The sequence below is a fragment of the Hyperoodon ampullatus genome (assembly GCF_949752795.1).
Source record: "Hyperoodon ampullatus genome assembly, chromosome: 18".
NCBI lineage: Eukaryota > Metazoa > Chordata > Mammalia > Artiodactyla > Ziphiidae > Hyperoodon > Hyperoodon ampullatus.
Genome location: NC_136931.1, coordinates 62,500,028 through 62,568,778, shown reverse-complemented (window position 1 = coordinate 62,568,778; position 68,751 = coordinate 62,500,028). Strand labels below are relative to the sequence as shown.

Sequence of the window (68,751 nt, the reverse complement as noted above, 5' to 3'; positions counted from 1 at the left end):
CCCGGGGAGGATGTTGGGGTGAAGCGTTTGGGAGCATCTGGAGGGGATCCTCACCTGTCTGCACAGGGGGACTGAGGACACCGACCAAGGGGGGCCGGGGGGGAGCCCAGGGAGGGTCCTGGGTCATCCCTGAGGCTGGAGGAGGGGTGTGGAGCTGCGGGTGATGGCGGTTGGGACGAAGAGCTTACCACCCGACAGGAGATAGGCCAGCCGGGGCAGCAGGGGGAGGCGAACACCGTGCCCGACAGAAGGACGGAGAGACCAGCTGGCCCAGCCGTGGGCCTGGGTATCCGGGCTGTTCTTTGTTGGCCCGAACCCGAAGGGCCCCCAGCGCCCCGGGGCCCGGCTCCGCCTCCTGTGCCCCGGGGCCCGGCTCCGCCCCCAGCACCCAGGGCCCGGCTCCGCCCCCAGCGCCCGGGGCCCAGTTCCGCGCCCAACACCGCTGGAAAACACCCCGTGTCCAGCCAGACCCCAGCCAGGAAGAGAAGACCCGTGTACAGCCTTACGTGATTAATATGCCCAAAAGTGTCCTTTAAAGTCAGTCTCTCCTCTGGCTCTGATTCTACACTGAATGGTGCAGACAGCCAAGCAGGAGCAGCCCGGCATCCCTGGTCAGGTACACCCACGGTGGCCACCCCCAGGAGAGCCTAGAGCTACGGGGACCCACGATGGCCCAAGAGCTGGGGCAGAAGAGTTACCTGCTCGGATGCAAGAGGTCCAGCCAGCAGGGAGGGCTTGCTTTGCGCGTGGGATCAGAGGTCGGCTCTGGGCATACCTCAGCCAGGTGTACACCGGGGTGTATGGACAGCAGATGGGAGATGTGAGGGCACCTGGGCTCCCCAGCAAAACCTTCAGGCCAAATTTAGCCCCCAACCAATCTCCCGGGCTAGCCCGCCCACCCCCTGCCCCCCACCTCCTTCAGAAGGAAGGCAGGCTCAGGGAAGGCTTCCTCTAACAGGGCCCCTTGGCTGAAGACAGGGACCACTCACCTGAGGACCCGTGCGTCCTGCAGTAAGGCCAACCCTACCCCCAAACCCACATCCTTACCCCTCCTTCTGTGGGGCATCGTGTGCCTCCCAGTCTTCCCACATGGCATCCGGGGCCTTGTCTCCAAATGCCACCACTGCCTGGAATGAGCCCGTGTCCATGGGAAGAAGAGTCAAAGGGGCATGGCAGGAGTCAAACGGAAACTGGTGGAGAGAGGGAGCACCAGAGGAGAGAGACAAGAAGAGAGGGAGAATTAGCAGCAGGCCTGCAGGGGTGCCTGCAGCCGTGAGGACGCCCGCGCCGGGGCCGGGGAGCCTAGTGAGTGTGCTGCCTCACCAGCTCACCCACAACGGGCTGTAGTCTCTCCTCCCGCCCCCACCTCCCCCCGCCCCCCGGCCAGTCAGAAGGGGCACAGCATCATTTCAGAGGACAGAACAGGATGACAAGACGCATCCAGTGTCCCGGGAGAACGGAGATGGGAGGTGCATGGCCGGACACTCCTCCCACCCAGGCCCACTCTCTGGGTCCCTGAGTCTCTTTGGGTGCTCATCTGGGGTCAGCCTTTGCCGCCTGCAGGTCCTGACACCCAGCTGAAGGGTGAGCGGGCCAGAAAACAAGCAGAACCCCTCTGAACCCCTCTCGGCTCCGTGAGCCCCAGCTTTGAATACAGGCAGAGCTCAGTGCAGTGAGCAAGGTGGCAGGAATACCGTGCCAGGGGTGCTACCCAGGGATTCCGGCTTCCTCATGGGCTTCCACTAGGAAACCGAGGATGCACTGCTCCAGAAGGGCCCAGGATGCAATAAAGTCACTTGAGAATTCATCAAGGCTTCTAAAACCATATATTTGAGAAGGTCACTGGAGACACTAAATTACTTGCTGACAGAAGCACATTTGAGGGGTTCATGCAATGACCTGGACACATGCAGACCAGTGTCGCTTCCATGTGACGGGTGGGGAGGGAGGACCCCCTCTCCCCAGCAACATCCGGAGCCCTCAGGACCCCCAACACCCGCTCCCCCTGAACACACACCATCTGGGGCCTCTCTTCTCCTTGAAGAGCTCCCGATAGCAGCCGGTCACGGTGTTCACGCCCCGGCAGACGCGGAGGCTGCGCTCCAGGTTGGGGTCGTTGTCCCTGACGATCTGCAGGCCAGCATCGAAATGTGCTAGGGCCTTGGCCAGGTGCCTGGCCGTGAGCTGGCGGGGGGCCGTCGAACTGTCCTCACCCTCCTCCCCGGCTGCCCGCTCCTGCTGCAGCCCCACCAGCTCCTCGTTGGACAGGTCTGCGCCCTGGCTCTGCAGCAGCTCAGCCACATCCGCCTCTGCCACCTCCCCGAAACCCAAGCCGTGCGCCAGCGCCACGACGTCCCGCCGGATCTGCGGGAGGGCCTCCCCGGGTCGGGGCCTGGCGTCATGCTGGAGGCAGTCGGGCCACAGCTTCCTCCAACCCCGGTTCAACGTCGCAGGCGGAACCTCCTCCCAGGACTCGGAGATGTTGTGCACAGCGTCCAGGATGCTGTAGTCCCGCCAGAAGTCCGAGGCCGCTGACCGCTCGCCGGCGCCTCCCGCCCTCGCCGCCAAGAGGCGGAAGACCCTCCGCAGGTAGCAGGCCTTGAACGTGGCGACCACGTCCTGGGTCATGGGCTGGATGAGGGCCGTGGTGTCCTTGGGCAGGTACTCCACGCGCACGTGGTCGGAGAGGTCGTCCAGGTTCCCGGGGCGGCCGGGAGCGCTGTCCAGGACGAGCAGAGCTTTATACGGGAGCCCGTGCCGGACGCAGTACCTCTCCACGGCGGGGCAGAAGAAGTGCACGAACCACTCCTGGAAGAGGCTCACAGTGACCCAGGCCTTCCTGTGTGAGCGCCACAGCACGGGCAGGTTGGGCTTGGAGAAGCCCCGGAGGGCGCGCGGGTTCTCCGAGGGGTACACCAGCAACGGCTTCAGCTTGAAGTCGCCGGCGGCGTTGCTGCCGAGCAGCAGGGTCAGGTGATCTTGGGCGGCTGTGAACCCGGGGCCTGGCTTCCCCGCCGTGGAAGGGACCGTCCTGCCCGGCAGCCGCCTCCAGAAGAGCCGGGTCTCGTCCACGTTGAACACCTGCCGGGCCGTGTAGCCGCCCTCCTGGATCACCCTCCGCAGCAGCGCCGGATACCTGCGCGCAGCTTCTGCGTCTGCACGCGCCGCCTCGCCTCCGGCCCCGAGGCTGCGCAGCCCGTGCCGCGCCTTGAAGCGCGCGAACCAGCCGCGGCTGGCGCCGAAAGTCTCAGCCTCGGCGCCCTCACCCTGCGCCCGCTTGAGCTCCTCAAACAGGCTGCGGGCCTTCTCCTGGACGAGCACCACGCTGACCGGCACGTCACGCCGGTTCTGGTCCTCGATCCACACGCTCAGCAGCCTCTCCATGTTCTCCATCACCAGGCTGCGGCTGCGCGTCAGCTTGGAGGCTGCGTGCGGGGTGGCCGCCTGGGAACTCGCTCGGATCTTGTCCTTGTTGTCACGAATGGTGGCCACAGTGGAGGTGGAGAGCCCTAGTGCCCTCCCGATTCGGCTGAGCTTCTCTCCGGCTTCGAAGCGCCGCAGTACCTCCAGTTTCACCTGCAGGTTGATGGCCTTACGGTCCCGCTTGGCACTTCGGCGCTGGCCCGCTCTCGGCGGCCTCTTCAGGGGGGGCTTCGGGCCCGCATCACTCTCTCCGGACACCACAAGAGAATATTTACGTTCCCGCCCTGTGCCCGCTGATTTCAGGGCCGCTGCCGCCCCAGCCCTGACCCGCTGTAAAATGGGGAGACAACGTTTACCGGTGGAAGTGCTGATGGGCCTGGGTAAAACCCTTAGAGGTCACTGACTAGTCTCTCTCTTTAGGTGGGAGATTCGGGGCCACGTCCGGCCACTCGATGAATTCTGGCCCCGTGGACTAAATAAACTTCACCCTCAGGATCGCAGCAAGCCTCTGAAATCCCACTACCGCTTCCCGAGGGCGCCCCCCGCTGACACCACCATCCCAAGTCACCTACTCGCCGGCCTCCTGAAGCATCCAGGGCGGCGTAATACATCACAAACTGATGTCAGACCAAATATAGAAACCAGAAATTACCAGCACCAGGGTCATAGCCGGGCCCAGGAACAGGCAGCCACTGTGTATAAACCTCAGCTCAGAGCTTGGTGGCAGCTGGGGAAAAGAGCGGGACAAGCTGTCCAATGGAGCCAACGTGCTCCATAGCCCCGAGCTCGCAAGGCCTTGAGCAATGTAATTAAGGGTGTCAGGACTCAAGGTTTTTGTTTTGTGTGTTGTTTTGATTTTTTGGTTTGGCCAAGCCGCGCGGCATGGGGGATCTTAGTTCTCCAACCAGGGATCGGACCCGTTCCCCCTGCCGTGGAAAAGCGGAGTCCTAACCACTGGACCACCAGGGGAGTCCCTGTTTTTGGTTTTTTTAATGGAGGAAATACTTGTGCAGGGTTCAGTTACCCAGACGGGCTCCTGAAGAACCAGGCGAGCAGCAGGCCTGCCTCCCGCCTTGGGGCCCCGAGGTGGCCAAGGAGACCCACTTCCCAGTGTCCTTCCACAGGGGGCTGGGCCGAGCACCTCGTTTCTTCCAGGAGCAGCATCTCTCAGAACCCAGCTCTACACTCTCGACTGGTGATGGGAGTTTGACAGTAAAGCAGCCCTGGGTGTTCTCTGGGAGTTGTCGGCAGGACGCCGGCTGAGCCGGACTTGGGCGGATCTAGGCAGGGCCACCGCAGGCCTCGCAGTGTCTCAGGAGGACCAGGAATGGCAGTCGAGGGTGGGGAAGGCCAGGGTGCGGTCCGCTGTCCCCCCTCACCGGGCGGGAGACCCCAGCCACGCTCCTCGGCTGGTCTGCCCTCCTTCCCACGTGTGAGCACGTCCCCCCTGTCCTCCGGGGGAAGCCCCCTGGATTACCCACCAGGATCAAAGACATGCAGGCGCCCCTTGACACAGAGATAAGCTTTGGTCCCTGTGTCTTGAGGCCAACCAGAGGACAGGCAGGCCCAGGGGCGGAAGAGCCAGGGGGCAGCAGCCAAGAGGAGGGTGTGTGCTCTGGGATGAGAAACCGACCGCAGCCCACACTCCCTAGTGGGGCTGGGCACGTGACTCCAAGAGAGCCGCTAAACAGAAAGGCTGGGACTGCCTGTGCCACTGGAAGGGACCGCAACACGAGACGAGGTGAGATCGGTGGGGTGCAGAGCGTTAATGGGGCTTCCTTTGGAAATGTCTGTGTGCCCCGTTCACACACAGGCCCATGTGTGTGAAGTGCACATGTGTACAGGGAAGAGGAAGGATGTACGATGGGTGGCAGTGGCCGTCTCCAGAGAGGAAGACTGGCTGTGGGGTTTCAACTTTATGTGCTTTTCTTAAGGTTTGAATTACTTTGTAATGCATATACATGTTTTATATACATTTTAAAATTTTCTTTAAAATGGGAGGATTAATAACGACTGCTGTATTTCTCTCTCTGTGCAAGAGAGACTACAACTACAGTAAGTCCCCTACGTATGAACGAGTTCCGTTCCAAGAGCACGTTTGTAAGTCCAATGTGTTCGTAAGTCCAACGACGTTAGCCTAGGTACCCAACTTACACAATCGGCTATACAGCACTGTACTGGAATAGGTGTATAATACTTTTCACACGAATAATACATAAAAAACAAACAAACACAAAAAATAAAGAAAACATTTTTAATCTTACAGTACAGTACCTTGAAAAGTACCGTAGTACAGTACAACAGCTGGCACACAGAGGCTGGCATCGAGGGAACAGGCAGGAAGAGTTACTGACTGGAAGAGGAAGAGGAGGTGGGAGATGGTAGGGCTGAAGGATCGTCAGCAACAGGAGACGGAGGGCCAGTTGCAATTTCACTCACGCCTGACGTTGATGGCACAGGTTCCGGTTCCTTGCTGGATTTAATTCTATCTACCCTCTTGTAAAAACGATCCAGTGATGTCTGGGTAGTAGCTCGTTTTTTCTCGTCGTAGATGACACGGTAGCACTGGATTGCATTCTGAACGGCTGCTGCCACCTTCGTGTACCGTTCTACATTCGGGTCCTGTGCCTCAAACACTAACAGTGCCTCCTCAAATAAAGAAAACCCCCTCGCCATTTCCTGCGTCGTGAATCTCTTCGGTTCTTCAGTTACTTCTTCTTCCTCCTGTCCCTCTTCATCCTTTCTCTGGGCCTCCAGTTCCATCAGGTCTTCATTAGTGAGCTCCTCATGTTGCACAGCAAGGAGTTCAATGAAGTCATCCTCTTGCAGATCTAGCTCCAGCTTCTCACTGAGGGTCACTAAGTTGCTGAAGACCTCTTTGGACTCCTCATCCAACTTCTCAAATCCACGAAAATCGTGAACAAACTTCGGGCAAAGGTTCTTCCAAACCCCATTCATGGTGACGGCCGTAACCTCACTCCAGGCAAAGTCAATGTTTTTTATGGCCTTGTAGATGTTATAGTCCTTCCAAAATTGTCGCAACGTTGTTCCTGATTCGTCACTCGCCTTTACTGCCTGACGAAAAGTGTGACGTAAGTAATATTTCTTGAAAGTCGCTATAACTCCCTGGTCCATAGGTTGGATGAGCGCCGTAGTATTCAGTGGCAGATGCACTACTTTGACGCTGGGATGAAAGTCGTCCATGAATGGGGGGTGGCCCGGAGCACTGTCGAGCAGCAAAAGAATGTTGAATGGGACGTCCTTCTCCAAGCAATATTTCTCTACCTCCGGGATAAAGTGGTGGAAAAACCAGTCCTGGAAAATGGCCTGTGTAACCCAGGCTTTGGGGTTACTCTTCCACACAACAGGAAGAGAGCCCTTGGCTATGTTTTTAAGGGCTCTTGGGTTCTCTGAGTGATAAACTAAGAGAGGCTTCAGCTTCATATCACCGGAAGCATTGCCACCAAACAACAGCGTGAGCCTATCCTTTGATGCTTTATAGCCTGGCATCAACTTTTCCTCCTTACTGATGTAACTTCGGTCCGGCATCCTCTTCCAGTACAGTCCTGTCTCGTCCACATTAAACACCTGCTCGGGTAAATACGCGCCTTCATCAATAATTTCTCGAAGCGTTTCAGGAAATTCCCGGGCAGCTACTGTATCTGTACTCGCTGCCTTGTCACTTACTTTTACATTGTGAAGTTTGGCTCTAGCCTTGAACCGGTGAACCCAGCTACGGCTGGCATTAAAAGATTTGCCCTCTGATTCTTCGCCATGCTTCTTCTTCAAGTCTTCATAAAGGCTCTTAGCTTTCTCTTGAATCAGCATTAAGCTGAGTGGGACTCGACGCTGACGCTGATCCTGCATCCACACACTGAGAAGTTTCTCCATCTCCTCCATCACTTTTCCACGCTTCTTTGTTATTATTGTTGACGTCATCGGCATAGCAGACTTCACATGTTCCATGATCTTGTCCTTGTTCTTTACGATTGAGCCGATGGTTGAACGATTCAGGTTATAAGAATGAGCGACGTCTACCATCTTTTCGCCTCGCTCCACTCTCTCAATTATTTTCACTTTTGTTTCCATCGTTATCGCGTGGCGCTTCTTGGCAGTGCCAGCTACATCACCGCTGCTTTTACGCTTGCTTCCGGACATCCTGGGCTTGAAATAAACATACTGTACTACTGTACTCTATACAGTACTGTAAAGTACACAAAAGCACAACCACTTGTAGAGGATGAACGCACATGACAATGTACGCCAGACACGTGAACTAACTTACGTGATTGGACATGCGAACGCATGTTCGCATCTTGAAAGTTTGTAACTTGGAGGTGTGTGTGTAGGGGACTTACTGTACTCTGTACTCAAATGGTGTGAGCCTGGGGAGGCCCCGTCCTCAGAGCCAGGAGCTGGGAGAGGGTGCAGGGCAGGTCCTGAGCTCAGCCTGAGGGTGAGGGGGGTGGGGGTGGGGGCTGGGCACAGCTGCCGAATGTGACCCTCCACGGCCTGGGGTGAAGGGGGCGGGGGCGGGCGGGGTCCCGCAGGACGTGGCACCTCTGACTGTGGAGGACTCACAGCTCACCTGGGCTCCATCCGTGAAGGGCTTGGGCGGCTCTGCCAGGTCTCCAAACCGTTGGTCCTCGGGAGGGGCCTGGGCCAGTGCTGAGGGGAAAGAGCAGGGTTAGCGTCTGCAGGCCCACCCTGGGGACGAAGGGGCGAGGCACCCAGGCCCACTAATCAACCCGGAGGCCAACATGTCCCGCTGGCCAGGAACTCTGTGCCAGATGAGACGCCGCTTGCCCTCTGATTCACAGAGAACACCCTACCCTGGCTGACAGGCAGCCCCTTCTGATGCACACACACATATGTACCTCAAGAACACACCCAAGGCCCCTGAAACCCAAGTCACTGAAACACCAAGGAAATAGTCATTAGAAGCTTCCTTCAGCTGCAGCTGGGTGGTCAGTAAAGGGCTGACGCAGCAGGCCTGAGCTGTCCGAACCCTCCACACTCCAAACGAAAGTCTGGCCCTTGACCTGCTCCTGGGAGGGGACCTCTAAGCCCTTGGAAGATTCTGCCTGATAAGAACATCTTTGTTTACCTAAGTTCTTGGGTCACACAGATAGTTCATGCTAACAATGTGACGTGGTAGTAACCCTGGGCCACACTGTACAGGTCTGACCTCTGGGGAGAGTTCAGGCTGAGTAACTAAGGTCAGTCATGTTCCATAACTCTGTGACTGACCCCCCAGTAAAAATCCTGGACGTCACTGCAGGCGAGCCCCCCAGTGGCAGCATCCTGTGCGTGTCGTCGCACATCACTGCTAGGGGAATTAAGCACGACCCGCACGACTCCCACAGGAAAGGACACCCGGAATCTCGTGCCTGGTATCTCCCAGACTAGGCACCTTTTTCCACCGCTGACTTTAATCTGTATCCTTCCACTGTAATAAACTACAACCACGAATATAATAGCCTTGTTGAATTCTGTGACTCCTTCTAGCAAATCACTTGAGGCTAAGGGGGGGTCTTGGGGACCCCCGAACACACAGCCAACAGTGACAGCCAAGGAAGAGCTTGGGACATCATTCTGGTCTCCCTGATAGCATCAGGGCAGTCGTCTCCAAAACCACCCAGAGAAAGCCAGGGCCAGGCCCTACCCTCTCCCATGTGGGGGCATCGAAGGGGCCAGCAACAGGCTGAGAGCAGGTAAGGGTACGGAGCAAAGGCAGGAGTTTTCGTGTCAACCTGAGACCATGCGGCTTCAGGGCTGAGTGGACATAACCATGCATGCCCCAGAGGATCCTTGGGAGCACCAGGCCTAAGTCCGGGCAGTGCCAGCAGGCTGCTTTGCCAACATCCACACTCTTACGATGCAAAATCTCTTTTAATAGTGTGCATCACCTAAGCATCCATTCAGGGGGAAGCTGGGAACTGGTACCAGGGAACAGTCCCCTAAGACGACAAACGCTGCCCATGGCTCAGAGGACAGCCCAGCACGACAGCCAGACACCCTGGGAGGACTGTGGACCCATGCGTACAAGGGGTCTCACCTGCACCTCACGTTCATGCCTGGGTGAAAACCAGTCATGCATTATCAAGGTTTTCTTTAGCAGCGGCCAGATCCAGTTTGCAACTTTTCCAACATGTGCAGAACGGGCTTCATCCTGTCCCCCTGGGAGACCCCAGCACCATCCAGCAGCAGCCCCACCTCCCAGACCCTCCTTTGAGTCTCTGTCATAATTCCGGCCTCTTCCCAGAGCGGACACAGCTCCCTGCAGTTCCTACCGCCAGGACACCTTAGAGTTCTTTTTGTACTTTTTCATTCCTTCAATGCCTAGGTTACACTCTCTACATTAAATCCCCTCTCTTAAAACAAGTGGTGTGTTAGCAGTTCCTCAAAAGGCCAGAGTTACCATGTGATCCAGCAATTCCACTCCTAGGTATATAACCAAGAGAATAAAGTATACGTAACTTCACGTCAGCATTGATCGTAACAGCCAAAAGGTACAAACAACCCAAATATCCATAACAGATAAATGGATAGAGAGAACGTGGTATAACCACACGATGGAATATGACTAGGCATAAAAATTAGTGAGGTACTACACTGTGAATGAACGCTAGAAATATTATACTCGAGAAAAGAAGCCCATCATAAAAAGCCATGTATGATTCCATCAAATGTATGATTCCATTTAATAAAACGTCCAGAATAAGAAAGTGTACAGAGACACAAAGCAGGTTCCTGGCTGCCAAGGCACTAGGAAAGGGAAGAATGGGGAGTGGCTGCTGACGGGCACGGAGTTTATTTGAAGGTGATGACATTAGACACGGGTGATGATTGTACAAACCTGTGACTATACTAAAACCCACAAAGTGTACAATTTTTTGATTATGTGGGTTAGAGCCTAATAAAGCTGGGTTTTTGTTTGCTCGTTTAAGTGCTATGGTTTCCACCCCTCGATACAAGGGGCCCAGCAGGCAAAAGGAACTGCACAAATACACATGAGTAAATAAGTGAACACGTGCCAGGGTGGACCGAGGCGGTAACCAACCATCTCTCCTCCCTGCTGCACGGCTGTCACCTCCTCACAGGTGCGGAAGCACACGTCCAAGGTGAAGACGTCACATAGCACGAACTGCAAAGCCACCCCTGGCCGGGCCGACCTCTGTGCCCATCTCCTCTTGCCTCCAGCCCCGCTAAAGAAAGGACACCCTGCTGGTGATTGGAGGTCTCACTGTCCAACGCTCAAACCAGACTGGGCTCCAACAGGCCAAGGACCTTGCCTCTCTCCCTTCCCTGCTGGACCCACAGGGCCTGGCACATGGCACGCACTCCGTGACTTTGCCAGGGAGGAGAAAAGGAAGAGAAAGAAGGCCAGTGCACCTGAGCAGGGGAAATGCTACGCCAACCCCAGGCCCACACCTCTGGGAGGCTCAGAGTCTACGAAAGTCTCCAAACATGTCACAGCTTCTGAGTCTTCTTCCCAGAGACGAGGACACAGGGCCTGGGGAGAGCGGGCAGGCACTCAGGACCCGGCGTCATAACTTGTGTCCCCCTGCACTTTCCCTGCCCCCAAGCCCAGTCCCCCGTGGCTCACCAGTCTCCTGCAACATCTGAGCGAGGTCCTCCACGAGTGCCACAGCCTCCTCGCCACTCTCGGGGCACTGGGACTCGACCCAGACCCGGGTGTCAGGTGGCAGCACGCCCAGGAACTGCTCCAGCACCAGCAGCTCCAGCATCTGCTCCTTGGAGTGCACCTCGGGCCGCAGCCACTGGCGGCACAGCTCCCGGAGCCGCGCCAGCGCCTCGCGGGGCCCTGCTGCCTCCTCATAGCGGAAGCTCCGGAAGCACTGCCGGGGGTCCCTACCAAGCCCAGGCAACAGGGTTTGGGGCTGAGGCTTGAAGAACGGTTCAGGATCCCACAGGGCGGCCTCATCCTCCTCCATCTTGATGATCACGAGCTCTTCCTGACCGATGGGCGCTGGGTCGGCTGCCATGGCGACACCTGGGGAAGCTGGCCTCTCTGCCTTCACTCAGGCCACACACACTGTCTTCCTGGTACACACACCCACCCAATCAGGGCCATGGACCACCCACACCCCTCCACCGACTCACACCCTGCAAGGTCACTTGCTGTGGCGGAAACTGTCCCCACACCTGGCCAGCTGACAGCCTGGCAGGGGGACACCTTCAGCCTCGACCTCCCTATCTGTGCCCTCAAGAGGATGCCTCACACTGGGAATCTGGTTAGGACAGTGAGCGAGCGCTTCCTGCAGGGAAGCCTTCAGGAGTTCAGGCCAGACTGGGCCGGTAGGAGGGCTGCTCCCGGGGGTGGGGCGTGGACATGTCCAGTGTCTCAGTGGCGGAGAGAACCCCATCAGCAGCCAAGCAGAGGTGCTGGGGGAACGAGCAGAGACTCAGTGCCCAGGGAGGCTCCGTGCCAAGGGAGGGTCCAATCCCAGGGAGGCTCTGTGCAAGTGAAGGATGCAGTCTGTGAGGCACTAGAAAGAGTGATGTGGGGGACAGGCTGGAAGGCCAGGATGGTGGTGGGGGCGACTGCAGTGCAGCGGCCGGAAGGCCAGGATGGTGGTGGGGGCGGCTGCAGTGCAGCGGCTGGAAGGCCAGGATGGTGGTGGGGGCGGCTGCACTGCGGCCGCACCGGGAGAGCAAGAGCTGGTTCCTACACTGGAAGGAGCTCCTCCCCTCATGGCACAATGCTATGGGGTCTGAGAGGCTCGGCCCAACTCAACTAGTCAAGGCCAACAATGGACAGTGAGAGGGACGTCCACGCTACGGCGCTAAACCAGAAAGTCAGCTGTGGTCCTCCTCACTTGGCATGATCCCACTAATGTTAAAATTTCAAAACAAAAAACAGCAGCTACTGCTACAAGTGTTGAGAAAAGGATCCTGAAAACCAGCAACGCCTCAGCTGGCAATTCCGGAGAGAGGAACTGGAATAGTACATCTGCTTTTTCTTTTGTAATGTCTGCAAAGCACCTGAATTTTTCTGCCAACGGCCATTTGCTACCACTGTAACTTCAGAAAAGAACACAGATTGGGGCTTCTTCCCTGATGGTCCAGTGGTTAAGAATCTGCCTTCCAATGCAAGGGGTGTGGGTTCAATGCCCCGTCCGGGAACTAAGATCCCACATGCCGCGGGACAATTAAGCCTGCGCGCCACAACTACTGAGCATGCGAGCCGCAACTAGAGAGAAGCCCGCGCGCAACTAGAGAGAAGGCCACGCGCCGCAATGAAGATCCCGCGTGCCGCAACTGAGACCCGACACAGCCAAAAAGAAAAATAAATAAATATTTAAGAAAAAAGAACACAGATCATTTTCAATGCCAATGAACGTCTTTAAAGCATTGGTCAGGGCTCCCCTGAACCAGGCCGCCCCATCCAACAGCCCCCAACCCCCGGCTCTCACCCCCAAGTACCCTGAGATGACAGCTAGAGTGGAGGACGGTCTGCGCAGCGCAATCAGCAAATGCGAAGGCTGTGTGGCCTGGACGAACTTGCACAGCCTTCGGCCAGTGAAGGATCTGGATTTAATCCCCCTGTGCGGGGAGCGTCCCCCCACCCCGCCCGCACTCTCACTTTATAGAGGGACGCACGCAGGTGCAGCAGGAGCAAAGAGGTGGTCTGAGCTGCAGAAATCCAGGAAGACTTTCCAGGGGAGGTGAAAAGTTTAGGGGAAGCTGGGTGGAAAGGTGGACAGAAGCCCAGGAATTCCGCCGAGAACTGGACTAGCGCGGGTGCACGTGCACCGACCCCCGAGGCGTGGCGAGAGCCCAGCTCGGCCCAGAATCACTTCCGGGGCAGGCCCAGCCCCGCCGGACTCCATGTCCCAGCAGCCCACGCGCCGCCCTTCCCCGCGGACTCGCCGCACCCCGCGGAAAGCAGCTGGTGTTCCTCCGCCCCCCTTCTCCTGCCGCCCTCTGGCCAGCTGCACACCCTACCCCGGGCTTTTCCGACGCCTCCACCGCGTCGCGCCCAGACTCACCGCCCCAGGAAGCCACGCGGACGGCGTCAAACAACACCGTGGAGGAACAAAGACCAACCACCCTGGGGCCCCAGGACCACGAGCGGAAGCTGGACTACTTCCGGTGCCTTGTGCCCACCCCGCTCCTTCCCTCCCTCCCCTAGCAACCACCCACCTCCCCACGACAGGCCAGCGCGCGGAGGTGAGGGGGAGGTAACAGTATACTTCTGCAACTCTTTGGCGACGTCCGGCGCCCGGAAGTGGAACGTGCGCAAGCCCAGCCCTGTCCGCGAGGCCCTCTGGGAAATGTAGTCCTTGGCCCGCCAGAGTAACAGCCCGGGTGACCTACAGACACTACATTTCCCAGAAGGCAGCGAGCACCAGCGCTCGCCGCCGCCGGGAAATGGGAGTTCTACAGTGGCCTGCAAGGGGGCGCCAGTGGTGCGACTCCCGACGCTCCGCGGCGCCTTCCCTGAGGTGCTGGCGGTGTCCCGGGTTCCGAGGTAAAGAGCTGTGGAGCCAGATGGGCTCATCCGCGCGACCTCAGATCCCCTCGCTATCCGTCCGCTCGACTGTGCCAGGTTGCCGCTCAGTTGCCCCTCTACTCCTCCCGCCCGGCGGATGTGGCATTTCCTCCCACCTGGTCACCTGCCTCTTTCAGCTGCTGTGCCGCACTCCGCCTCCATCGGGGCTGCTCCTGCTTCCCCGTCCTCAGGGCTTCACCAGCCACACCGTGCTGGGCCTCCTAAAACGGGCCCCTCTCTGATGCCTGGGGCAGCACCTCCCCAGAAAGCCTTCCGTATCATGTCCTCTTCCTCTGACCCCAGCTAGGTTTGGGTCCCTCACAAGTCGCCCATCATAGCCGTCGTCACACAGAACGTAACAGCCTTTGGACCGGCAGCTCCTGAAGCCAGTCTCTCCCACCCTGGTCTCCCCAACACCTAGCACATTACAAGTGCTCATAATTTGTGCAGTTTATTAATCCAGTCAGTCACCAGGCTCCTAAGAAAAGCTTTTCTACTTCCCCTTGCCATCCCTTTCGCCACTCTCCCCAAGAAAGCAAACAAGGGACCTCATCTGACCTTTCTCCCAGGAAGGCTGGACCCTGGAACCCCTCCCTGGCCTCCGGCCCCTTTTACATATGGACAGCAGGCCCAGCACTGCAAGTGTTAGCTGGGACAGAGGTAGAAGGAATCCTTTCTCCCAGCTTTACTCTTGGCATGCGTGTGTGTCACGCACACACGTTCACAGACACATGCAGGTACCTGTGTCGAAAGGAGTCCAGGAAGCCAGACAGCCCTGGCTCACCGCCTGTGGCTCACCTAGCTGGAGTACAAGAACTCCTTCCCTTGAGGACTCTCTGGGTTTTGGTGGCCCATATGGTATGTCTACAGAGTCAAGTGGATACCCCAGTGTGCTTGCTGTTACAATCTAGGGCGACAGGAGAACAAGCTGGGATGACGGGAGATAACAAGACTGTCCAAGGAGCCAATCCATTGGAATCGGAGCCATGTTTCTTTCTAACCTTGGGGAGAGGCTGGGCTACAGCCAATGTGCTCGGAGCTGACCCTGAGGTGGCCACTGAGCCCTCAAGAATGGCTGAGATTTTCCAAAGAGCTCTAGATCTGGGAGACCATTAAAGTGACAGAAGGCTCAGCCTCAGAGGCTGGAAGGAAGCCAAGACAACCACAGCACAGAAACCCAGGGAAGAAAACATCTCCAACCAAGGAAAGCCACACACGCCCATGGGCTCGGGCACAGGGAAGGTACCAGAAACCTCAGACAACACAAGCTGTGGAAGCCAGAAAGAGTGAGGATGGCACGGAAGGTGAGCAAGGAGAGTAGGAAACCCCCATCTAGAGTTGGCTAGGAAGAGTCACAACGGTGCACGGACAGGTCAGGGTTGGCAAATAGGAGAGGCTTGTCTCAACCCTGGCCCCTCACCACAAGGAAGGCTACCCTGGTGGGCTGTGCTTGGCAACTGCTGTTCTACAGGGTGTGTCTCTGACACGGATGGGCACTCCTGGGTCCCGCAGCTCATCTGCCAATCAGAGAACACCACCCTCTCGTTTCCCAAGGCTGATGCTCTGTGTGCCACTGTACAAAGATGGCAGTGCATGAGGTATGAGGACGATGGGTGAGAAGTGGCAGTGTCTACCCTCCAGAAACAAAACATCATCAGACAAAGCTCATCTGAGGTCAGGCCCAAGCCCTAAATCACACAGGACAGCCACAGAGGTCTGTCCTTCAGGGTTTGTGCCCTTGGCCAGTTGCCCACCCTCTGTGGGCCCCACCTGGGGTGAGTGCAGGCTTTCTGCCAACTCCTTTTTGCCACCATCATGGGGCCCCTTGAGGCCCCGCAACTGCCCGAGCCCGTCGCCTCCTTTCCCGCTGCAGCTCTCGGAGGTGGGTAAGGGCACAGTGGACACCCCGGGACACCCGCAGGCTGCGTTCCCGGTTGGGATCGTTCTCTATGAGGACTCGCAGGCCAGCAGCGAAGTGGGACAGCGCCTGGGCCAGGTGCTCAGGGCGCAGTGCACCCACACTTACTTCCTCAGTCTCCACACCCACCATGGCCTCCATGAGATCTGACTCTGGTCTTCTGGAGGCCAGGCCTTGCCCCGCCTCACAGGGCAGCCCAGAGTCACTGACATCCCCGGCCTCCACCTCCTGGGGGATGCTGCGGGGCGAGGGCTCCCCATGGGCCTGCAGCAGGTGGGCAACATCGGCCTCGGCCACATCCCCGAGGCCTGCGTGGCTGGCTAGTGTCACAGTGCTGTGACGGAGCTGGGGGATGGCGCTGGGCTCGGGGGCACCAGCGGGCACGCACTCGGGCCACAGCTTCCTCCAGGCGCCGTTCATGGCGGCAGGCTGCAGCGCTGCCCAGGCCTTAGCAATGTTGTCTACAGCCGTCATGACAGTATAGCTGCGCCAGAACTCCCGCACGGAGGGCCGGTCTGTACCCGCCGTCTCCTGGACCAGCTGGCTGAGTGTGCGGCGCAGATAATGGGCCTTGAAGGTGGCAATGACACCCTGGTTCATGGGCTGGATCAGGGCTGACGTGTTCTTGGGCAGGAACTCAACACGCACGTGGGCTGAGAGGCCACCCAAGTGGACAGGGTGGCAGGGTGCGCTGTCCAGCAGCAGCAGGGCGCGGTGTGGGAGGCCATGGCTGGCACAGTAGCTTTCCACAGCTGGGCAGAAGCAACCAGTAAACCACTCCTGGAAGATGCTAGGCGTCAACCAATCATTGCGGTTGGAGCGCCAGACCACAGGCAGGCTGGCCTTGGAGCAGCCCCTGAGGGCACGCGGGTTCTCCGAGGGGTACACCAGCAGGGGCTTCAGCTTGAAGTCACCAGCCGCGTTGCCACCAAGCAGCAGGGTCAGGTGGTCCTTAGAGGCCTTGGCCCCAGGCCCAGCTGTCCCCTCCAGTGCCAGAAGCATGCGCTCAGGCAGCCGCTTCCAGAAAAGGCCCGTCTCGTCCACGTTGAAGACCTGCCGTGGTGAATAGCAGCCCTCGTCCAGAATCGCGCGCAGCACCACGGGGTAGCGTGCGGCAGCCTGGGCGTCGGCCACGGCCGGCTCGTCCGTCAGCAGCACGTTGTGGCGCAGCTTGAAACGGGCAAACCAGCCATTGCTGGCCCCGAACGTCTCAGCCTGGGCGCCGCTGCCCTGCTCGTGCTGCAGCTGGGCAAAGAGCCGGCGCGCCTTGTCCTGGATAAGCAGCGTGCTGACAGGCAGGTTCTGCCGCTTCTGCTCCTCGATCCACAGGCTCAGGAGGCGTTCCATGCGGCCCATCAGCACACCGCGGCAGCGGGTCAGCTGGGTGGTGCTGACGGGCGTGGCTGCCTGAGAATTGGCCCGGATCTTGTCCTTGTTCACGCGGATCGAGGCAACAGTGGAGGTGGCCAGTCCCAGGGCCCGGGCGATCTGCGTCAGCTTCTCACCCTCCTCAAACCTCCGAAGCACCTCCAGCTTCACATGCAGGGTGATGGACTTCCGGTCCCGCTTGGCACTGTGGCGGAGGCCAATCCCAAGGGGCGCCTTCCCCAGCACCTGCGGGTGGGGGGTTGTCTTCATGCCGCTTCCCCGAGCCATGCACCTCAACAAGCTCTCTCCCCACTGCCCGTCCACGGTAGCTACTGCCGTGCCCACAATGGCCTCTGGGCCTCTCCTGCCACGCCCGCCTCTGCCTGAAGAGGAGAACACATGGGCATTAATGTGTGAGTACATGAGAGTCTGGACCACTGCCTGGCCTTCCCATGCTCTGACCTAAGGCCCCCAGCCCTGCTGACCACTGCCTCAGAGGCAGGCCCAGTCCCTTCTCTCCTAACGCTAAAGACACTGCATGGGCTTCCCTGGTGGCGCAGTGGTTGAGAGTCCGCCTGCCGATGCAGGGGACACGGGTTCGTGCCCCGGTCCGGGAAGATCCCACATGCCGCGGAGCGTCTAGGCCCGTGAGCCATAGCTGCTGAGCCTGCGCATCCGGAGCCTGTGCTCCGCAATGGGAGAGGCCACAACAGTGAGAGGCCCGCATACCACAAAAAAAAAAAAAAAAAAAAAAAAAGACACTGCATACGCACTTCCGAGCATACTTTGCGTGTAGAGGAGCATTTCATTTCGTTTTCGCTGATGAGACCAAAACCAGCTCTGCGGGGAGACCTTGTTCTTCCCCCAGAAAACCTCTCGCAACCACAAGGAGATGCAAAGAGAGTCTAGAGATCCTGACCCACCTCTCAGACACCGATGAGCAGAAGCACCTCCATGCTGTTCAGAGACATGAAACATCAGTGTGGGAGACTGAATAATGGCTCCTAACCACATCCACATCCACATCCCGATCCCAGGAACCTATGAGTAAGTTTACCTTTCAGGGCAAAAGGGACACTGCACGTGTGATTAGGTTAATAATCTTGAGAGGCGGAGATTATCCTGGATTATCCCAGTGGGCCCTAAACGTAATCAGAGGGATCCTTGTAAGAGGACACAGAAGATTTCACTCAGTCAGAAGGCAATGTGACCACTGAAGCCTAGAGCTTCCAGAAGGAACCAGCCCTGCCAATACCTTGATTTTAGCCCAGGAGCCCCATTTCAGATTTCGGACCTCCAAGGCTCTAAGATAATAAATTTGTGTTGTTTTAAACCGCTAAGTTGGGACTTCCCTGGTGGCGCAGTGGTTAAGAATTCGCCTGCCAACGCAGGGGGCACTGGTTCGAGCCCTGGTCCGGGAAGATCCCACATGCCGCGGAGCAACTAAGCCCATACGCCACAACTACTGAGCCTGCGCTCTAGAGCCCGCGAGCCACAACTACTGAGCCCGCGCGCCTAGAGCCCGTGCTAGGCAACAAGAGAAGCCACCGCAATGAGAAGTCCGCACACCGCAACGAAGGGTAGCCCCCGCTCGCCACAAGAGAAAGCCCGCGCGCAGCAACGAAGACCCAACGCAGCCAAAAATAAACTAATTAATTAATTAATTTAAAAATAAATAAACCACTAAAGTCCGTAGTAATATGGTAAAGCAATCACAGGAAACTAACAGAGAAGGTAACCTCCTTAATTCTTGTCATCACCGTGGAGTACCTGGGGATAGAGGAGGAAGGTGGCTCCCCACACAGCAGTCGGAATGATTCAGTAAGAAGCAAGTCGGGGGGGAGTTCCCTGGCGGTCCAACAGTTAGGACTCCGGGCTTCCACTGCAGGGGGCACAGGTTCAATCCCTGGTCAGGGAACTAAGATCCCAGCAAGCCGCACGGTGCGGCAAAAAAAAAAAAAAAAAAAAAAAAAGCAAACAAAACAGTGGCTCCTCTGCTCAGAGCCCTCCCAGGCCTCCCACCTCTCTGAGTCAAAGTCCACAATCATCACCAGCTTTGTCGAGGGCCTCCTTTGTCCTTTGCCTACTCCTGACCACATCCTCAGGGCAGACTAAGGGCACTCCCGACCCAGGGGCCTTTGCTACTGTGGCTCTTTGGCCCACAGTGGGGGCCCTTCCCTGTAATCTGCATGGCTTATTCCCTCTTCTGCAGGTCTCTGCTCAAATGTAACCTAATCAGAGAGGCCCTCCCCACTTATATTTTATTATGCATCCATCACACGTTGCCTGAGGGCAGGAGCTGTACCTACTGAGCACTCTGTTGGGTCTCCAGGCCCAGGAAGAGAGCCTGGCACTTTGCAGGCATCCAACAGTCACTTGCTGACTGAATTATTTAATGACGTATAGTGATGGAGGCAGGCTTCTCGCTTTGTCCCTTTTGCATTTCAAACCATGTGAAAGTAGCACCTGATCAAAACAGTAAAAGTTTTTTTTTTTTGAAGGAATGCGTGTGGAAAACAAGGACAGCACCTGACAGGTCTTTGTGTTTTGGGAGTGTCTATGGCACCGAGGAAGAGTACCTTCAGGGACCCATGGGCTGCACCTGGCTTAAAGGGGAGGTGGGCATGGGAAAGGCTTCCTGCCTGGAAGGAGGCCCCAAATTCCGAACCACTCACGCGCCCATCCCTCCGTCTCCACATCCCTGCCTTCGCCTGCTCACCCACATTTTTTTTTTAAAATAAATTTATTTAGTTAGTTAGTTAGTTTTGGCAGCGTTGGGTCTTCGTAACTGTGCACGGGCTTTCTCTAGTTGCAGCCACTGGGGTCTACTCTTCGTTGAGGTGCGCGGGCTTCTCACTGCGGTGGCTTCTCTTTGTTGAGGAGCATGGGCTCTAGGCGCGCGGGCTTTCAGTAGTTGTGGCACGCGGGCTCAGTAGTTGTGGCGCACGGGCATGTGGGATCTTCCCCGACCAGGGCTCGATTCCCAACCACCGCACCGCCAGGTAAGTCCCTCACCCACAATTTTAAATTAAATTCATTCATTCTCTCCCTCCCGCTCTATAAAGTCCCCAAGCCGGCCGACGGGGAAGGCTCAAGACTACATTTCCCAGAGGGCCGCGGGGCCGCCGGAGGCCCCGATTGGCCCCCTCGCGCGCGTCCGTTCCCTTCCCCCCCCACGGGAACCAAGGGTATAGGCGCCTCGGCCCCTTCCCCCCAGAGCCCGGGCTCCCGCGCGCCCGACCACTCTCACCTCCGGACTGCGACGTGGGCCGGCTTCCTCAAGTGGGCCGACTGAGCTGCGGCCCCTCCCCATCTCCGGCTTCAGGTGCCGCTTCCCGGCGGCGGCCGAGGCCAGCCTCCATCTTGTCGGCGGAGGCGGAGGTTGCCGGGCGACGGCCGGGATTGGAGGAGGCAGCGTGGGCCCCGCCCCCGACGGCCCGCTAGGTGCTGCGTCCAGTCGCCCAGGGCCTACCGGGAAACGTAGTTCGGCGACGAGGCCGCCGAGCACAGAGTCCAGACGGGGGCGCCCAAGGCCGCCTCTGCCCAAGGCCCGATTTCTCGCCTATTAATTTTTCTCTCCTGTCTTTCCTGCCGTCTACTTTCGGTCTCTTTCTTTTCTTTCTTTTTTTTCTTCTTTCATAAAGTTTTTAATAACCTATCATTTTCTTACATGTACACGAGTAACCTTAAAAAGACAAATATTTACTACCAAATGTTAACTACTGTACAATTTACAAAAAAATATAATTTTAAGAATTTGGAATAATAAAGGAAAGGTACCTACTTCAAATGGATTAAATAAGAAAATTCCACTTTTTAAGAAATTTAACCAGGAAATGGGAACTTTCCAATTTCTCTAAAGGAACACCAGAACATTTTACTGAAGTCAGAGAACTTACTATTTTTGTTCAAGACTTCATCTACATAGTTTTAAATAAACCCTAAAAAATATTTTCCAGTATATGTAAGGCCTCTACACAGAGCGCACGACTAGGGAAAAAAGGACTCTGTCAGAATGAGAAGCCATGAAGAACAGAGATATGTCTTGTTCACCTTTACATCTCCAGTTCCTATCATAGTGCCTGGCTCACGGTGAAAATGCTTAAGCAATGGTTGTCGCTTTACATTGAACCAGGCAGATACATCTTTGGTCCAGCTTTCATTCCATATTAAGCATGACCTGAGCTGCAGTCCCGGTTCTTGGCCCTTGACCTTAAATTGAGTAAGGTAAGCCAATATGCATACACTTTCTACATCAGCCTTCTGACAGGATCCTCAGAACTGAATTATCACAGGTTGTGAATCTTCTCTTACGTGGTCTAATTCTTATTTCTTGAATAATATCAGTGTGCAAAAGTAATGCATTTTTGGGACTCCCCTGGTGGCGCAGTGGATAAGACTCCATGATCCCAATGCAGGGGGCCTGCGTTCGATTCCTGGTCAGGGAACTAGGTCCCACATGCATGCTACAACTAAGAGCTCGCATGCCACAACTAAGGAGCCTGCCTGCCACAACTAAGACCTGGTGAGACCAATAAATAAATAAATAAATATATATATATATTTTTAAAAAGTAATGCATTTTCAGTGCAGTACAAGTATATTCACATGAGTAAGGATTGAATAAAGGCCTTACTTTTCCATGTTTTAAATAACAGGTACATAGCATCTTATATTATGATGTAATCAGCAATTTTTAGACACTGAACATAATACGCTGTATTACAATGCAATGTGGTAGGCTTCCATTTTAGGAACAAAAATCAATTTCACATGAAAAAAGATTTATTTTAAATTCACATAAAATACATTTAGAGTAAGTCTAAAATTTTAGCATTAAGTAATGTAAAAAAACACAGAGGAGCTTTCTTTATTATTATTACTTTTATTTTGGCTATGGCAGGTCTTAGTTTTGGCATAGGGGATCTAGTTCCCTGGGATAGAACCTGGACCCCCTGCATTGGGAGCACGGAGTCTTAACCACTGGACTACCAGGGAAGTCCCTCCATATGGGTCTGATTTTTTATGAGCTTTGGATTTTTCTTCATTTGGACCTGATGAATACCCTTGGGCATTTTTTTCTTTCTGTGTTTCCGATTCACTTCCATTATCACTATTTTGTTTTTCTTTAAACTTTACTTTTAGCTTTTGCATTTCTGTAGAGACCTCTCCTTTTTCCCCCCCCCCCCCCCTTTTTTCTTTTATTTATTTAGTTTTGGCTGCGTTGCGTCTTCGTTGCTGAACGTGGGCTTTCTCTAGTTGCGGCAAGCGGGGTCTGCTCTTCATTGCTGTGCGCGGGCTTCTCATTGCGGTGGCTTCTCTTGTTGTGGAGCACGGGCTCTAGGCGCGCAGGCTTCAGTAGTTGCGGCACACAGGCTCAGTAGTTGTGTCGCGGGCTCTAGAGTGCAGGCTCAGTAGTTGTGGCGCACGGGCTTGGTTGCTACGCAGCATGTGGGATCTTCCTGGACCAGGACTCGAACCCGTGTCCCCTGCATTGGCAAGTGGATTCTTAACCACCGCGCCACCAGGAAAGTCCCATTCCCCCCCCCCCCACCTTTTTCTGCTTGGTGTTCCACATCAGAATCACAACGTGAATCTGATGATTTGGACTCTTCTTGGGTACCAAGTGACTTTTCATTGACTTTACTAGAAAGCAGATCGCCAGAGTGTGGAATGAAATCATCAGGTTTTCCCCATCCGGATTCCCCTGTTTCTGAGTTATGATAATAGGTATAACCGTCTGCACTTAAACCTTCTACCCAAACAGTCTTCACTGCCATCTTTTTTAAGTTTCCTTGAAATCCTTCAGGTTTCTCCCACTGAGATGCTCCTGTGATAAGATCATCATGGTAATGGTAACCCTCAGAGGTTATGCCTTCTACCAATCTGCCCTTTGAAGGGTCTTTTCTTCTTCTTCTTCTTCTTCTTTTCTTTTGCTGATTTGATGCAGAGGCGGATGGGATAGTGCTGGTTACTGGTGATATGCTTGGCTCTGAAGTTTCTGCCTCTAAGCCCAGGCTTTTCAAATCCTCTTGGTATTCTTTCAGGGCCGCTGCCTCCGTTGCAGCGAACTCCTCTGATGCCTCTCTCCTTCCTTCGCCCTGTCCAGCCCTTTCGCTTTCATCTCACGGAGCGTCTTCGCCACATTTTCCTTATGAGTCTTTCCTCTTTCATGAACTTCAACACTAGACCTATTGTCCGCAATCCAGCACCTGCAGTAATCAGAGAATTTCTTTGGTTGTGACCTCCAGTGGTCTGCCATGACTGGACCAGCCGCCCCGAGGGTCGCCCCCAGGCCCGGCTGAGGCTCGCGTTCCCCACGCGGGACAAGTCAGGGCCCAGCTCACCGCGAGGCCTGCCGGAGCCTCCGTGCCTGGACGCGGTCTCTCTCTTTCCCACCATCCTCGCTACCTCCTGTCCTTTCCTGGGTCTGTCTCACTGTTTCTCTTTCTCCCTGTCTGTCCCCCATTCCAGAGAAATGGTTCCCTTTAGACTGTCAAAATATAATTTTCGAAACAGCTAAAAACAAACTCCGTGAGCACATGTCAAATATCTATTTACCTCCGGTGGGAACTAGCAGGATGACATAGGTGGTTCCGGGAAGATGAGAGACAAGGAACAACAGAAAGGGTGAAAGAATGAACAGTGAAATAAAAGCGCCAAGTCGGATCGGTAGTGCCCCATGGGGCAGGGGGCAGGCATCTCAGTGTCCTGCTTAGTGTCCTACTGGGTGACAAAAAACTTGGGGTACCCTTCTCTACTGGACAGAAAGCATTTACAACCTATCAACCTTTTACTCGTTAGCATCTAACTTCACAGTATCTGGACTCTGATCAAAAGCAGTTCACTTAACAAAAAGTTGCTTCACTTAGGGAATCAGATGACCGGAAGCAGGCTTGGTAGAGACGGTGCTAGTTCTTCTAGTCGTCTTTTTTCTCTTAATGGCAAGTTTTGGATAAGTTTTCTTAACATGTGTCCCTCCCGCTCCGTCTTTCTCTCTTCTTGCTGTCACCTTTCTCTGAGTCTTTAAAAACTCTCGATCCACTTTACTGTATCTCTAATTCCTGTCCCTTTCTCCCCTCTTGCTTCTGTACTCCTGATCCTTGTCTGTCCCTTGAATCTCGAGCTGCACGTCTTGTCGCTGTAAATCTTTGTCTCTCCTTTCCTCTCCATCCCGCCCTGATCGCTCTCCCTCTTGTTAACTGTACTGACACGCATGTCTGCCCAGCCCTGACTCTCTGACCTAGGTCTCTTTCTGTCCTGCCCGTGTCTCTGTCCCTGTGTCTGTTCACTTACTTTCACTGTCTCTCCTCACAATTCTCCCCGCCCCCGAGTCTGTGTCTTTCTGTCCTGTCTCTCTCGCTCCGCATCTCTACCCTCACCCCACCTCTCCCATCCTCTTTCAGACGCCGGCCGGTACCCAGGGTTGCCCTGGAAACCGCCTACACGGCCCACTGGTTACCATGAAGACGCCCGGGCCCGCCTACCGCCCGCGAGCGCAAAAAAAAAAAAAACTGTCATCGCGCCGCGCACGCGCGCGGAGGACTGGCTGACCTCCTCCCGGACAGGAGCCGGCCAAACCTCTCTCCAAGGCGAAGTGGGAGAAGCTCGCTTGCGGTCCTGAGGGCGGTGGAAGGGGTGGCCGTGTCGCCACAGGGGGTTGCCATGGAGACGGGGGCTGACGGCGTCCTAGAGAGGGCCGTGATTGGTGCAGAGCCCTGCTAATCCCCGGAAGCCCCGTAGAGAATTCAGGGAGACTTGGTGGGGGCATGCGCGGTTGGGAAGGCGGTGCGGCCGCCCGTTGCCCCCTGAGAAGCTTGCTCGCATCGACGGGCGCCTGGACGCCTGGATTTGAGGCTGGGAGCGCGGGAAGACGCGGCCCGGAGTGTGACCCGATCGTTGCGAACAACGCTGCCCCGGGGCACAGCGGGAGGAGGGTGGAAACTGAGGCGAGGGTCGGGGACGGGCAAGGCGGCGCTCCGGGTGGTGCGTGGAGCATTCTGGGAGACATAGTCCGGCCGGGGAGGGAAGGTCGGCGAGTGCGCATGCTCAGGAGCGCGGAGCGGCCCGCTGAGCGCGGAGGTGAGGGCGGGGGCCCCTCAACCGGGAAGGTTCGGGCGGGGACGGGGGCGGCGGCCCAGCGGGATCGGGAGCGTAGGACAGGGGCCTGGGTGCCCCCCGTGGCCGGGCCGAGCGCTGTCGCGCGCGGCTCGTCAATCACTGCGCGTTGCCACGGCGACAGAATCTGGAGTCCCCGCCCCCAGTTGCCATGGCGGCACCGGGGCCTGCCCCGGCTCCCTAAAGCAGAAGGTGCCCGCCCAGGCTTCTGGTAAATGTAGTTCAGGGAGCTCCGCAGCGCCGGCCCGATTACGGAGGCCCAGCTGTCTCCTGGGGTTTCAGGTTGACTTGGAACCTTGAGGAGCGAAGGTTAGACCCACGGGATCAGGCGGCCCTCGAAATCGAATCCACTTCCTTAATAAACTCAGATCTCTCCACAAAGGTCGCACTGTACCTCCAGCTGCAGAAGGAGCAGCGCGAGTGTGGTGGGGGTGGGGGAAACGGAGGTTCACAGTGGCACAGCGACATGCCGAGGTTACGTGGCAAATAGGCTGGGCAGAATCTCCGACTTTCCTTGCAGGTTCCGAGTCCAGTGGTCTCGGCTCCTTTGTAGCTCCCCTCTGAAAACTCCCGTTACCTCCTAGTCCCACCTAAATCAGAAAACGGAGGAGATGGTGGGGCACTGCGTGTTGTGATAAGTCGGGCTCAGAGAACGGGGCTGAATGGGGGGAGAATGGCGTCTGGGTGCTGGGCCATACAGGTGACCTTGCACAGGTGTGGGGTGGGGCAGGTGCAGCCAGGCTGCGCTGTGAAACCGCGCTGGGAGGGGAGTGGTCTGAGAGACAAGGCGGGAGAGTGGACACTGCAGTGATAGACTGGCATTGGTGGGGGGAGGGTGGTAGTGGTGCGGATGCCCAGGCAGTGGAGGCTGTAGGTGGCATTCACCTGGTAGAGAGAGGGGTGCAGAGCAGGGGTTAGGTGGTGCATGTAGAAGAAGCGAGGGCTTTGGGGGAGAGACGAGGTGCCTTCTGGGCCTAAGAAGCAGCCCAGGAACAGGGGGCTACCAGAGACTCTGCACAGGCGCAGCTAGGGAGGCTCACCGAGGGCTTACCAGCTCCACGGGTCCTTGGTGCGGGGCCGCCTCTGTGCCTCAGTTTCCTCATCCTCCTTCCACTTGGCGGGCCTCGGGATTCAACAGCACAGCATCCAGCAGGCTCTCAATAAGCATTCCGTCAGCACTGTCCTCATCCCATTCCTCCCCCAGGGGGAGACACTGGCCTCAGGGCCCCAGCCTGGTCTTTCCGATGAGGCCCACAGCTCTGGGCTCCCCGGGCCACGCACCCCCAGAAGATGAGGGGCCCATCACGGTGAAGCTGGAGGAGTCTGAGGAGGAGGGTGAAGCCGCCCCATGGGATCCCGGCCCAGAGGCTGCACGACAGCGTTTCCGGCACTTCCACTATGAGGAGGCAGTGGGTCCCCGCGAGGCGCTGGCCCGGCTCCGTGAACTCTGCCGCCAGTGGCTGCGGCCCGAGGTGCACTCCAAGGAGCAGATGCTGGAGCTGCTGGTGCTGGAGCAGTTCCTGGGCGCGCTGCCCCCCGAGATCCAGGCCCGCGTGCGGGGACAGCAGCCAGGCAGCCCTGAGGAGGCCGCTGCCCTGGTCGAGGGCCTGCGCCGGGAGCCAGGAGGGCCCCGGAGATGGGTGAGTCAGTGGCCCTGGGGTCGGGGCTGGAACAGTATGCATCTCTGCCTCTTCCTGGGAGGTGCCATGCTCAGCCAGGACACTGGTCCCTTGTGGTCTGGAAGTGGTCACCTGCAGCAGACCCTGTGTGAGGGCAGACGGGGTTCCAGGGCCAGCCTCACTGGCCCATCCCTCCATCACCTAGAGGCATGGACAAGGGATGCAGGGTGGGGAGAGAGGGTGGCTGTCGGAAGCAGGAGAGCCACTGCAGGTGGCCCCTTTACTCCTTGCTCCGTCCCTGGTGGACATGGGTCCTTAGAGGACCTAGTCAGGCAGGACCCCTGGGGTCCGAAGCTAGGGTGGATGCCCATGAACTCCCTACCTGAGCTCCTGATGGTGGGGGGCACCTCCCCAGGTCACAGTCCAGGTACAAGGCCAGGAGGTGCTATCAGAGAAGATGGAGCCCTCCGACTTCCAGCCCCTCCCTCAAATCACACCTCGGACTCCAGAACCTGGACTTGAGATGCCCCATGGGGCCACACAGGAGTCGTCACTGGGCCTATGGGTGAAAGAGGAGCCTGGGGTTACAGAGGATCCAGCTGAGGGTAGGCAACGTGCCCATGCACTGGGGGTGCCCACATCCTGCCCAGCCAGTGGCCGTCATTATCCCTCGCATGCCAAGCCTGACTGTCGCCACTGTGGTTCCTTCCATGTTCTCAGCTGGCATGGAGGTGGCTATTGGGGTTTCCTGGTGTGGGAGGCATGTGGGGTTCACTCCCTGAGGAGATCCACTGGGGGACATTAGCCGATTGCTCGAGAGCAGACAGAAGGCTGGGGTATGGGTGGGCACAGTGACGGAGGACCCCAAAGTGCTAGGGAGCATTCCCTTCTCTCATACGCCTCCCAGGCAGGTGCCAGACATGCCCACCCACACTCTCTGCCACTCCTGTGTGGACACTTAGAGCCCCCCTGACATGCCCAGCCCCAAGTCTACACCCAGGTCTCACCCCACCTGGACCCCAGCAGCTGGCACACCACTGAAGAGGGCAGCAGGGTGGGGAGCCCCTGGAGCTGCCTGACCCCACCCTTCCTCTCCAGAGCTTCTGGACTCTGGGCCTCTAACCAACCCCCAGGAGGCCACTTCCACTGTCCTACCTGAGGAGGCCCAGGTGAGCCCCTGCTCTGGGAGCCTCAGTGGGTGGGGGTTGGGTAGGTCCCTCCCTGGGCCTAGCCAGACACAGGCGAGCAGTGACCACTGTGGTTTCAGGGCTGTGGCGTGGCGCTGGACCAGGCCTCTCCCCATTGTGAGACTGGGCCTGAGGCGTCCTCATGGACGGAGCACGCAGAGGCCCTGTGGCAGGAGGAAGCTGGGAGCATCTTCTCCCCGGGTGAGTAACGTGGAGCCCTCCGCAGGGGCAGCACCACCCCTGACCATCCCACTCCTGGCCCTGCTCAGGTGGCCCCCTTACTCCGGCATTCCCCGAGCTGCTCCATCGCCTGCAGCGTTCAACCTGCTTTAGCATCTCCTGCCCGCAAGAGCCAAGCCCCCCACTAACCTCATGGCCCCTCCAGCTGCTGCTCCCCGCCCCCAGTAAAACCTCCTGAGAGCAGGACTTGTGCTCCCCACGTCCGCTCCCAGCCCCGGCACCCTGGATGGCCCCCGGGTTCTGGGCTTGCATCCCACTGATTGGGGGGCGGGGCAGAGAGGGACAGCAGGTTAGTAGACAGGGTGGGCAGACGGGGGGACCTTGACACAGGGTGGGGCCTGGGCAAGACAGAGCGGTACCCTGCTCTCAGGCCAGATGCCCTGCGCCGTCCACCTCAGCCGCACAGCCTACAACGGTCTGCCATCGGCCAGGCTCCCTGTTCCCTGGACCCCTTCTCTTTCTCGGTTTACTCCCTTGTTATTTTATTTTATTTATTTTTGGCTGCGTTGGGTCTTCGTTCCTGCGCGCGGGCTTTCTCTAGTTGCAGTGAGCGGGGGCTGCTCTTCGTTGCAGTGCGCGGGCTTCTCATTGCAGCGGCTTCTCTTGCTGCGGAGCACGGGCTCTAGGCACACAGGCTTCAGTAGTTGTAGCACGCGGGCTCAGTAGTTGTGGTTCGCGGGCTCTAGAGCACAGGCTGAGTAGTTGTGGCACACGGGCATCGTTGCTCCGCAGCATGTGGGATCTTCCCGTACCAGGGATCAAACCCGTGTCCCCTGCATTGGCAGGCGGATTCTCAACCACTGCGCCACCAGGGAAGTCCCACCCCCTTGTTCTGGTGAACCTTCCTGTGAACTCTGGTGTGGGAAGTAAAGTTCTGAGCTATGTTCCATATCTGAAACACATTTGTATTACACTGAATTTTGGCTGAAGAATTCTTTTTATTAACTCTGTCTCAAAACATTTTTTTTAATTGCTGTGAAACTGGGTCAAAACATTTTTTATCACCACTGTTGGTGAGCCCTTTCAATTTGAAATCCACATTTCTCAATTGTGGGAAACTGGCTTGCATTGTTTCTTTGATTTCCTTCCCCTCCATTGTTCTGTTCTCTTGTTTCTGGAATGCCTGTTACTTGGTTATTGGACTCTAGGACAGATCCTCCAATGTTCTCTTCACTGCGATTTCCCCAGCCCTTTCTTTCTGCTCTGTTTTCCGGAAAATTTCTTCAGTTATAGCCTCCAGACCCTCCTTTGAGATTTGCATATCTGCTAGCAGAGTTTTAATTTTCCAGGAGTGTCTTCTTTCCCTGAACATTCATTTTTTTAACCACTTTCTGTTACTCTTACAGTTGTAACATCTTTCCTTACTTCTCTGAGGATAACAATAACTTGTTTTTTAAGCTTTCTTCTCCCAGTGTGGTCTCTGGTCCCTCTGGCAGCTCTGAGCAGATGGGTGAGGGTCTCATCGGCCAGGACAACAAATCAGGGCTGGGAGGGGAGGGTGAGGGGTTCACTCCCCAGGGAGACTCACTTCTTGGGAAACATCAGTGGGTGGGTGGAGCATGAGTGGATGCCACTGAAGCAGTCGTAGGGCAGTCTGGCTGGGCTGCTTGAAGGCACCCCTGCTGTGAGGATCTTCAGTTCTCTCCTCTGAGTGTTCTAAGAAGGCACTCCTAGCCTCTTGCCAGCATCCCGGGAGAGAGGCTAGCGTCGCAGCGCCCAGTGTGACTTCCCTTAACTCCCTTGACTCCCTCAGGGTCCTCTTCCGCCCTCAACCCAGCCCTTTGCCAGGATGGGAGAGGAGGTCCAGAAGTCACAGCTACAGCACTGCCCACCACTTCCTCAGAATTCTGCAGACAGACCCAGGGCTGTTCCCTGCAGTAGCCCCGCCCAGCTTCAGCTTCTGAAACAGCTTCCCCAGCCCGCCTGGTGCCCCTGCCCCTTTGCCTGCGTGGCCAGAGGTACCTGGTACCTCCAGCTCCTGAACTGTTCAACGTCTGGCGTAAAACGGGTTGATTTCTTTCAGTCTTCCCCACTGCTGACTTACTATTCGCCTTCTCCAGTCTTCTGCACAGTTACCATTGCCCATTTTGCTTTCCAGAGTAGAAAATATCAGGGATTTGTTTGTTTCCTCTCTTCTTCTCTTCATCTCTGTGGATTTTATGCCTTGAAAAAACAAAACAAAACCTTTATGGTGGGTTTTAATGTTGTTTCACAATGAAACAAGTTTAAATAGATACCATTATTACTCAGAAGTCCCCATTTGCTGTTTTTTATCAGTAAGGATCCAAACTCATTCTTTTTTCATAACATCCTTGTTTTGTGGATACTGACCCATCCTTTGAGAATTTGCAAGTACCTTATGTTATTTCCGGCCTCGTTAGTTAGCTCGGTTTCCTTGGGTGTGAATGCTCCCACTGGGTGCACTGTTGACAACCTGCCCGTCACAGCTCTGGGGGCTTCTTATTTGTCCCTGCCCTAAGCATCATCCTGGGAGAGGGACTGCCACAGGGTCCGTCATAACTCTGAACTGGAAGGCTCCTCTGGGCCCCTAGCCATTCAGTGGAGATACTTCTGCAGCCTCACTGAAAGCAAAAGGTCCACGGGTGCACTGGGCTCACCCAACCCCCAACTTCGTGACAGAGCCTGGCTCTCACCCTCAGTCTCCACAGCCTTGGCCCTGTAGAGCACAGTGCACCAGGCTCTGGATTCCTGAATCTCACCGTCCTTTCTTGCTTTGGAGCTGCCCCAGGTATTTTGAAAGCTCTTTTCTTATGTTCTGTTAGTTGTGCATGTTGAAGCTGAGAGTAGCATCTGATACATGCCCCTTCTGCTGTTTCAGTCTTCAGCTGGCTGGCCAGGCCTGGCTCACGCTGTGTAGCTGACACTCCAGCCTGGACCTGCTTCTCTCGGCCCACAGCCCCACAGTCTCTCTGCTCTCTCCAGCCACACTGGCAGTTCCACCCCAGGCTCCTCGGCAGGTTCTTTCTCTGCAGTCCCAATCTTTCCTCAGGCTGCACTCTTCCACAGACAACCACAGCTCACCTCAGCCACCTTGGTCTCCCCATAAGGTCTCCTGGCTGCTCCCCTTGCCGTCAACCGAACATCTTCTGTGCAGCCAGAGCTTTTATCAGGAGACCATTTTGAATTGCTAGGACATTCACGTGTTAGAAAATTCAGAAAGCACAGGGGAGTATACAGTGGAATGCCCCTCTCCTGCCTGTATCACATGGTCCTGCACCCCAACAGCCAACATCACCGGTTTTTTGTGTGTACTTCCAGAAAGATTCTCTGCATAGAAGAACAAACACAAATTCAGGTGCATACTCATTTCCCGTTTTTAAAACACACGTGGATGCTTTATCTTCACACTGTTCCACGCCTGACATTTTCCGTGCATCTTCCCACTTGAACACACAGCAGCGAGCGCCCTGCTCTTTGGACAGCTGCATAGAGCCCACTGGGGCTCACCGTGGACACACCTGTTTATCCATCCAGGCCCCTACTGACATTCCTTTGGGTTACTTTTCAGTGAGAACTGAGAAACCTCCTACACTGGTCATTTCACACAGGGGGAACACAACTGGTGGTGAAGTACCTAGACGTGGAGCTGTTGGGTCAGAGGGTGGGAAACTGGACATGTTGATGCCCTTTGCCACACTGGCTTCTGTTTATGCTCGCAAGCGGTGCACACGAATGCTTGGGCTCCTGGAGTTAGGGTGTGGGAACGGTAACGAGTACGGCCCTAACACGCACTTTGCTTACTAGGAGGGGACTGAGCATGTTTTACGGGATTTAAGCATCAGTGACATTTCCTTTCCTTTTCCTGCCCTTTCCTCACGTTTGTCAGGTTGTCCGTCTTTCTTGTTGATTGACTGGCGCACCTTACTTTGGTTAATTAGTCCCTTGCCTCTGGAGAGTTCTCAGTTTGTCATTCGTCTTTTGACTCGGAGGGTTTTTGCTGTGCACAGATGATCTCCTTTGACACAGTATAATTTTTCTGAGTTTTCTTTGGCATCTGATAGGTCTTCTGTCACCTACTGAAGCCCTTGCCAGTCGCCCAGTCTCCTTGCTTTAACTTCCTTCTTCTCCGTTGCCTGTGCTCACATCGCCTCCCTCCCCCAGCATCGAATGATGGAGTGCTCACAGCATGGCTGGAACCTGCTCCTTTTATCCGCAGACACCCACCCCTGTCTGATCACATGCAGGCCCAGGACTCCGCAGGCCATGTACACACCACAGCACCCATGTTCACCTTTCCCGGCAGACTGGGCCCGACTCCTGTGCCCCACAGCCTGCGTGTGGCCTCTGTCCCTCAGGAGTCCCGTGGGCATCTCGAGGAAGGCACGGCAGACAAAAGCCCTGGTGGCCTGCGTTCCCTGCCCCTATCCCCCGCCCTATTCCCTTCCTGTTGGCTCCACTTCCAGCCTCCCTCAGACCCGCCCACAGCTCTGCATTTGCGGGAACCATCGTCACCCACCCGGACGGTGCAAGGGCCACCTGCCCCGCCTTTGCCCCACAGCCCTTCCAGAAAGGCGGTTTTCACAAACCTAAGTCAGACCTGGAAAGCGTGTCCCCAGCTTTTCAGTCTTCCACCTCCTGCAAGGGTCTGTCCCACTGTCACCTCCTTAGGGAAGCCTGCACAGACACAAGCCCTGCCCCTGCCCACGTCACTTCTGTCTGCCTCCTTGGTCAGTTTCAGGTCGCTCTAGTTCGCACCGTTTCCGCAGGGCTGGAGTGGCTCTGGGCACAAGTGGGTTCTCTGTCATGAATGAGTGGATCCCCTTCTGCAATGCAGGGTTTACACTCCAGATGGACAGCATCTCTGCTGGCCCAGACACTGTGAGCCCCCACGTCCACCTCCCCTGGGACCTCGGCGTGGCCAGCCTCACGGGCCGACTCGAGTCACCCTCCCTCGAAGGTGGCTTCTCACACGCGCTGGTGCTCTCCGGCGACCCGGGAGGTGAGCAGGACCCCACGTACGACCCCCGCCAGGGCGTGGGCCCCGGGCTGGCCGCCGCTCGCTGGCGTGCCCCCAGGGGCCGGAGCCGGGGTCGAGGTCGCCCCAGCACAGGCGCCGGAGCCGTGCGAGGTGGCCGCTGCGACGTGTGCGGGAAGGTGTTCAGCCAACGCAGCAACCTGCTGAGGCACCAGAAGATACACACGGGAGAGCGGCCGTTCGTGTGCGGAGAATGCGGCCGCAGCTTCAGCCGCAGCTCGCACCTGCTGCGCCATCAGCTCACGCACACCGAGGAGCGGCCGTTCGTGTGCGGCGACTGCGGCCAAGGGTTCGTACGCAGCGCGCGCCTGGAGGAGCACCGGCGCGTGCACACGGGCGAGCAGCCCTTCCGCTGCGCCGAGTGCGGCCAGAGCTTCCGGCAGCGCTCCAACCTGCTGCAGCACCAGCGCATCCACGGCGACCCCCCGGGCCCCGGCGCGGCACCCCCCGCGCCTCCTGGCGCGCCGGAGCCCCCAGGCCCCTTCCCGTGCAGCGAGTGCCGCGAGAGCTTCGCACGGCGCGCCGTGCTGCTGGAGCACCAGGCGGTGCACACAGGCGACAAGTCTTTCGGCTGCGTGGAGTGCGGCGAGCGCTTCGGCCGCCGTTCGGTGTTGCTGCAGCACCGGCGCGTGCACAGCGGCGAGCGGCCCTTCGCCTGCGCTGAGTGCGGCCAGAGCTTCCGGCAGCGCTCCAACCTCACGCAGCACCGGCGCATCCACACGGGCGAGCGGCCCTTCGCCTGCGGGGAGTGCGGCAAGGCCTTCCGCCAGCGGCCCACGCTCACGCAGCACCTGCGCGTGCACACGGGGGAAAAGCCCTTCGCCTGCCCTGAGTGCGGCCAGCGCTTCAGCCAGCGTCTGAAGCTCACTCGCCATCAGCGGACGCACACCGGCGAGAAGCCCTACCACTGCAGCGAGTGTGGCCTGGGCTTCACGCAAGTCTCGCGGCTCACCGAGCACCAGCGCATCCACACAGGCGAGCGACCCTTCGCCTGCCCGGAGTGCGGCCAGAGCTTCCGGCAGCACGCCAACCTCACGCAGCACCGGCGCATCCACACGGGCGAGCGGCCGTACGCATGCCCCGAGTGCGGCAAAGCCTTCCGCCAGCGGCCCACGCTCACGCAGCATCTGCGCACCCACCGGCGCGAGAAGCCCTTCGCCTGCCAGGACTGCGGCCGCTGCTTCCACCAGAGCACCAAGCTCATCCAGCATCAGCGCGTCCACAGTGCCGAGTAGCCAGCGCGCGCTGCGCCCCCTCTCCGCCCTCACCTCGTTCCTCCGTGCAGGGGGGCGGGGGGGACTGCAGAACACCTACCTCGCGGGGATGCTGTGAGGCCTGTGATCACGTGGGTACAAGCCAGCCCTCTTAGGGCCCGGTGCCCAGTAGGTGCTCAATAAACAGTACACGGAACCTGCGTCTGGGTCTGCACCAATTCAGTTCCTCCCCACTTGCCTGGGTCCCTCTCTGCCCGCCCCACAGGTCCACCACTTTCTTTGCAACCACATGATTCCGGTAAGAGGCACAGCCTGGCCACGTCTGCGGGGTGCCCTCCTTGCACCACGGCTCCTGTACTATTTGCCCATGTTCCCTTCGACCCACACATCTGCCGGCCAAGCCAACCGCCAGATGAGGACCTGGACTGGCAGAGTTCTCCCCAGCCAGCCAATATCATCAGGTGCTGAAGTATCAAACTGGTGTCCAGCGTGCCAGAGCCGGCCTGAGGATATGTGTTTATGAAACTTTAAACCTAGGGAGCCATTTCTTAGGTGTAAAAGCTACAAGGCTTTACCTGGGAATCCATATTCTTTCGAGACTTTCCTCTGTTCCCCGCAGACTCCAGCCAGTCCGAGACGCGCAGGTGGCTGCGAGCCCCAGGCCAGTTCCCCAGCCCTCTAGTGATGGGTCCCATCATGCGCCGTTCTCCTCCCTCCCTGGCCCCATGCACAGCCCCTAAGGGCTCCCGCACAGTGGGAGGTCTCTATCTTGAGTGTGTTCAGTAACTAGTCACAAGAAGCACAGCTGGCAGCAGCTTTCATGAAGATGGACAGATACTGCCAGTTCCAGTTCAGTGTCCTGCAGACTTGAGGGCCGGTGTCTCTGGAACACTCCAGCCTCTTCCTGTGCCATTGCTTCTTTTGCCCTATCTTCCCCTTCCATCCTATTGCTCAAGCCTTGACACAGTCCCCCATTCCACCCATGGGTGCTGTAAGTGCCAGAGACAATGGAGAAAGGCAGTTCCAAAGAGAGCATCTTCATGCAGCAGGGTCTGGCTTGGGACTTAAACCCCACTTTAGGAGGGTGTCAGCCTGCCCTTGGCCTAGAGGGTTCCAGAACAGCCCTTCTAGGCCTGTATGTCCAAGCTTCTTCCAGAAGTGCAGCTGGACTTGCCCCTGCCACTCTGAGTCACCCTGATCCCCTCAAGACTTGGGCCCTGGTATGAGGGAAAGACAAGCCAGCCTGGGCCAGAGGCTTCCTACAGACATGCTAGAGAAGGCATGCTTCCCTGCCTCAGCCCCCCTTCCTCCCCTCCCCTATTCCTCTCTTTTCCCCACCTCCCCTCTAGTCTAGCCCCAGCCAAGACCAGAGCCACTCTGGCATCTACTACGTCTGGCAAAGTCAGCAGCCCCCCCGTGCAGGGGCACTCCCGTGTGGCACAGTCAGGCGTGGGGCGTCCCCGGACCCTCTGACAGCACTCACGGTTCTCTCTGATCTCAAAGGGGATTCTAGGAAACCTGGTCTAGAATCTGTAGAATCAGAGGGGAGAGGAAGGCAGGGAGGGGCTGGGAGAATCAGAGCAGGGAAGGCACATGAATGAACACTGAGGTAGCCAGTGGTCTCAGGTTGGAGGAATGTTGCCGGAACTTTATAAATCTCGTAACATGGCTTTTTTTTTTTTTTTTTTTTTTTTTTTACAACTTGTATGACTTTTATAATCTGAAACAAAGAAAACAAGAAAGCTCTCATCTTTGATCATCTTCGTGTTAATCATGAAGGGAAATCTGTGCAGATACAACTACATAAAAACATGAAATTCCACACAGGAAAAATTACAGCAAACATGAAAAGCATGGAGACATCCAGCCAGGGCCCCACACCCGAAGCCTTGAGAAGTCCATGGACCCACCTGCCAAAACAGCCCTCTGAGAAGAAATCAACATGAACAGCTATGTGAGGGCCACCCATGAAAGGTCATTTCTGCAGCTGGCCAGGCACACCTCTGCGATCCAGTCATGTGGCTGCAGGTCGAGAACCCAAGTGTTACCATACTATCATCAGGGCTGAGGGCTTGGACACAATGACCACTTGGCCCCACTCGGCCAGAGCCCTGTGAGGAACCCAGGAGAGGAATACCTAAGTACTGGTCATCTAAGAAAGCTACAACAGTGCCCAGCCAGCCTGTCCCTGGACTGTCTGGACCTGAGCCCATATCGTTCACTCCCAAGCCCAGCCTCCCCATGCCACGTCCATCCAACTATTCTCACCGGAAGCCTAGCCTCCCGAATCTATCCACTTCTCTCCACCCCCCAGCACTGTTCTGATCCCAGCCATCCATCTCCAGCCTGGAGGCCCACAGCACTCAGCCTCTCCTCCCTGCCTACTCCTGCTCCCTCGTTCCCCAAACAGACCCTTTCTTCCCAGTGTCAGCTCCCGGAGGCTACGCTAACAACCCTACGTGCACTTCCACCCTCACAACTCACCCGCCACGTTGTGCCCAGTCCCTCCAAGGCACTGGCCCCAGCTTCCCTCAGGACCTCTGCATGCGCTAAGCCCTAGGTTGCATCCTAAGAGGCTGCAGGCCCAAGGGCCACAGGCACCTTTGCCACCAAAACCACCTGTGCCTCTCTGCCACTTGAGTGGCCACGAAGGTGACAAGGAACATACAGCTTAGCTGCACCACTTCCAACCCAGCCCCCTGCCTCAGTTAGGCCATCCCCTCCTCCCTGGTCCAGAAACCATGGCCCCCTTTGCCTAGCATTCTGTTGCATGGTCAAGTCTTCCCCCACTGGACGGTGGGGAAGCCACAAGATCAGAGATCACGCGAGTCGGGCTTTGGCTAGTCCTCTCCAGGGAACCAATTCCCCATCCCCAGGTGGGACCTTAGCGGAAGGGCCTCAGCAACTGGCCTGGGGATGGGCACATGGACCAGGCTGGCCAATAGAAACCACCCCTGAGACTTTGGCTGGAAACCGCAGTATGGTCATCAACCCTCACGTCCTGTACAAAACTAAATAATCAGCAAGAGCAGAGCGGATGAGAAGAACGGACAGGGAGAGGGAAACTGAGTCTGGAAGAGCCCTCTGGGCCCCAGGATCAGCCAAGTCTGAAGCCCGAGAACCCTGGGATGGTTGCAATCTTGTCAGCCCCAAACCTGAGCCGTTTGCAGCTTCTGATCTCCCATCCTCACCCCGGCGCCTCTCCAGCACTCAGCTCTCAAGGGAGTCAACGAAGCTGGGAGTGTGAGGCTAGGACAACTACAGGGCTGAAGAGGTCCGTCTGGGATGGTGGAAAGAGAATGGAAAGGGGCGAAAGGGGGAGCGGCTGCACAGACACCACTGGGATCAGTCCACGGAGCCCAAAGACGCCGAGGGTACCCGGGCAGGGCCTCTGAGGAGGCTGGGGCCGGGATGGACGCCAAATCAAGACCCGAAGGGGTAGAGCCGACTCCCTGCAGTGAGGATGGGGCCGGGGTCGTTCGCCAAGAGGAGGCCATGGACTAAGCCTGCCCACCCCCAGCGCGGGCCCAACTGGGCCGCCGGGACTACTTCTCCCTTGGTGCTCCGTATGATGGCGGCACGTCGCCTCAGCGACTGGATGGGACGTGCGGCAGGAGCCTCATTCGGACGCGGGCAGGCTGAGGGACAGAGCCCCCGCCGCCCCACGGGCCCGGCCCCCCGCCCCAACCAGCCCTCGCGGCACCGCTCACCGCCTGACGGTTCCCTTGGTGACAGCCTGAAATCGCAGAACCGCTCCGCGCCGCTTCCTCCCGCCCCCGACGAGGCACGCTGAGCTGTGATTGGAGGGGAGATGGGCCCCGCCCACATCTCACGCGCAGCCGGCGGATGGTCGTAGGGCACCTCCTCTGGAACCGTAGACTCGTGCAGAGCGCGGCCCTTCCCACGTTCCGCTTCCGAAGTGTGTCAGCCTGTGTAAACCTCGACAGTGCTTACTACTCTCTGACACAATACACGTTTTATTTGTTAGTTTCCTCAACCAGACTCTCTGCGAGAGGGTTCTTTGGGTTTGCCGTGGGACACCGAAAGTGCTGGACCACGCACCCTCTAGGCAACGCCCCTGCCTTGCTCAGGCTCTGACCTGACCCAGCCTCAGTCTGTGACCCCCGGGGCCAAGTACTTCGTTTGGCCCGCCTACGCCGCCGTCTGCACGAGTGCAAGTGGGAACGGCTGGACCGCAAACGAAGCTGCCCGCATCTGCCCCACTTAAAGATGGCGGCAACAACGCCCCCCTCCCTGGACCCGCGGACGTCCCCGGAAGTGACCGGCCCGGCCCAGCCTGCACGAACGGAAATACCCGAGCCTAGCCGAAGGAGCCCGATCCCCAAGTCCCATCGCGGAGCAACGCGGGGCGGTGGCGTCGGCGGCTGCGCAGGCGCACAGCGCAGGCCGGGCGGAAAGAGCCGAAGCGGGCAGGCGACGGAAATATCCGAAGAGGTGGGGCGCCCGAGGCCGTTGCGGACCTCCGCGCCGAAGCCGCTGCTGCCGCGGAAGCCGACCCTCCTCCAGTACACGGCCGTCGCCACCGCAGCCCCCGCCTCCCTCTTCCGACCCGAGCCGCAACCCCCTCGGGAAGGGAGCGAGTGAACGGGCCAGTGGCGCGGCCTAAGGACCCCGCGTCCGCAGCCGCAGCTGGGCCTGAGGACACCGGAGCGGGCGAGGGGGAGGAGGGAGCGGCGGGTGGGGGCGGGGCCGAGCGGACACGAGAACAGCCGAGTGGGCCCGAGCGCTGCCGAGCGAGCCCGAGGCGCCGGGCCAGGCCGGAGCCGACTACGGGAGCCGACGCGGGCCGCGCGGTGGGCGCGGAGCGGCGCGGCAGGCCGGGCGGGCGGCGGCACCAGCCGAAGAGGCCGCGGCGGCGGGTCCGAGTGGCGGAGGCGGCAAGGGCGGCGGCGGCGGGGGGCCGGGTGGCCGGGGTCCCGGGCCCCGCAGGGGCGGCAGCGGCGGCGGCGGCAGGATGATCAAGCTGTTCTCGCTGAAGCAGCAGAAGAAGGAGGAGGAGTCGGCGGGCGGCACCAAGGGCAGCAGCAAGAAGGCGTCGGCGGCGCAGCTGCGGATCCAGAAGGGTAAGGAGTCGGGATGGGGGTGGAGGTCGGAGGTCAGGGCCTGCCTGGTTTGGGGTAGCGCGGTCGCCAGGGGTCAGAGGTGTCAGAAATGGGGGGGCCGCGGATGTGGGGATCGGAGATCAGGGCCTGGGGATTGAGGGATCAGGGGTGGAGTAATAGTCACTGAAGTGGTCAAATGCGGGGCCGAGGATGGGGCACTGAAGGTATTTGGAAAGCCAGATGTCTGATATTAGGGACTGAGAATCTGAGGGTGGCAGTGTAGTGGGGGGATCGGGAACTCGAGAGCCTGGGGGGTCAGACGGGAGCCTGGGTGAAAGGCAGAGGAGATATGGATAGTGGGGGCCGAGGATTGAGAATCCGAGTGGGAGATTTAGTGTATTATGCTAGGGTCAGTGGGAATCAGAGTCAGGCGTGGGCCTGGGTTTCGTGGGTCTGGGGGGGGGGGCGTCACATGGCAATTTGGGGTTTAGGGTGACAGGAGGAGGAGGGAGGGACAGTGGGTGCCAGAGATTAGAGATAGGAGTAGGATTGGGTTTAGGCCATGGTGCTGGGGATGCTGGAAATCTTATAGTCAGAACAGTGTAAGGTAGGAGGGCTGGGAACTAACAGATCTGGGGGTCAGATGGGAACCTGGGTTTGGGATGATAGGCAGGAAGAGGACTATATGGATCGTGGGGACCAGGGATTGGTGGGGGGATGATTTAGGGTGTGGAGGGGGAAGAAGGTCTTTGAGTTTGGGCAGATAATTGGGGACTCCTCTAGAAGGTGGGGCTTATGGCCAGGGATCCTGGGTGTGGGGTAGTCAGAGGCTCTTGGAGGGCACATGGGAGTGGGGGCATTTAGGAGCTGGGTTGGGGGGGACCCCGCTGTTGGGTGCTGGGACTTAGGGCTGTGGATTCAGAAGAGTTGGAACTTACCCTGGGCCAGGAGCTCAAGCACAGTCACAATTGAACATGTGTGTTTGTGGTGTTCTGTAGATCCAGAAGAGCCTGCCTGGAGACTGGGGAGCAGAAAGAGCAGGGAGAGGGTTGGGGATGTGTCCCACTGCCCAGGACAGAGCCGGGGTCCTGGAGGAGGCTATGGAGGCTCTGCTGGCACCTGCACCTGCTCTGAACACCCTCCTCTCTCTCCCTCTTCCTTTCTCTCTGTTTCCCTTTTCTGCTGTGAAAACCTAGACATAAACGAGCTTAATCTGCCCAAGACGTGCGACATCAGCTTCTCAGATCCAGACGACCTCCTCAACTTCAAGCTGGTTATCTGTCCTGATGAGGTGAGGGCACACTCAGCTGGACTCCCAGGCACAGCGGATGGCCCCACCTCAAGTAGGGATACCTGGTTCACCTGCCAGGCTTTGCTGGATGGGATCCCAACTCCTCTTTTCTTCCTTCACAGGGCTTCTACAAGAGCGGGAAGTTTGTGTTCAGTTTTAAGGTGAGTCTCGGTGGGCCGGGGTGGCTCTCTGGGCTGAGGAAGCAACAGCTGAGGCCCCAGCCAGGCACTGCTGGGGCACCTATCCACCTCCCCTCTCTTTTCCTGGAGCCAGGTGGGCCAGGGTTACCCGCATGACCCCCCCAAGGTGAAGTGTGAGACGATGGTTTATCACCCCAACATTGACCTCGAGGGCAACGTCTGCCTCAACATCCTCAGGTGAGGGCACTAGCCCTCCACAGCTCTCCCCAGCCCTGCCTGCCAGGCACCCTTCATGGCCTTGCACTACACCAGTCTCTGTCCATTCCTCACCCCTTGTGGTGTGTGTTCCTCGTGGCTTGACCTTGGCTTTCTCCATGGTCTGTCCTCCTCTGCACCCTCCCGCTAGCGTCTCCCATCCGCACTGTCCCGTGCCCTGGCCCTGACCTGTCCAGTCCCAGCAGGGCCTGTGGCGGCTGCCCACTCACCAGCCCCTGATCGTGATGTTCTCTGCCCACAGAGAGGACTGGAAGCCAGTCCTTACGATAAACTCCATAATTTATGGCCTGCAGTATCTCTTCTTGGTGAGTACGGACGGGGGCGCTGGGGCCGGGGGAGGTTGGCCTTCTGCCCCTGGGGCTTGTTGACCCCCACCCATACCGGCCACAGGAGCCCAACCCTGAAGACCCACTGAACAAGGAAGCCGCCGAGGTCCTGCAGAACAACCGGAGGCTGTTTGAGCAGAACGTGCAGCGCTCCATGCGGGGTGGCTATATCGGCTCCACCTACTTCGAGCGCTGCCTGAAATAGGGTCGGCGCATACCCACCCCTGCCAGGGCCACCAGCCCCGGCGTCCCCTGCAAATATTTATTGGGGGCCACAGGTGGGGGGGGCATGGGGCAGCCGGTGGGGGAATCCCATGCCCTGACCTGCCACCCCTCCCTGCCACCCGCTCCTAGTTTTTTTTTTTTTTAACCACCATGTGATTGAGGTCGGCGCTGCCTCCCCCGACCCGCTCAGCGATGGGAAATGAATTGGCTTGTCTAGCCCCACGCTGGGTGCTATCCAGCCCCCCTAATCTGGGCTCTGGGGTGGGAGGCCAGGGGTGGCTGGGCACCCGGCACCCCACCCCTGCACCACTGGAGGTCCCGCCAGGCTATTAAAGGGGAATGTTACCGCACGGCCTCCGCCTCTTCCTTTTGTGGGGTGGGAGGGGCAGGTGATGTCCACCAGGGCTCCTGCGGCAAGCGCGGTGGGAGTTGTGTGCTCACAGGTGGCATTAGGGGCCCCCCCGCCCCCGCGTCAGCAGGCTGCCCAGTGCCTGGGGCAGCCCTGGGAGTCGTGAGGGGACTAAGCCCCAGGCCTCGGGCAGGGCGGGATGAATCCCACTGCGGAACATAGGAGGGGCAGCATCCAGTAAGCACAGGCTTCCTGGCCCGTGAGCCAACATACAGGAAAGTCCGCACCATCTCCCGTTCTGCCCCCTTCTGCCATGGGAGGGCCTTACGAGGAGAATGCTGCCTGGTGCCACCGGGTGCCTGAGGTCCAGAAACATCAGCGAGAGTTCTGGGTCCCTGAGATGAGCTGGGCCCTACAGTGGGTGACGCGGTGGGGTGCAGGGCCTCCGGGTGGCTGCGCGGAAGGCGCCCGGAAGGGCGCCAACCCCGCAAGGACCAGGACTCCGGCCGTGGCTCGGCTCCCTTAGGCTGGACTTGAACCTGTGGAACACCGAGTCTGCGGCAGGGACACGGAAGCTGGTGCGCATGCGCCTGGGGCCGGCCTGGTTCCCCCGGCGCGTGCGCACGCGCGCTCTTGTCCCCGCCCAGCGTTCCGGGCGCCGGCGGGGCGTGTGACGTCGGGTGGTTTAATCCGGAAACGGCGGCGACCGCCGACGCGACAGAACCGAGGGCCTGTCGTTGGTGGGCGCTCCGGGGCTCCCAGCGAGACGAGGGTGACCCGGAAACGGAAGCGAGTTCCTGTCGCAACTCCGGTGAGTGGCCCCTACTGGGGCGCGGGCCCTGGGTGGGCGCGTGGGCGGCGGCGTACGAGGGCCTCGCCCCTCCCTGGGACCCGGCCTTATCATCAGAGGACCCCATGCTGTCTTGCCTTCAGTGGTCAACACCCCGAATGGCCCCCCAGGCTTTCCTGCGTGAACAAGGCACCCCAACACTTAGCATCCCTCCCTCTGTACAGGAGTCCACAACGCCCCCCAACCTTATTCTCCGCACCCAGATTCCCTCAGCATTTAGGACCCCCGCCCCAAACCGAATTCCAAACATACGCTGTCAGCTTCGGAGCCGCCCCCATCCACCCTGTTTCTAGCACTCACAGCCTCCACCTCCTCCTGTCAGGGACCCCCCCCCCCCCGCCAAGTGCCCTGTCCTTGGCGCTCAGGGTTCCAAGTGCCCCCTACCCCCGTCCGCCCACACACGGCCATGTCCAGTCTCAGTCCACCGGACACGCTAGGGCCTCATCGCAGGGTCTGCAGGACGAGATGGAAGCCTTGAACCTCCGTGGAGGTGGGCACGTCGTCCCCACTCACGTCCCTGGGGCTGCCCAAGTTCCGGACTCCACTCTCGCGGCCTTCCATTCACGCCTCTTCTCCCTGCTCAGCCCCTTCCGTTTGGGGAGCCCCCCCCGTCCCTGCCCACACACAGTGTGACCCCAGCTCTGCCGCATGCCCTCGTCTTGGGCCTCACACCACTCTGCACTTGCCCCAGACCTACCGGTGGGCTCCTGCGGCCATGGACCTGCTGTTTGGGCGCCGGAAGACACCGGAGGAGCTGCTGCGGCAGAACCAGCGCGCCCTGAACCGCGCCATGCGAGAGCTGGACCGTGAGCGACAGAAGCTAGAGACCCAGGAGAAGAAAATCATTGCAGACATCAAGAAAATGGCCAAGCAGGGCCAGATGGTAAGCTCGATTGGGCACAGCCTGGGACACAGGCCAGTGCTGTTGCTCGTTCAGACACTCGGGCTGCAGCGAACTGGACAGGCTGAGCACCAACAGGGAGGTGCTTCTAGGGAAACGAAGGGTTGAGTGGGGCTTTCCCTAGTTTCAGGGTCCAAAAGGCTGCCTCTGTGGAGGTGGTATCAGAGCCAAACGTAACGAAGAGGGTGAGCCCGTGAAGATGCAAGTGGCAGGTGTGTCAGGTAGAACAGCAGATGCTCCACGAGAGAGCGACGGGTGAGCTCAGAGGAGTGGACGTGGGCCAGACCGCTGGGAATCATGGGCCACAGTGGGAGCCCACGTGGCATGGGATGCACCGGCCCTGGGGGCAAGTGAGCAAAGAGATGGGCACAGCCTGAACTGCTGGGGAGCAGCACCTTCGACGTGCGAGAGTTTTGGCCTGAGCAGCTGGGTTGACGTGCCATTTCCTGGGATGGGCAAAGCAAGGAAGAGCTCTGGGGAGGAAGTGAAACGGTGAGGTTTGGATGTGTTCCTGCGTGAATCAGGATTCTGTTCTTGAGGTGAGGGCCTGTGTGAGGTGGAGGGAGACACACATTCTTTGGCCAGGAGAGAAATTCAGGAATGGGTGTTGACTCTGTAGACGTGGAGAGAAAAGAACCCCTCAAAGGCGGCCCCGCCTTTCTTCCTCTCATTTCTGCCCGCGGAGGCGTCTGTGCACTCCACCCCGCGGAGGAGTGGTGACCCAAGAGGCACGAGGGCGAGAGGGAACAGTGACCACTGGGAGCAGGCACATAGGAGCCCCTGAAAGCCTCAGTGGGCATGGTGGAGTGGCAGTGAGCGTACTCCCAACGCTGGCTCCCTGCCACCTCTGTCCCCTTCGCAGGACGCTGTGCGTATCATGGCAAGAGACCTGGTGCGCACGCGGCGGTACGTGCGAAAGTTTGTGTTGATGCGGGCCAACATCCAGGCTGTGTCCCTCAAGATCCAGACACTCAAGTCCAACAACTCGATGGCACAAGCCATGAAGGGCGTCACCAAGGCCATGGGCACCATGAACAGACAGGTGCGCCTCTCCCGACCCCCCCACCCCCCCCCCGCTAACCTCAGGGGCCAGACTCACCCTCCTCCCACTTCCAGCTGAAGCTGCCCCAGATCCAGAAGATTATGATGGAGTTCGAGCGGCAGGCGGAGATTATGGACATGAAGGAGGAGATGATGAACGACGCCATTGACGACGCCATGGGTGACGAGGACGATGAAGAGGAGAGGTTTGGAGACAGGAGGCCGGAGGGCGGGGGCGGATGCCTGGCCCTCCGGGTGCCTGGCCCTCATAGTTGTTTTTTTTTTTTAACCTAGTGACGCTGTTGTAGCCCAGGTCCTGGACGAGCTGGGATTGAGCCTGACGGATGAGCTGTCAAGTGAGTGTCCAGACCCTGGGCCCTGTCCTGCGCGCAGCTCAGCCACCGCGCAGACCCTCCCTCTCCCAGCATGACTCCTTTCCGCAGGGGCTCTCTTCCTAACCCCCCTTCTCTGCAGACCTCCCCTCCACCGGAGGCTCCCTCAGTGTGGCTGCCAGTGGGAAGAAAGCAGAGGCTGCAGCCTCCGCCCTAGTCGATGCAGACGCAGACCTGGAGGAGCGGCTCAAGAACCTTCGAAGGGACTGACTGCGCACGCGCACACGCCCGCCCCCGGCCACCCTAGCGAGCCAGCGGAGGGCCCGGCATTTTCATTGTACCTTCTGCAATAAAAGAAGTTGGCCACTAGTCTTGGGCCTGTGTGAGTGGCCTGACGTGAGCCAGGCTGGGTTGGGGAGTCCGGTGACAGGGCTGACAGGAGTTGCTCAGGCAGGGCTTGGTAACGCGTGCCAGATTAGTTGGGGTATGAGACAGAGGGCTGGAGGTTTTCTCGTTTTGGCGCGGGTGGACAGACCAAGCCCACCTGTCTTCAGGGCTCGGGACGTGAAAACGAGCAGCAGACACTGGCCCAGCACCCCCAAGGCGGCAGGCTCCCCAGACATCCTGGTAGCATCCCCGGAGTCCAGGCCTGTCCCCCAGGAATACGGTGCCCAACTCCACTTAGCCCAGCCCACCCAGCTCACTCCGATGAGCTGGTTGCGAGAAACGGTTCCAAACCAGTCCAGGAAGCTCTCGGGGAGAATGAGCTGCCGTGCAGCACCTACCTGGGGATTCACCCTGCCTGCCCACAGGTTAGCCTAGGTCTGCCTACCTACCAGGTGACCCCCCTACCCACCAGACACTCCCCAGGTCGCAAAGGGCCCAGGAGGGATGCTGCTCCCCACTCCCTGGACACCCAGGTGGCTGGAGACAAGTGCCCCACCCCCATCTGGCCCAACAGGGTTTGGTGAGGGATCGGTAACAGCCAGAGACCAGGCCCCCAGGACCACTGCCGCCACCAACCAAGGCCTGAGTAACGGGTGAAGTTTTTATTAAATCCACAGAAGTAAAAACCATATCGTGAGGGGCTGGGGTGTGGGCCACCAAGGAGTGGGAACCAGGCCACCAGAGGGAGGAGAAGAGGAAAAAGAAGAGGGGGTGACAGGACAGAACAGAGAACAGAGCCAGGTTGGAGCGGCTCGGGGGCTGCCCAGCCTCAGGGGCCGTCACCAGGGCCACTGGACAGGTCCTGGGCGCTCAGGCCAGCACCGGGCAGGCTCAGCGGCGGGGGCTCCACCAGAACAGCGGAGAACTTGGTGTCACCAAAGGCTTCGTTCATGCGAGTCTCAAAGAAGCGCTGCAGGCCAATGATGGACTGCACGTCGGCCTTGTCCTGCCGGGCAAATTACCGTGGATGGTTCCTAGGTCGCCCACCTCCCTGCCCCCAGCCTCCCCTCCCCAACCCATCCCCACCCCAACAGGCTCACCTCTGTCAGCTTGTTGAACTGCTTGAACATGCGGCCCACATCCTGGGCAAACTCCTGGGGGGAGCTGTAGGGGGGCGACAGCTTCTCCTGGAGACGGGCTCGAATCAGCGTCAAGTCCAGGGTGCCGCCGGGCTGATCCTTCAAGCGGAGGCCACAGGCTGAAGGTGAGGCCAAACAGCCCCTGCACCTCCCACCCTCCCAAGTCCCAGAACTCACCAGGGAGAAGGTGGAGTCAGTAGCCAGCTGGTGCAGGGGCCGGCAGGGCTCATGGCAGAAGAGGGCCAGCAGGACTCGCTCACACTTCTGCAGGCATTACGTGAACATCAGAGTCATACGGGACTTGGGGTGCTGCTGGCCAAACCAAGGGAGTGGGCCCCACCCTCACCTGCTGGTTGGCTGGCGAGAGCTTGGCCACCACGCCAGTGCTGTCACCCCCGTCCAGGTTGAGGCTGCCATCCTCCTCCTTCAGGTCGGGCAGCACGTGGCAGAGAGAGCAGCTCCACTCCTCCCTGAGGGAACGGACCGTGAGGGGCTGCACAGGACCTGGCCCAGCCCTCCACCCCACAGGCCCCACACAGCCGCGCACCCTGGCACATCCTGCAGGGCAGGCAGGTGGCAGTCCAGGTGGAAGCAGAATTCGCACTGGTTGCACATGACCAGGTCACCTGGCTTCTGGCAGACACGGCAGATGGTGGCACTGTCATCCAGGGCACCTGGGCCACCAGCTGGGGCTGAGGTGCCCTCTGGAGCCACCACCTCCAGGCCTGAGCTTGTGCTGCCACTGGGTGAAGCCAGGCGGGGGCCCTCGGCGCCGGGGCCCTCCGCCAGGGCCATCAACACAGGTTTGGTCTCGGGGCCCTCGGTGGCAGCAGGCGGGGCTCCAATGGCAGCCTCTGTTTCTTCCTCCTGTGAGGAGGTGAGGGGTGCTCAGTGGGGTGCCGGCCTGGGCAGTAGATCTTCATTTCCCAGCCACAGCCACTTGGGCAGGCTCACCTTGACGATGGCCATGCCAGGCAGGGGCGGGGCACCAGGGGCCCCTGAGGGCGCAGTCCCAGGCTGTCCAGCAGCAACAGCTGCAGCACCTCGCTCAATGACGATGAGGTTGTAATCCTCCGTGGTGCTGCCTGGGAAGACCTTGAAGACTGGTGGCTGGCTGTCAGCCGTGAGATCCAAGTCCAGGCGTTCGAGGCTCACCCGTGGCACCTTACGCATGAGGCCACTCACCTCACCATCACTTGAGCGGGACCTGTGGGCGTGGCTTGGTGTGAGCACCCCACCCCTATGGCCACCCTGTCCCTATAACCACCAAAGGGCAGCCACACTCACCGCTTCACCCCTGACACGTGGGGCTCTGCACTCGAGTAAGGGTCATCTGCTCGGAACACAGAAAACAGGTTGGGGTGGACATAGGGCACTGCAGCTCTCCCACCTACTGGGGGGGGGCAGAATCACTCACCTGACCCGAAGCCATAGCCTTCCTGCACCTCCATGGGCTGTGGGCAGAGCAAGCGGACCTCAGTAGACAGGTTTCCCACAGGACCCTGTGCCTCTTTCCTCCCACTATGGTCCCCTCCCTGGCTCACCTGGCTGCTGCCAGAGCCCTGCTTGCTCAAAGGCCCTGGAGCCCGAGGAGGGGCCATGGGTGCAGGGCCTGTGGAGTTGGTGCCAGGACGTTCTGCCACGATCTTGCCTGCAGTAAAGAAGTAAAACAGTGTAAGAAAGTGCAGTGCCTGGGATGGCAGGGTGCAGCAAGAGAAAGACAAAAACCCACCGAAGGCCTCTGCGCTCTTGGTCCAGGCATTGAGGTCCCACTGGAACTTCATCTCACCGTGTGGCTCCACGGGGTCCACGATCATCTTGAGGGCCCGGTGCAGCTGGAAGTAGATCTGGGGGTGGGCAGTACATGAGCACACGGGCAGCGAACAGGGCTGCAGGGTCTTGGGAGGCGCCTGCCTGGAACCCACCACCTGGGTGCCCACCAGCACACACCAGCTTCTTGGACAGCAGCAGAGCAGTGTTGTTGTCACTCTCCAGAGCCCATGAGGCAAAGCGCAGGATGTGTTCCTGGTGCTTCTGGATCTTGGTCATGGTCCAGTGCTGGCGCTCCAGGCGCTCCTGCTGCCCCTCGGTCACCTTCTGCAGGCGGAGGGCACATGGCGTCAGGGAGGACAGCGCACCAGAACCTCTCCCCGCCCAGGAGGGCGGCAGCAGCCAGCAGAGGGCGCCAAACCCCAGGACGATTCCACTTGAGGCAGAGTGAGCTGCCAACAGAGAAGGACCACGCAGGGGGTACCTGGGCGTCGTTAACCAGCACACGGCCCCGCTTGTTCAGTTCCTTCATGATCTGCAGGATGGCCATCTTAACGTCCACCTGCACGCGCTTCTGTACGTCAGACACTTGGCGGATCCTGGGTAGCAGAGTGGGTGAGGTCAGGGCCACTCAGGCAGGTGCTCACCCAGGGCCACCCCCAACCCCGCCCCAGCACAGCACGGGCATCCACACTTACGAGCTGCGAACCTCCTTGGTGTTCTTCTGCAAGGTCGCGTGCTTGTCCCCGAGGCGCTTCACCAGCGAGGCCAGGAGCTTGCGCTGGTTCCTCACAGCATCCTCCAGGAACTGGTACCTGAGGGCAGACAGAGGTGGGCCCGGGCGCCCGGCATGGGAACAGGCAGCACCCACCCACCAAGCCTCAGGACTCACTGGTGGTCCTTGTGGGCGTTGAGCTGGCAGTCCCGGCAGGTGAGGGTGTCGCAACTCTCGCAAAACAGCACAAGGGGCTCGTGCTTGTGCACGTTGCAATACACCGTGCGCTCACCGTCCCTCGACTTGGCTGGTCCTGGGGAATGGGAATCTATGAAGCGGGAGCTCATCCTCACCACCTCCAACTCGAGGAGCAGACAGAGACCAGGGCCTCACTTCCTGCCTGTCCTGCAACCCTGGGCTATCTGACAGAAGAACCCAGAGGGCCTACAGCAGTGGACAGGGAGGAGCCAAGATCCTTGCTCTCAAAACCCTCTGCCCTCAGCCTGACCCAGAGGGTCACACCCCTCTCCTTTCAGCTTCTGGAGGTGACAGCTTAAAGCGTAAGACTGACGGCCTCTGCCAGGAGAGACCTCCCCGCTGTTCCCTCTGCTGAAACTTCCTCCAGGTGGACACTCAAGAAAGCTCCTCCACCTCTGAAGCCCTGCCCCCATCCGCCACTGGGGTCCCTTTCTCCTCCACTCACAGAGGATTCTGTCCAGCAGGGGAGGGGATTCTGGCTACTGTGGCATCCCAGCACACACAACATTTGCTTTCTGGCTCAGACAAAAAGCAAATCAGGGCTTAAAGAGACCGTCAGATACTTTTTCCTCATAAGCCATGCCTGGTGACCTCCCCTCTCTTCTCTGGTAAAAGGAGACCACACCATCTTAACAACCCCCGGGGGAACCTGCAAAGCCTTCTCAGGCTGGAGAGATGCGATATCAGACCAGGACCCTCAGAGAGGTGTCAGGCCCCTGTGCCGGGAAAAGGGTCCTACTGCTCACAGCAACACTCCCCCCAAAGGCTAATACCCCACGCTGACCCCCCAGCACCCCCCCGAGGCTGCTGCCACTAGAAAACCGGGAACATCCTCCCTTCTCTCCTCCCCGAGCCCTATCATGTCTCGTTACTACACCAGCCCAGCGTGAGACATAGGAACATTTCGATACAAACGAGCCGAGCCTCAGCTCCTCTAAATATTGCCCGCTCTTGCACCCTGACCTTTGCCTGGAACCCGGGACCCCCTGGAGACCCCTGCCCTTCTCTCCTGGCTCCTCATGCCCCACAGGAACCAGCTCTATCCAAGTTTTCCCATCAAAACTGTTCTCTGGGCTGGCGGAGCCACAGCGTGACTACCAAAACGCCACTCATGGGGAGTTCTGGGCCAAAAACCAAGTGCAAGCCCCTCTCCATAGCACTTCCAGCACTTTCACAGGAAAGTCTGGAAATACCGAGCTAGGCTGTGAAACACCTGGGACCCAATGATAAGAACACTCCCAGCACTCACTGGTCTGATGACTCTACCGGCTTGTTAAGACACAAAGGCCCAAAGACCTCACTTTCCCCTACAAAGGCTTAAAACAAGTGCCAGGGAACCTCTGGTCCAGGAGGTCCCTCACATCATTCCCCAAACACCCTGCATTTCCCCGTCCATACATGCCGATCTCTCTACCATTGGAGGCCTATCCCCTGCCTGGGTGGGTGGGGGTGGGGGGGTCCCTGATGAGCTTCCTCAAGCCCTCTATACACCCGCTGCGGCACCATGAGATCCCCTGTGAACTCCCCCCACTCCCCGCCTGTGGCTTTTCCCCTGCCACTGGACCTGCAGAGAATGCCCACCAGGGCCCCAGCCTCCCCCGTTTTGAGTTCTGCCCTCAGGCCCTTCAGCTGGTACCCCGTAGAGAAACTCCCTGAGACCCTTCCACCATCTGCAACTACCACCATAAGCAACTGAAGGCACACAGAGAAGAACAGCAAGCGCAGCCCCCTGCACGCTGCGTACCAGTGGAACGCACAGTGTGGTCCTTGGTGTACTTCACCCGCTGGTGCGCCTCCACACACGTCTCACACAGCGGCTCAGAGCACTCCACACAGTAACTGGTGGCCGGGGCATTATCCTCACAGCTAGTGCAGCACTGCTGAGCAAAGGCAGAGTCAGGAGAGACAGAACCACCAAACAAATGTGCATTTAGAACCAGGAAATACGACATGAAGAAAGGCGGGGCCTTTACTTAGCCTAGACAACCTGCCCTAAGCTTTCTACTACGGGGAGAGTAATGCCTGGAGCTGGTACCACGCTCTGGGCTAGTGACCCCTACTCATGGCCAGACACCTCCTGGGGCTTGCTTGGGCGAGACATACCTGATTCGCATCCTGGGAATCGGTGGCAGCCTTGCTGCCGCTGTCGCGCATGAAGTAATTCTCCACAATATCTTTGGAGAAACACTGCTGCTTACATACTGGACAGTCCACCACTACGAAGAACACGAAGAAACAAAACCAACGCGTGGTGAGCGCATCCCCCCACTGGGCCCCAAACTCCATCCCCTGCCAAGCCGAGCCGACCCGACCCTCCGGAGGAAGAACCAAACCCTTCTTTTACCGAACTTTAAACAGTCGCCCCATCTCAGTGCCCGGCCCACAGCCCACTGCCCACACACGTTCCGGCCACTCTTCGAGTCCCCATCCTCTCGCCCAGGCGACCCCCGCCGGCGTCACGCTGGGAACAGACCCCCCAGTCCCCGAGCCTCGTCGGGATCAAAGGCTGCGGGTGGGGGAGGGGCCGCCCCCGGCCCCACCGCACTCACCAGCGCCGTCGCCCGCCGCACCTCCGTCCCCTGAGCTGTTGGCGGCGGCAGGCGCCGCGGGCCCGAGGCAGGCGCTGCAGGCCGAGTGCAGGCAGGGTAACAGGCGCGGTTCCCTCTCGGGCCGCAGGCGCTCCCGGCACACGCCGCAGTGCTCCAGCAGTTCCAGCGCCTCGCCGCCGCCCCCCGCGGGCGACGATGCCGATGCGGACGCCGCAGCCGAGGCCGCGGCCGAGGCCGTGGCCGAGGAGGCGGCGGCGCGCTTCTCGGCGCCCGCCGAGCCCTCTCCCGGGCCCGGGCTGCCAGAGGCAGCCGCTGCCGCCGCCGAGGCCGCCGCCGCCGAGGCCGCCATTCACACGCCGCCGGGGGCGCCCAGGGGGGGAGGAGGGGCGCGGGGCCCGCCGCGCAGGCGCAGACGCGCTCGCCGCCAAAGGCTGGGCCGCTGCCGCCGCGAGGCCTAGCGCCGCCACGCGCCGCCTAGGTCGCCGCCCGCTGCGCGCGGGTCGCTGCCGAGGCCCGGCCGGCCGCTGCCCGCTCTCTTGCCTCCGCCGCCGCCCGCGCTTCCTTCTCAGCGGGGACCGAGACCAGCGCCACGCGGCACGCACACAACAGCTCGACCGCGCGCCCGCTCGCAGAAAGAGCCGCGGCTGGGGGGCGGGACAGAAATAACTGGCGCCGACGCCGTCGCGCACGCGCACTGGGCGCCTCTCGCCCGGGGGCGGGGCCGGGGCGGCCGGGGCGGGCCGCGGCGGGGGAGGCCATGAGTACGCACGCGCCTGAGCGGGCTCCTCCCACCCCCGCCTCCACCACCCGCAGCGCCGCTCGTGCGGCAGGGGCGGGGTATCTGCGTCGCCGCCGCCGCAGCCTGGTCCACCGGTCGGGCTCGCGCCCGTTATTGTAGTCCCTGCTCCAGGCCGCTTACTCCGCACGCGCGCCGGCAGTCCGTTCTTCCACCTCGATCCCCGCCCCTTTGGCCGCCTGGGGAGGTCTCCAGTTGCTGCGTCGACTAGCGTTCCCTAGAGGGGGCGGGGCCGAGAGCTAGGGAAGATGCTGGGCCCGGGGAGAGGGGCGAAGGGTCCCCATCCCGTGGAGGAAGTACTCTTCTAAACCGAGACGCTGACTTTGGGGTTTTAACCTTTTTATTGTTTAACATGAGAAACATTGAAACCTGACTAAATCAAATAGATCCCACGGGGTTCAGAACACCGAGACTGAAATCCCGCCTGGCCCTGCAAGCGCTCCTTGCCATCTTTTAGCCCGCCAATGCGCTGCCCTTAATGCTCTTCAAGCGGGCGAACTGAACCGCAACAGTGGGGAAATTCTGAGGGGGAAGCAGGGTCTGCGTGGGGCGATCCATCTGTGGGCGGAGGCAGGATCTGTAGGGAGGGGAAGCCTGCCTCAGTGGGGAGCAGGATCTGCGTGCGGGGAGGGTGTTCCCGTCTGAGGAAGGACGTAGAGTGTCTGGTGAGAATTCTGTCAGATGGGGGAAGCTAGGCCTGGAGGAGGAATCCTATCCGAGAGAAACACGGTCTATTTGTGGGAATCCTGTCTGAGGGAGAAGCAGAGTCTGTGAGGAGAATCCTGGGGGTGGGGCAGGGTCCGTGGGGAGAGAGGAGTCCTGAGCTGAGAAGGAGGGAAGCAGGGCCTAAGGCTGGAGCTGGCGGAGGAGGGGTCCTGACGGAGAGGAAAGCAGGATCAGTGGGAGGGGATCCCGTCGGAGGTGGGAGTGGGGCCTGTGGGAGGGGATCCTCTCTGAAGTCACTAGGCACAGAGAATACTTGAGGCATGGGTGCCTTGGAGCCTCTGCCTGGGGTGGTCCTTCGTCCCTGTGCAGGGCTCCTCAGTCCTGCGGTTGCCAGTCCAGGGGGAGGCTTGGGCGGCAGCTTTGAGAGGATGCAGAGAATCTGGAGGGCCGGCACGTCCAGCCCCCAGGCCCCACTCCGCCTCCCGCTGGCTCGACCGCGCAAAAGCTTCAGGGGAGCGGGGCGCAGCCTCCCCCACCCCAGCTCCCCTAGGCGCCCACACGCGGTGTAGGTGGCGGTGGTGGAAGTGCGTCCGGCGCTGCTCTAGTTCCCGCAGGGCCTGGGGGGAACTCGGGCCTATTGTCTCCGCGCCTGCCTTTGTTCCAGCTCGAGTGCGGCCCCCAAATCCGGGCCCCGCCCCGCCCCGCCCCTTCAGCCGCCGGAGCGCCCCCCGCCCGGACCGCGCGATGCCCCTCCCCCCCACTGACTGGCCCGCCCCGGCTCAGCCCCTCCCCCCGAGGCCTGGGCTACAGACTCTCGCCTCCTTCCTCCGACAATTGGGAGGGAAAGTTGGTGGCTGGCAGCGCCCAAGCTGAGGTGCGGAACCCTTTAGTGATGTTTGTTGAGTACTTTCCATGCCCCCTCCCGCTCTCTGCGCTGGGCCCCAAAATCACTGGGTTGTGTGGGGTAGAGATGATCCATACCTACCCTGGCCGCCCACCCCGGCCCGGGCAGACGCGGGGCTGTCGAGGGCCAGACAGTCACAACAAGTAGGTGATGGTAAAGAGTGTAGGAGTGGACTTGCCTCGGGGCTGCCCCCAAACACCTGGGGGAAGAACCGTTCAGGGGAGAAACAAGTGCAAAGGCCCGGAGGCAGACAGACACGCCGGGAGGAGTGACAGGAAGAGTGGTGGGAGATGCCTGGAGGTTGCCGGACAGCTTGCTGGGGATGGGTTGGGTCCTCCGGTTGCCCCTGGTATGGTCCCTTCACTAGACCCTGGCAACTGTTTCAGAACAGCATCTGTGCGGGCAGGTTCACCTGGAAATCAGGCTCAGGCAAACTCAGGGAAGTGCACGGGAGCATCCTGGGACTGGCCGAGCCAGAGTGGGCATACAGGAGGGCAAGGCCAGGCCAGAACCCTTGCTCAGAGGTCCCCTCCAAGGAGCCAGCCTGTCCAGAGGTGAGTGCAGGACACGGGCACACCTTGACTCCGCCTCCCAGTGGGCCAGTGTCATCTTATACTTTCATCCCCTGTGTTCCTTGTCCACCCTTCACGGCATCTCACCCTTTCCAATCCTGGACCACTGGAAACTGCCTATATCCTGGCTTTGCAGACAGGGCTCAAGGGGTGAAGCAATGTGTAGGAGGTGCCAGCCAGACCACCACCCCTTGCAGGCACCCGCCTGCAGACAGCCATCCTTACCGCCGCTTCACTTCCCAAACTCCGCGCTTGCTCCCGATTCTCCCTCTGACCTTCAGGTGTCACCCCCAAAGCCACTTCCTGGGGAAGCCTTGTAGCTGCATCACTCTGATCTTTTTCTCTGTCTTCACAGGTTTCATTTGGGAACTAGGCAATTGTGATAGTTGCACAACATCATGAATGTACTTAATGCCACTGAACTGTATACTTACAAAGCGTTGAAATGGCAATTTTTTTTTTTTTAATTTTTTGGCTGCGTTGGGTCTTCGTTGCTGCACGCGGACTTTCTCTAGTTGTGGCGAGCGGCCTTCTCATTGCGGTGGCTCCTCTTATTGCGGAGCACGGGCTCTAGGCACGCAGGCTCAGTAGTTGTGGCTCGCTGGTTCTAGAGCGCAGGGTCAGGAGTTGTGGCACATGGGCTTAGTTGCTCCGAGGCATGTGGGATCTTCCTGGACCAGGGCTCGAACCCGTGTCCCCTGCATTGGCAGGCGGCTTCTTAACCACTGCGCCACCAGGGAAGCCCCTGACATGGCACTGTCATGTGTGTTTACACACGTAAATACCAGGTCTTGGTGCGTCTGTCCCTTCTGACCTCTGACCTCACGGCCTGGCTCCGGCCGTACAGGCTGACCTGGTGTCCCCACCTCACAGCCTTGGCACTTGCCGTTCCTTCTAGCCAGAACGTTCTTCCCGCCTCCCTCTCTGGCTGGCTCCTTCTCTTCCTTCACATTTCAACTAGTGAGAATCACAAGGAGGTGAGCTCCAAACTCTTTACGTCACGGCTGCGTCTGCCATGTCTTGCTCGGGGCCTGCTCCGCAGTGGGCACTCGGTCAGTGAGTAAAAGGACAAACAAATGCGTGGAGATGATGACTGTCTCTACCCGGCCAGTTTTGTAGGCTACAAGATAAGGTTCGAGTTCTATTACTTTTTAAGCTTTTTTTAAAATTGTGTTAAAACTCACGTAATATCAAATCCATCAATTTAACTATTTTGAAGTGTAAGTTCAGTGTTATTTCATACATTCACAATGTTGTGCAACCACCAGTTCATCTAATTCCAGAACACTTTCATCACCCCCAAAGGAAACCCAGTATCCGTCGGCACTTACCCCCCATTCCCGCTTCCACCGGCCCCCAGCAGTGACTACTCTGCTTTCTGTTTCTATGGACTTTTAAACCTTTTGATGGAGGCTTATGATGTATAGAGAAAAGCCTACACAGTGTACGTACAGTGAGCACCCTTGGTAACCAGCTCTGATGGCAAAACACAGAATGTCTCTGGCTCTCAGAAGCCTTCCATGCCCCTGGCAGCCGCCGCCATCCTGACTTCTCCCACCCCGGACAGGCTTTCCTGGTATACATATGGAACCACACACAATTTGCATGTCCACACCGTGTGTTCACACGCCTTCTTCCCCACGTTCACATTCACGTGGCTGTGTGTGGCCTTGATTCCCTCCGTGCCCACAAATATCCTACAGTTTGTTTACATGTTCTCCTCTTGGCGGTGCTTGGGTCTCCATCCTGCTTGTGCTGCAAGCACAGTAGGGCTGCAGCAGCACCATAAGTGGCTTTTTTTTTTTTTTTTTCCGTCGCCAGGCGGCTTGCAGGATCAACCAGAGACTGAACCTGGGCCACAGCAGTGAAAGTGCTGAGTCCTAACCACTGGACCACCAGGGAACTCCCAATTCATGGCTTCTGGCTGGGCTTTTATTTCACTGTAAGGAGCTAACAGAAGGATTTAGAATATGGCAGGATCGGATGCCCATTTTAAGTGTTCTAAGCCGGGAACGGATGGTAGGAGGTGGAAAGCAGAAGATAAGCATCCATGCCGGCCAGGCAGAGAAGGCACTAGATCCCCTAAAATCATGCTTTAAAGTAACTATGGTTCGGGAGTTCCCTGGTGGTCCAGTGGTTAGGACCCTGCGCTTCCACTGCAGGGGGCACGGGTTTGATCCCTGGTTGATCCCACAAGACGCCTGGCGTGGTCAAAAATAAATAAATAAAATTAATTAGTTAATTAATTTAATTAAACAACTATGGTTCCTCCATTAGTTTCCTGTGGCTACTGTAACACATTACCACAAACTTGGTACCTTAAAAGAAAACTTTAGGGATTTCCCTGGTGGCGCAGTGGTTGAGAATCCATGTGCCAACACAGGGGACACGGGTTCGAACCCTGGTCCGGGAAGATCCCACATGCCATGGAGCAACTAAGTGCATGTGCCACAACTACTGAGCCCGCGGGCCACAACTACTAAAGCCCACACACCTAGAGCCTGTGCTCCTCAACAAAGAGAAGCCACCACAGTGAGATGCCCTCACACCACGACAAAGAGTAGCCCCTGCTTGCTGCAACTAGAGAAAGCCCGTGTGCAGCAACAAAGACGCAGTGCAGCCAAAAATAAATAAATTTATATTTAGAAGAATTTAATTCACAGTTCTGGAGGCCAAAATTATGAAAGCTAAGTGTTAGGGCCACACTTCCTCTGAAGCTTCTAGGGGTGAATCCTTCCTCACCTCTTCCAGTTTCTGGTGGCTCCAGGGGTACCTAGGCTTGTGGCTGCATCACATCAGTCTGCAAGGTCCACATCTTCAAATCACTCTCTGTTCCAGCTTCATACTGCCTTTTCCTCTGTTTGTCCTTCTATGGACAGAAGTGTGTCCACCCCAAAATACAGTGTGATAGTATTTGGTCCTGGGGCCTTTGGGAAGTAATTAGGGTTAGATGATATCGTGAGAGAGGAGCTCTGATAATGGGATTAGTGTCCCATTAAGAAGAGGCACCAGGGAGTTCCCTGGTGTCCTAGTGGTTAGGATTCCAGGCTTCCACTGCCGTGGCCAGGGTTCAGCTCCTGGTCGGGGGACTGAGATCCTGCAAGCCGCATGGTGCAGCCAAAAATAAATAAATTTTAAAAAAAGATGGAGAGACACCAGAGAGTTTGCTGTGGTCACAAAGAAGAGGTCACGTGAGCGGACACAATACAGCAGGCTTCTCCAAGCCAAGACAAGGGGCTTCAGAATGAAACATACCTTGCCGGCACTTTGATCTTGGACTTCCCAGCCTCCAGAATTGTGAGAAGTAAATTTCTGTCCTTTGAGTCACCTAGTCTATAGTATTTTGTTATGGCAGCCAAGCCCAACTAAGACAGTTGACAAATTTCCCTCTGCCGCTCTTGTAAGGATGCATGTGAATTTACGTTTAGAGCCCACCCAAATAACACAGAATGACTTCCCCGTTTCCAGATCCTTAATCACAATTGCCAAGATTCTCTTTCCTGATAAGGTAACACTTCCGGGTTCTGAGGATTAGGATGTGTGTGTCTTTGGAGCCGCCTTTCTGCCTATTGCAGCCCACATTTCACGGATGGGAAAACTGGTCCCCAGAGAGTAGAAGGTGTCATCCAGGGCCGCACAGCCTGCATGAGTTCAACCCAGTTCTGGGGAATCTCTGGCCCCCAGGGAGAGCAGGGAGGGAAAGAACAGGAGACAACCAGAGCCCAGAGTTTCAACCCTTTCCCTGCAGTTAGGAACCAGGGCTCCTGGGAGAAAGCATTCCAGGGAAAGCCCCAGGTGAGCCCCAGGAGCACGAAAGAAACCTGTTAAAAGGACACAAAAGCCATACATGATGATACGACTCAAGCATCAGAAAAAAACAATGATTGTCATTGACTGACACACAATGAATCCACCATATCCATGAGTTAAGGGTTCTCAAAAGGAAGAGTCGAAAAATAAGCCCATCTGTCACCACATGGTGCTGCTTTTTTTTTTCTTTTTTAGTATATTTATTTATTTTTGGCTGTGTTGGGTCTTTGCTGCTGCACGCAGGCTTTCTCTAGTTGCCGCGAGCGGGGGCTGCTCTTTGTTGCGGTGTGCAGGCTTCTCATTGAGGTGGCTTCTCTTGTTGCGGAGAGCGGGCTCTAGGCGTGTGGGCTTCAGTAGTTGTGGCACGTGGGCTCAGTAGTTGTGGTGCACGGGCTTAGTTGCTCCGTGGCATGTGGGATCCTCCTGGACCAGGGCTTGAACCCATGTCCCCTGCCTTGGCAGGCGGATTCTTAACCACTGCACCACCAGGGAAGTCCCCATGGTGCTGCTTTTTTTTTTTTTTTTTTTTGCGGTACGCGGGCCTCTCACTGCTGTGGCCTCTCCCGTTGCGCAGCACAGGCTCCGGAGGCGCAGGCTCAGCGGCCATGGCTCACGGGCCCAGCCGCTCCGCGGCATGTGGGATCTTCCCGGACCGGGGCATGAACCTGTGTCCCCTGCATCAGCAGGCGGACTCCCAACCACTGCGCCACCAGGGAAGCCCCCATGGTACTGCTTTTAAGGCAGCTCCTCACTCTGAGAATTCAGCACTGATTCTGCCTCCCCAAAGGAACCTGTATTTCAGGGGAACACATGGCCCCAGTCCTTGATGAGATAATTAAATGCTAGAGTTTGGAAAACATCACCTCCCAAGCGGTAATGAGATTCCTGAGCAGGCTAGGATTATCTGGTGTACATGCTATGAGGTGAATGGAGGGTGGGGTGTCAATGTGGACATCTGGGGGTGGGGACACATGAGTGAGCAGAGTCAGGCTGTCACTGCCCTCTTGTTAGGGTCAGCAGCACCGAGGTCCTGCATGGGATGCAATGGTGCCCATCTAACACCCCCTGTGAGGGGTTCTAGCCAACAATATTTGGCCCAAAGCCCAGCGAGTCTTTAGATCTAATTTTCCATCCGTGGGAGCTAAAGGGGATGTTGCGGGGAGGGAGAGAGGCCATCTGGATGGGGCGTGTCCTGCTAGAAGCCAGGGTCCACTGTCCCCGCCCAGTCCTCACTGAAGGGCTGTGTCTCTAGCCAGACGTTGAAGCAGTTGCTGCTGGGGCTGGAGCAGAAATGGACACAGACCACACAAAGGAAGTTTTAAGGTAGAGGGAAATGCTCTAAAACTGAACAGTGGCGATGGCTGCACGATATAAATATTAATTTACTACAAATCCTTGAAGGGTACCTGCTATGGGTGTATGTTATGGCATATAAATTCTACTTCAATACAACTGTTGAAAAAGGAGGGCAGGTCCAAAGAAGATATACAAATGGCCTGGACAATAAGCACATGAAAAGACATTCCGCATCATTAGTCATTAGGGAAATGCGAACCAAACCACAGTGAAGGACTGATTCACACCCACTTAGGATGGCTTCAAAAAAAAAAAAATGAAAAAAACAAGTGTTGGCAGGGATGTGGAGAAATTGGAACCCTCCTACATTGCTGGTGGGAAAGTAAAATAGTGCAGCCATCCTGGAAAAAAGTTTGGCAGTTCCTCAAATGGCGAAACATAGATTTAACTTTTTTTTTTTTTTTTTTTTTTTGCGGTACGCGGGCCTCTCACTGTTGTGACCTCTCCCGTTGCAGAGCACAGGCTCCGGACACGCAGGCTCAGCGGCCATGGCTCACGGGCTCAGCCGCTCTGCGGCATGTGGGATCTTCCCGAACCGGCGCACGAACCCGTGTCCCCTGCATCAGCAGGCGGACTCTCAACCACTGCGCCACCAGGGAAGCCCTAGATTTAAATTTTTGATCTAGCAATTAATTCCTAGGTATGTATCCAAAGGAATTGAAAAAGGTGTTCAAACAAATCCTGGTACAGGACTGTTCACAGCAGCAGTATTCACAATAGCCAAAGGTGGAAACAACCCAAATGTCCACCAATTGATGAATGGAAAAATAAATGTGGTATTTCCATACAATGGAGTCTTAGCCATAAAAAAGAACAAAGCACTGGTATGTGCTACAACATACATGAACCTTGAAAACATTATGCTAAGTGAAAAGTTCAGACACAAAGGACCACATATTGTATGATTCTATTTTTATGAAATATCCAGAATATGCAAATTCATAGAGACATAGAGATTATTCATTGCCAGGGGCTGGAGGGAGGGGAAAATGAGGAGCTACTGGAGTGAGGAAAATGTTTTGGAACTAAATGCAGGTGGTGGTTACACCACATTGCAACTATACCAAAATCCACAGAGGACTTCCCTGGCGGTCCAGCGGTTAGGACTCCATGCTTCCCATGCAGGGGGCACAGGATTGATCCCTGGTTGGGGAAGTTCACATGCCACGTGGCACAGCCAAAAAAAAAAAAAAAAAAAAATACAAACAAACAAAAAATAAAATCCACTGAATTGTTCACTTTAAAATGGTTAAATATAAATAATTAAAATGGTTAATTTTTGTGTTATGTGAATCACCTTAATTTTAAAAGGAGAGGTGAGGCTTCCCGATCAATAGGGAGCAAAGGACTTGAGCGATCCAGAATGGGTCCTGGGCAGGGACAAACCAGCCATCAGGGCCTGTTTGTGGACAGCTGGTGACGTGGACGTGTGGACTAGACATGCTAAGGAGTTAAGGGAGCTTCCAAAGACGGGCAACTAGGAAACCTCCTTGTTTTTAAAGGACGAATCCTGAGGTTAAAAGAACTAACCAAAGAAGACATAAGGATGGCCAACAGGCACATGAAAAGATGCTCTCAACATCGCTAATGATGAGAGAACTGCAAATGAAAACTGCAGTGAGGTACCACCTCACACTCGTCAGAGTGGCCATCACTAAAAAGTCTACAAATAATAAATGCTGGAGAGGGTGTGGAGAAAAGTGAACGCTCCTACACTGTTGGTGAGAATGTAAATTGATACAGTCACTATGGAAAACATATGGGGGTTCCTTAAAAAACTAAAAATAGAGTTGCCATATGATCCAGCAATCTCACTCCTGGGCATATATCTGGATAAAACTATAATTCAGGGCTTCCCTGGTGGCGCAGTGGATAAGAATCCGCCTGCCAATGGAGGGGACACGGGTTTGATCCCTGGTCCGGGAAGATCCCACATGCCACGGAGCAACTAAGCCCATGTGCCACAACTACTGAGCCCGCGTGCCTAGAGCCCATGCTCCGCAACAAGAGAAGCCACCGCAATAAGAAGCATGCGCACTGCAACGAAGAGTAGCCCCAGCCACAACTAGAGAAAGCCCGAGCACAGCAACGAAGACCCAACGCAGCCAAAAATAAATAATTTAAAAAAAACTATAATTCAAAAAGATACACGCAGGGACTTCCCTGGCAGTCCAGTGGTTAAGACTCCGCTTTCCAATGCAGGGGACACAAGTTCAATCCCTGGTCAGGGAACTAAGATCCCACATGCCTCACAGCAAGGCCAACAAAAAAAAGAAAGAAAAAAAAAAGATACATGCACCCCAGTGTTCACAGCAGCACTATTTACAATAGCCAAGACATGGTAACAACCTAAATGTCCATCAACAGATGAATGGATAAAGAAGATGTGGTACAGGGACTTCCCTGGAGGTCCGGTGGGCAAAACTCTGTGCTCCCAATGCAGAGGTCCCAGGTTCGATCCCTGGTCAGGGAACTAGATCCCACATGCATGTCGCAACTAAGAAGTCCACATGCCGCAACTAAGACCCAGCACAGTCTAAATAAATAAATAAATAAATAAATAAAATTTTAAAAAAATAAGGTAAAAATAAAATTAAAAAAATGTCAGTGGTTGAGAGTCCACCTGCCGATGCAGGGGACACGGGTTCGTGCCGCGGAGCAACTAAGCCCATGCGCCACAACTACTGAGCCTACGAGCCACAACTACTGAGCCCGTGTGCCACAGCTACTGAAGCCCGCGTGCCTAGAGCCTGTGCTCCTCAGCAAAGAGAAGCCACCGCAATGAGAAGCCCGCAGACTGCAACGAAGAGCAGCCCCTGCTCGCGGCAACTAGAGAAAAGCCTGCACACAGCAACGAAGACCCAACACAGCCAAAAATAAGTAAATTTAAAAAAAAAAAAAAAAGGAGTTTAAGAAAAAAAAAAGAAGTAGGAAAGGCTGTACTGGGCCCCTGTGCCAGGGTGCCAGGAAATCCTAGCCCCAGGGCACCGAGGAGCAATGATGGATGGGAGGGGAAGGGATTAGAACATTGATTAAAGCAAACATCCGGCCTCAGGGGATGCATTAAACCGGGATGGAACAAGAGGCCACCAGGACAGAACTACCTAGGTGTGCCACCTCCAGGGGCTTTCCCCTTCACCTACAAGCTTCACTTAAAAAAAAAAAAACAAAAAAAAAAAACGGTTTTTACTTGAAAAAAATATTTTTAGTGTACTAAAAACAGGAGAAAAAAACAAAGAACAAAACAAGAATATTTGCTAATTTGAGAATGTGAGTGCTCCGGTGTGTGCTCTACTGCTTTCTGTTTCTTGGCGCTTTTTGTTTTGTTTTGTTTTTGAATTTCTGAATTTTATTTTATTTATTTTTTATATAGCAGGTTCTTATTAGTTATCTATTTTATACATATTAGTGTGTATATGTCAATCCCAATCTCCCAGTTCATCCCACCACCACCCTCCCACCATTTTCCCCCCTTGGTGGCCATACGTTTGTTCTCTACATCTGTGTCTCTATTTCTGCCCTGCAAACCGGTTCATCTGTACCACTTTTCTAGGTTCCACATATTTGGGTTTTTTAACTTTTTTTTTTTTTTTTTTTTGCGGTACGCGGTTCTCTCACTGTTGTGGCCTCTCCCGTTGCGGAGCACAGGCTCCGGACGCGCAGGCTCAGCGGCCATGGCTCACGGGCCCAGCCGCTCTGCGGCATGTGGGATCTTCCCGGACCGGGGCACGAACCCGTGTCCCCTGCATCGGCAGGCGGACTCTCAACCACTGCGCCACCGGGGAAGCCCGGGTTTTTTAACTTTTGAAAATTAATCCAAGGACCAGTACGTGACCTAGGTGCAGGGACCCTGGAGAAGCGATATCGGTAGTTGTGCAGTTAAGATTGTTATTTCAGTTTAGGCCTCCTCCTCCCTACATAGTTTCCTCAGGCCACAGGGCTAGTAGGAGGTTCGTTGTCTGTTCAATATAAAAGCAAATTAAAGTTGCAATTCCTCCCCCCCCCACCTCTACCGCCTCACTGACAGTCCTTGATGTCTATCTGGATGTTTCTTTTCTTCTAGGGCCTTTCTGGTGTATTAGGGATCCTGCCACTGCCCCTCCCCCACCCCAAAGGGCTCTCCATTTCCTCTCAGCACCGTCTGGAGGGCTAAACCCTCCACTGCTGGTACCTGCCTTGCCAGGGACCTCCCTTGGTCTCCACCCTGTTTCCTGGGGACGTCCTTGGTGTCCAACCCCGGGCTGGCCGAGGGAAGCTCCTGGCAGACTGAGGTGTGTGCCTGAGTCTTGGGCCCTGCATCCCACACCTGGCACAGCCCAGACCCACTAGGATAGGGCTGGGCTCGGAGACCTGAACACTGGGCTTCCCCCTGGACAGCGGCTGCCACGGCAGGAGGTTGGAGAGAGGCTGGGGACCCTGGTTGAGCTGGGAGGAGGGGCTGAGCCTCCTGACTGCTGACATAAACTGTAGGGGCTTCCCTGGCGGTCCCGTGGTGAGGATTCCATGCTCTCAGTTGGCGGGGGGGGCACATGTTTGATCCCAGGTCAGGGAACTGGGATCCCTCAAACCGTGCGGTGCAGCCAAAAAATAAGTAAATAAATAAATAAAATGAAAACTCTGTGTGTGTGTTGGGTGGCTGGGGGTGGGGGCCTGCCTCCCCGCTCAGGAGGCCCTGTCACGTGGCAGCTCAATTTCTTCTGCTCCTTTCATATGTCTGTGATTGCCGTGAGCTCTCGGCTTCTTCCCTGCAGTGTGGCATTCTCATCCCCACCGCCTCCAGGACTCTCAGACCTGGTCGGGAGTTTGCCATATCGGCAGGCCACGTGGGCCCACCCCTGGCATCTTAAACGCGCGTCCTCAGCCACACTATTTATTCTTCGAGATGGCCCCACAATCACCGGACAAGGTCTTTGGAGAGAAAAGCAAAATAGACATTTTCTGAAGGCTTGTATCGCTGGAGGCCACTGCTCCCATCTCCTTTGCAGCCTGAGAGGGGTCAGGGCTTGGGTGTCTCCTCTTGTCTCTCACACTCCTTCAGGGCCAGGTCCTCCATCGCACCCTCATCTGCTGCGAACGTTTCTGAAGCCACCCGTGTCCTCTCCTTCCTACCCTGACTCTGCCCCCACTTGGCCTTCCCTGCTGAGGTCTGAGCCGCCACTGCTGCCTTCTGGACCTCTTATGTGTGCTGCCCCGCTAGGTCCACTGTCCTCCCGTTTGGGTCATAGTGGCAATAGTTGTCTGTCAAGGTGAAGGACACAGATGAACCCCTAGCCTCACAGGTCGAGGGGGGCACAGCAAGGGGCCTGTGAAGCCAGAGAGTAATGAACAGTGATAGGAACTGGGTAGAGGAGGTTGGATGGAAGAAGACCCAGTGAGCTGGACAGGCCACCGTGAAGGACTTAGATTCTGAACAAGGACAATGAGGCCACGGGACTGGGATTTTTTTTTTTTTTTTTTTTTTTTTTTGGCTGTACGCGGGCCTCTCACTGCTGTGGCCTCTCCCGTTGCGGAGCACAGGCTCCGGACGCGCAGGCTCAGCGGCCATGGCCCACGAGCCCAGCCGCTCCGCGGCACGTGGGATCCTCCCGGACCGGGGCACGAACCCGTGTCCCCTGCATCGGCAGGCGGACTCTCAACCACTGCGCCACCAGGGAAGCCCGGGAATGGTATTTTAATGAGGTTCCTCGGGGCATGGGCCACGGAATGCTTCCCACCCGGCACATCCCCTCCCTTCCCTGCCTGGAACACATCTAGGACACGTCTAGAACATGTCTACAACACAGCCGCGCGCTCAGCAGCTGCCTGAGGCAGGAGGCTGGCATGCTGACCTTGTCCTCATACTGGCAGCAGAGAAGTCAGGCCCTCCACTCTGGACTCCACACCTGCTGCACAAGGCACGGGGTCCACTGAGGTCTAGGCACCGCTGCCCCCCGACTCCCCGCCTTCCTTCAGCCCCCATGAGTAGGGCACAAGGCCCAGCCAGCCCACCACTGCAGCCTCACCATCTAGTGGGCCTGGTTCACGGATGTCCTGGACAGCCAGCCCCACCTCAAGGCCCTTGCGGATCAAGGCTGTTCCTCTGCCCAGACAGCTCTTCCCACAGATTCTGCCCCCTAAAGTGTCTTCTGGTCTTTGGAGTCCGGCTGTTCACCACCCTCCGGGCAGACGTAGGACGCAGCTCACACACATACACACCCTCCACTCCCCTTCTCTTCTCAGCTTCGGCCCAGAGTGTGGCATGCAGAGGGCACTAAGTGAACACTACTCGCCCTGGGGCAGGTGGGCCTGGTGTAGGGGCATCGAGTCTGGCTGCCTCCATCTTCTACCCGGGACCCAGGCTCAGGGCCGGCCCGAGTTGGCGTCCGCTCCCACATCCCACTTGCAGCCCCCAGGCCCCACTCGGGCTGGAGTCCCACACCAGGGGCGAGCCCTACTGCTGCTTCCATCCATATGGGTGGAAGGCTGGGGTGCAGCGGGGTTTAAACCTGCCGGGACCCGCCAGGGTCTTCGGAGCCGACCGCCCTCCCACCCGCTTTCCCTCTCACCTTCTTCCGCCCCGCAGCACAAGCGAGTGGGCGCGGCCCACAGACCGACAGCACAGGCTCCGGCCCCGCCCCGTCTCTAGGGCGACACTGCCTGGTTGTCCCAGCCCCTGTGACTTTGGCCGGAAGTGCGACCTTGCAGCGGCGACTAGTCTCCATGGAGACACCGGAAACTTGCTCTGACCTAGTGGTTCGCCGCGCCGCTGCAGCGGCGGACTTTGGTTCCGCCGACGTTGCGGCCCGGAAGTGCGGCCTTGAAAGTGGTGAGCTGGAGGCGGCCACCGCCCGGCCTGGTGCCTGAGGAGGAGCCGGAGGTGGGGTCAGGCGGGCATCCCCCTGCCGCAGGGCCGGCGGGGAGGCCGGGGCGTGCCAGGGGAGGGGCGCCCGCGCTAGGCTGGGAGCGCGCGCCGCAGACGTGAGGGGGCGCTGCAGGACGGGGGCACTTCGCGGGCAAGAGCGCGGAGGCGGGAAACCTAGTCGGCTGGGGCTGGGGCGGGCGCAGCCGGAGCAGATCAGAGAAGAGGGTGCTGGACTCAGGGTGAGGCGCGGGCAATGGCGCAGAGAATGGGAGAGGGTTCTCGGAGCAAAGTGCATGGCGTGGGCAAAAGCGTGGTGGCGAGGACGCCTGGGTGCAGCGTCTCAAGGTGGGCCTTTGTTCCGAGGCGCCCAGAGGCTCTGCTGCCCCTGCACTATAGTTGGAGCCTGCTGGGGAGCACGGCGGGGGTGGATCGGAAGAGGAAGGGTTCAGTCCCTACGGATTGAGGCGCAGGTTTCTGCCCCCGTTGCCCGGGCACGGATTTGAAGTCCTTTAGGTGCTTGGGTGAAAAAAGACGGTGAAGGGTGCTTGTGGCAGAGGTAACGGTACGTGCAGAGTTGGCCTGTTTAAGGAATTGCCTGGAGAGCTCTGAGCTAAGGAGGGTCCCGAATTGTTAGGTCTGAACAGGCTCCCTCTGGCTGTCGCGTCGGGAATAGACCGGGAGGTGGGGGGACGCGAGGAGGTTACTGGGGCAGTGGAGGTGTGCAAAGTGGTCTGAGGGGTCAGATATGGATCATGAATGGCCCCAGCAAAAGAAAGTTTGTTTGGGCTTAAGGCGCCCGAGGGGGTGAGTCTGAGACCGAAGTAGACCCCGAGGGGTTAAGAGAGGCCTCACCTGAGCCAGGCTGGTGCAGAGTGGGTGGGTCTCAGGGTGTGTCTTGTGTCCCGACTGATGCTTCTCCCCTAGACTGGAGGTGTGTGTGGCCTGGGTGTGGGGTGAGCCTCTATCTAAGATAGAGGGGAAACTGAGGCCAAGCAAGCATGGTGCCTGTTGAGCTTCTCAGATTCCCATTGTTCCCAGGGGGGTGGTACCGCTTTCCCTTTCCAGTGTCTGAGGGTGGGCAGTGCTGGGATTTCGAGGCCACAGTTTAACAAGAAGTGTCCCTATTGCTCAGCCATGCTGATCTGGAGGCCTCTGCCGCTCCACCTGCACCCAACCAATCACACACCCCTGCACAGTCCACAAGCCCCCTCTCTATGCCTCACCCACACCCTGCGCCCCACAGGCCCAATCAAGATTCCAGGAAGCATCAGGCTGCAGGAGGCATCTCCCGCTAGCTGTGCTGGAGCGGCCCAGAGACCATGTCTTTTCCTCCCACAGGGCACCTGCTCGGCTAATGCCCAAGCTAGTCTCAACTCTGTGTGACTATGCACACCCCGAATCGCTTAGCCCCAGAGGCAGTTCATGCCAGCCGCACCCCTGCGAAGACTTCCATATACACTAGTTTACGTAGCCAGGTTCTGAGGCAGCAGACCTCGGTCTGCACAGGGCCTTGGATGTTCCAAGGTTGGGGGCTGTATCAAGGGGAGATCAAAAAGAAGCCACTCGTGGTGGGAGTCGCAGCCAGCAGGGTG

General features: G+C 57.7%; 3 protein-coding genes across 4 annotated transcripts; 2 read left to right on the top strand and 1 right to left on the bottom strand.

The window, feature by feature from the left end:
* Positions 1–39,466: 39,466 nt before the first annotated feature.
* UBE2M (ubiquitin conjugating enzyme E2 M) lies at positions 39,467–42,276 on the top strand. Its single transcript, XM_079723097.1, has 6 exons — positions 39,467–39,686; positions 40,862–40,956; positions 41,079–41,117; positions 41,230–41,333; positions 41,614–41,677; positions 41,763–42,276. Exons 1-6 carry the CDS (start codon positions 39,578–39,580, stop codon positions 41,901–41,903), a joined length of 552 nt encoding a protein of 183 aa, XP_079579223.1. The 5' UTR covers positions 39,467–39,577; the 3' UTR covers positions 41,904–42,276.
* A 370-nt stretch (positions 42,277–42,646) lies between these two features.
* Positions 42,647–45,765, top strand: CHMP2A (charged multivesicular body protein 2A). The gene is made up of 6 exons (XM_079723096.1): positions 42,647–43,083; positions 43,814–44,005; positions 44,886–45,065; positions 45,140–45,270; positions 45,359–45,420; positions 45,539–45,765. The coding sequence occupies exons 2-6, from the start codon at positions 43,838–43,840 to the stop codon at positions 45,664–45,666; spliced, it is 669 nt and encodes a 222-aa protein (XP_079579222.1). The 5' UTR covers positions 42,647–43,083; positions 43,814–43,837; the 3' UTR covers positions 45,667–45,765.
* Positions 45,766–46,430: 665 nt separating this feature from the next.
* Positions 46,431–52,563, bottom strand: TRIM28 (tripartite motif containing 28; the record flags this gene model as incomplete). 2 transcript variants are annotated; one of them, XM_079723090.1, is made up of 17 exons in its annotated part: positions 46,431–46,789; positions 46,884–47,021; positions 47,100–47,186; positions 47,269–47,392; positions 47,470–47,789; positions 47,877–48,129; positions 48,210–48,258; positions 48,340–48,376; positions 48,467–48,573; positions 48,655–48,769; positions 48,873–49,019; positions 49,177–49,291; positions 49,391–49,507; positions 49,585–49,720; positions 51,410–51,542; positions 51,769–51,881; positions 52,215–52,563. In XM_079723090.1, the coding sequence occupies 17 exons, from the start codon at positions 52,561–52,563 to the stop codon at positions 46,613–46,615; spliced, it is 2,517 nt and encodes an 838-aa protein (XP_079579216.1). In that variant the 3' UTR covers positions 46,431–46,612. The 2 variants fall into 2 exon arrangements, with proteins under 2 accessions (XP_079579216.1, XP_079579217.1); XM_079723091.1 differs by having other exon boundaries at positions 48,210–48,255.
* Positions 52,564–68,751: the final 16,188 nt, after the last annotated feature.

Excerpts from the sequence above, each read along its gene's own strand:
- CHMP2A (XM_079723096.1), top strand. The coding sequence starts at position 43,838 with ATGGACCTGCTGTTTGGGCGCCGGAAGACACCGGAGGAGCTGCTGCGG. Across the intron at positions 44,006-44,885 it reads TGGCCAAGCAGGGCCAGATG|GACGCTGTGCGTATCATGGC; the intron begins GTAAGCTCGATT and ends TCCCCTTCGCAG. Across the intron at positions 45,421-45,538 it reads CCTGACGGATGAGCTGTCAA|ACCTCCCCTCCACCGGAGGC; the intron begins GTGAGTGTCCAG and ends CCTTCTCTGCAG.
- UBE2M (XM_079723097.1), top strand. The coding sequence starts at position 39,578 with ATGATCAAGCTGTTCTCGCTGAAGCAGCAGAAGAAGGAGGAGGAGTCG. Across the intron at positions 39,687-40,861 it reads GCAGCTGCGGATCCAGAAGG|ACATAAACGAGCTTAATCTG; the intron begins GTAAGGAGTCGG and ends GTGAAAACCTAG. Across the intron at positions 41,118-41,229 it reads AGTTTGTGTTCAGTTTTAAG|GTGGGCCAGGGTTACCCGCA; the intron begins GTGAGTCTCGGT and ends TCCTGGAGCCAG.